Genomic DNA, 63865 nt, shown 5'->3' with positions numbered 1-63865 from the left:
CATGCATCATTTAAACAGCATACCTCCAAAGAGACCCGAAGCAGCTTTATTTTGGCAGTCTGGAACAGGCCATAGTTTAGCTTTTTGTTGTTATCTAGTTGAAATCCTTAGCTTTTTATCCTTATTGTTTATACATGCTCAGGAAGTGATACTCTCCCCAAAAACATTACAGGAATAACTACTAACATAATACATAATAGGTGTATATGTATGCATGTGTGTATAATGTTAGAAATAATTTATTTTACATTTCAAAGAAACATTACTATGAAAATGAAAATGTCTGAAGTGCATTGACTCATTCTTCTTAGGATGGAAAGTAAGCTTACACCAGTTGAACTTATTAGGTATTGCTCAATTCTTACCTCCTTGGATGTTAACTATTTTTAAAGCACAAGCAACATGTTGGTTCAGCAACTACTTTTTTCTTAAGAATAGTTATGTTGTTAAAATACCTATTTACCCTTCTTCTGTCTTTCTGTTTTGTCCATATAGGCTCAAAATTGGAAACAACATATCAAATTCTTTGGGAAGTAAATTGCTTCTCTACCTTATATCACCTGCTGTGTGTGCTTTTTACGCAGTTGAAAGCACAGCAGCAACAAAAGAAATGTCTAATCTTAACAAAGTGACAGTCCATGGGCAATGGCAACTACAGACCAAGGCAATAATAGATAGCAGTGACTAGAGTGGAAATGAATGTGAGGAAAGACAACAAGCAGCTAAGCTGATTTCTGATAAGCTCTTTCTCCACAAAGGAGCACATTACTCAAGGAGATAACCTGGAGCTGAGTGTCAAAAATGACTGAAGCCAGAACTACTACTGGTTTTATGAATGGAGGTATTCTTGAAGTTGACTCTTAGGCTAAACCACATGCCACAGACTTCTTCATTTTATTCACTGACAATTTATTGCCCCATATTCCATCATCACTTATGATTCCACTGGGAAAACAAGAATCTCTTGCAGGATTTCTCCTTGCTAGCTGGAGCTACAAGGTAATGCAACTCAATATATATATATATATATATATATGTATGTATGTATGTATGGTATTGCTTATTTGGATAATTTACTGTGTACAATCTGCACCAATGTAGATAAAATGTCTTTTTTTATGAGTGCCATGAATAACACTTTCCTCGTACTAATATACACTTAGTTTGATTTGATTTTGATTTATAAAAACTACAACAGTTTGATTTCCATTTACCTTATGTCCAATCACTATCCTCAAGACCAAAGTGGGGAACATGAAGCCCTCCAAATGTTCTTGGACTTCAGTTCCTATCAGCCCTAGGCAGCCTAGTCAAAGGTCATGGACAATGTGAGTTTCATTTCAACAGCATCTTCATTCAAGTCCATTTGGGCTCATCTTTTAATAAGATCATCAACATCACAAGTTCTGACAATGAAGAAGAGGCATTTTTGATGGCTGCTTCATATTTAAAATCTCTCTGTACTTTCTCTGTGGCTTGATATCTAAGCTAGAACATTTTAAGTAAATCATTTGGACTGTTTGATCAAGAAAAAGAAATTACAACCTAGACACTGCACTCTGAACCTTCAGGTTTCTTTAAAACATACAAATGAATCCTCTGCTAATTTGAGCTAAAATAATGCAGTGGAGACAATTACACATATTCATCCATCAGTTTATTTTAGATAAGGACCAAAGGTGCTATGTTAGATCAAGGACCAGAGATGCTCAAGGCACCCCAGTTTTTCTCCAGGTTATGATTTCCAGAGTAGGTGTGTATTCTCCACTGGCATCCAACAAATGCAATTTATTATCCCAGTTTAACTCAATCATCACTTAGAATGGACAGATGCCATGTGGAGCCCTCTTCAAGGAGACATGTCTGCAAATAGTGCAGGTAGAAAAATGATAGAGCTAATTAATTTCAGGATGATCTGAGGATCAGCATGATCTTGCAGATCGTATCAAATCATAAATATGAATGAGAACTGCTCATTCTGTTGTCATGTTCTCATAAAATAATTATGGAGATCAGTTAAAAGCATCTAGGCTTTTATGTCACAGGTGGTTAGTTGTGTAGTGTATGCTTAGTTGTTTTAAAGAAAATAACTGGCACAGATGGTGGCTGTCATAAAGATGTCAAATCAGCCTGAATTTATAAAGTGTTAGAGCTGCTGTCTGAGTTAGCTAGAAAACTGGCAGCAATATCATTGAGCATATCCTTCCCAGCTCACTCGTCTGATTCAGGGAGGTGTAGTCCACAGTTTTCCATCCTATAGGTCTGGATTAGCACCCCAGTCAGTGATGATCATCAATGATTATAGTTTCAAGCACACAGTCTAAGATAGTGGTGGCAGGGGGAGGAAGACTAAAGCCCAGTCTTCCCCTCCCTTTCTTCAATACAGGCTTGCCAGTATATCCTCTTTTCCCCTGCATGTATCATGGGACCAACTTAGATATTATTCATTAAAACCCTCAGCCAAATCTGCACCCTTCATCCATTTGCCATGACTAATATCAGCCATTTGAATGTTTTTATTAAACTCTGCCATTTCCTCTCCTTTTTAAAGTTTAATAATAAATTGGATGTCACATTATGGCTGCATTTATTAAAACCCACCAGAGCTCGCTCGCTCAGTGCGCTGCAGCCTTGTGAATTATTGAAGCCCCCCTTCTGCCCCCACCCACCCACGAGGCCTCTTTGCTTCAACTACAAAAGGTGTTTCCCCCTTCCCCATTTTATTTGCCAGACAGAATAAGTGCCAGCAAGAGACAGAGATAAAGTGGGCCATTCTTTTAACTGAAATTAGAAAATAAGCACTCAGGTGGCATATGGGAATGTCACCAGAGCTACAGAGCAGGCTTCCAGTCAAAACTAAGAGGAAATCTTTTTTTTAAAAAGCTCCAAGACCAAGTGCAAAAGGAAGATGCTGAATGTTTCATGGTATGCAGTGAAAGAGTGCTTCTGTACAATGCTTTTATTAAGCCAACTGAATCATCACAACATTGTATGCAAGCTTTCAACTCCTCCTAATTCTTCAGTCAGACTAGGTAATAAGCAATGCAACACAGAAGAAGGGTTTTGTTTTGTTTTGTTTTTTAAAGACTAGCATAAAACCCATGAGAGCCAGCATGGCATAGTGGTTTGATTGACTCTGGAGACCAGGTTTCGATTCCTACCTTAGCCATGTAGCTCACTGGGTGGCCTTGGGCAATTCACATGCTCTCTTAGACTCAGGGAAAGGCAATAGCAAACCTCCTCTGAACAAATCTTACCAAGAAAACCCTATGATAAAGTTCACCTATGACACACAACAACAATAAAATCCATAGAGTCTGCATTTAGTCACAGTCTCTTGCTCATGCTTAGCTGATAGGCTGTTGTTGTTTTTGTTCTTTATCTCTATTAAATAAAAACATTTCAAACAAATGATGGGATGTGAGGAGCAAAGATTCAGTTTAAGAGCTAAGTGCTATAGTCTTTAGGCTTGTTGTCATGAAGAAAGAAGCAATAGTTGATTCTCTCTCAGCCCATTTTTGAACCACAGCATTATAACTGTGTAGTGAAAGGGCCCTCAGTTACTATTCCTTTCTAGAGTAGACATTCTGAACCAATTGTTGAATCACTTCTCAGCACTTATGTAAGTCCTACTGTTACAAAGAATTTAATTAGCAAGTTTAATCTAGCCAGTAAAATCCCACTGAGGGCTGTTGCTGCTGCCTTAACTGAGTCAGTCCATCCTGCCATGTGATCTTCCTCTTTTTCTATTGCCTTTCAACATTCTCAGCATTACCATCCTTTCAATGTTGTCTCATGAAATCTTAAAGTATAATAGCTTCGGTTTAGTCATTTTGGCTTCTAGGGAGTAGTTGGGCTTAATGTGCTATTCTTACGTTGTAACCTAATGCAGGTAAACTTCCTCCTTTTGTAGTGTAACTATCATTTTAAGTTATTATTATAGTTACAGGAGTATGACCTCACTCAATGGTGAAGTCTCATGCTGCTGCTTCATTTTCTATTACAGGTGTTGAGATGACAAGAGTGTGTGTGAAGCACAAGCCAGAGACTTGTACTGTTCTGATTTTAACAAACCAGCTATTTTAAAACCAATTATTTTATCTACTTTTGAGAAATAGAAAGTAAATAATTACTTTTACTTTTTAAAAAAACCACAATATCAGTAATGGGGTCTTGGAAAAATAACTGCAAATAATTATTTTTAAAAATAAACTTTTGGAATTTCAAAGGAAACATGGTTGAACCAAGAGGAAAAAGATGACTGGGACAGAGGTATCTTGTAAAGAAACCTGTGTGATTAGGAATGGACATTAACATGCAGTTGAAAGAAGGGACCAAGCTAAATGGAAAAGTGCACAAATTTATTCTTCAAGAGGCAAACTTTGACCCAATGGAGTCAGCATGATTCTCTACCAGAACCAAAGTAATCTAAACCTTGAAGGAGACAACCAGATCTAAGGAAAGTTGGGATCTCAATACAGGTCTACCTAATCAGCTTCTGGTGTTTCCAGGAGCAAATCTAACAATATATATTTATATTATTATTTTGAATGGTTAAGATGATAGAACAGACAAGAGGAAGGTGGGATCCTGCTACATGATTTCTCTTTGGAAGAAGTGGGTCTGCAGTAAGAACCTTGTAAGGGGTGGGATCTTCAGAAGAGGCAGGGTTTTGCTAATGGAGATGTTTGCATAATATTCTTCACTATCTGTTCAGAAGAGGTATTCTTTTTTAATCCTGGTTTTGCACTCTGTGGAGTTTATATGTTGTATATAGGAGATCTTATGTAGCCAGTAGATGGCACTATTTAGTGCCCAATCATTGAACAACAACATTGGAGGATAGGAGAAATATGCAGGGCAACAACACAAACACTAGAAACTGTTACCCTGGCGCCTATATGGGATCACTGTTGCCAATACCTCACTCTTACTTCCACCACAAGTCAATCTCTTCTGTCCTGACATGGGCAATGGAGATAGAATTCCTCCCTGCAATGTGGATCACTATCCCTTTTATGTAGTGATGGACCCATTCCCCTGATCTAGTCATCTGTAGAGTATGTTATTTTATTGTTCATTATTTTAGCAATAAAGCCATGAATGGAGGCAATACAATTTGTGAGGGACATGGGAAAAGGCTTTATTGACTTTTTTATTTCAGCTTGGAATTGTCAAAATTGTTTATATTGGGGTTTTTATCTGTTTGCCACTCTGAAGTCTCATAATAAAAAGGACAGGGTAAAATATTTTAATGAATGAATAAATAAATAATAAAATAAGTCCTTGTGTGCTTTATGTCGCAGATGCCACTGAACTGTCTCAGTCTCATCTCTCTCTCTCTCTTTCTCTCTCTTTCTTTCCTCCTTGGGCAGCAACTTCCTGTGCCTGTTAAGTCCTGTGTTTTCATTTAGCTAATTAAAGACATTTCAATGAGTTTCCCGGGCCTTGCATGTCCTCTGCTGTCCTCCTTGAAGAGCAACTTCCTCCTTCTGCCACAAGTTCTGTGAGAGTAGGAATGAGGATTCTGAAGCCCTAGTAGTAGCACTTGATCCTATTTCATCTCTTTGACCCCAAACCAGAACCACATCCTGATCTTCCAAGCTATCAATATTCTTTTGAATTTTAAGGCAGGAAACAAATGTGACAAATGTTAATCAGAGTATGCATCTAATCTGGGTTGACTGGCCATTTTGCTAGGGTGACCCTCTCCAGAAGGGCCCTTGTGACCTGAAGGAAACCAGGAGTTGCTCCCTGGCTACCACTAATGGAGCAATGCACTCACTACTTCCTTCCTACTCCTTCTTCAGACATGACACTGAGCCAATGATCTTTTGTAGAATACAGTTGCTGACTTTCCCCAAAAGCTGATTTATATAAAGAGAGACTTAAATCTGTGTTTCTTTCTATGAGGTGGAGAATATGATTCCATGAACTATTTTCTTTTCTCTCTTTTCCATGTGTGTGTGAAAGAGAGAGAGAGAAAGTGTGTGTGTAAGTAAAAGACTATGTGGCTAGATAAGTGATGAAACCCAGACCAGAGATCTATGATGTATTCCACCCATTTGTAGAGGATACAAAGGTTAGACAACAGCCCCGGATGACTTTTTGTTTTACACATACTAATGATGCCCCCTTTTCCCCAGGTGCTTTTGTCCAAAGCCTGCACAATATCATGGGTTTAGAGAGTCTCTGGATGTTCATTTCTCTGTCTTTCTACTCTGTTGCAGTTATTGAGTTAAATAACAGAGATGAGGAAAATACGTTAAAGGCTTTGTTTAGCTTGAACAACGGTCCTCTTAAACATTCCTGCCACAGTGTGCCTCCCTAGGGCATGATTAAAACTTTGCAAGCTTCTCCAAGTGTAACTAAGACAAAACAGACAGTTATTATGAAAATGCTTGTTTTGGTCCATTGCCCAGAGGAAAACTAAGTCAGATGAAAGAAAGGGAGTAAAGCCTTCACTAGTTCACAGCAGGCTTTATTGAGCCTGGTAGAGGTACAGCAAAAAATAAGTGTAGTGGTAAACTTTTCCCTCTTGGTATCCATTGCTGACCATTTTCACAAGAGTACCACACAGCTATTATATCATGTGATTAAGAAAAAGAAGCAATTTTCTTTCATCACGGGGCTTCCATGCCTTTAAGATCTTTTAAAAATGTTACATTTTGGACCACAACTCCCAAAATCTCACACTCACATGGCCAAAAAGCCAACTTTTCCAATCCCTGCTCATGCCAAAAGATAAATCCAGAAGATAAAAGTTTTTTTTCAAGCATGGAGGTGTAAGGATGTGAAATGTTTCAGCTGTTCCATTTCTATTTGTCACAGGAGTGTGGTAAGACAGAAAAGAACTGGGGACCAGTCCAAATTGAAGGGAACAGAGGCTGATGGAAGACCAGACAGAGCAGAGTTAACAGCCATCTCTTGAAAAACTGTGGTGTCACAGAACCAGCATTTACTGTAAAAGAGCAACAAATAACTTTAATGCTGGTGGCTATGACAAATTTCAAACAATTAGCCCCAGGCCTGGTGTCAAGGAAGAGACTGTTCTCTTCTTTTAATTTTTAAGTGCTGTTGAAATAAGGAAGCATTGGTATCCACGAGACTCTCCCTAGAGCAGCCTTTCTCAAATAGTGGGGCGGGCCCCCCAGGGGGGGCGCGAGGCTCCATAAAGGGGGGCGCGAGGCTCTGTTATGCAGAGGTGTACTTATAACAATTTTATAGACAAATGATACTATTTACAGTCGCACGGGGGGCGCGAAATGTTTTCTTCTTCCTAGGGGGAGCATGACAGAAAATAATTGAGAAGCACTGCCCTAGAGTAAAAACAAACAAACAAACAAAAAACAGGCAGAGGAGTGTGTTCAGCATCTTCTATTTATTCCCCATTTGACAAAATAGGGCAATGGGAGGGGGAAGCATTTCTGGATTAGAACCAAAATCCACCTTCCTGGGCCTTAATCACTGCCCAGATTGGTTAAACCTGAGAGAGTCATGTGGGAGGCTTTAGTTATTTGATAGCATGTCAAAGCGACTGGGTGCAATCAGTTGGTGTCAGGGATATTTTAGCCATGAGATCTAGGAGTTGTTCTTTGCCTATGAAAGGCATAATTGTAAATAACTATGTTGATAATTGGTAGGAAATGTTATGCAGTCCTGGAATGTAATGTCACACCCATATGTTACAGTCCTTTTATTTCTTCTTGATCATGTAGTGTGTCCCCCTGCTGGTTGAATAGCATCCCCACGCTTGGTTTATATTTCCCTTTGATTTCTGAGATATTATGGAAGAGATCTCTCATTCTGTCTTTTCTGTTGTTGTTTTCTATTTCTCTGCATTGGTTATTGTAGTAAACTTGAATTATGGTTATACTGTAGCCAAGGGTCTGATTAGGGGAATTTTATTATTATTGTTATTAGCTCAATATTGCAAGAGGGGGCCTGCTACGACAGCCCTACAGAACTGTCTCCCGTTGTGTCTACGGAGAGACCAGGAGATTCCAATAAATGGAGCTGAGACAGACTTCTAGAATTAATAACCAATTTATTTATAATGGGGGGAAACACACACAATTCACTAGCATAGCCACACACATGGCTCAGGAAAAGCAGGGGTTAGCATGGAATAGGATTTTAGGCATCACTGGGGTGATACGTACCACAATGTAGACTCCCTCCAGCAATCCAAATGGAATATGATGAGGATGGCATGAGGCTCAGCCATGGAATGACTGGCCAGGAGCCAGGTCAGGATTCAAAGGGACAGAGCTTCCCCCTGAAATCCAGACTGGCCCAGTGAACAGGCAAAAGTTGGGGGTTCTTATAGGGGCAAAAGGCCCATTGCTGGCAAAGGTGTTTAATTACTTTCTTTACACCTGGATGTCCCTGTCTGATTGTTTTAGTGGTCTTAAGCTGCTCGGACAACAGACCCAAGGAGGGGGCAAGAGCCTCAGGGAAGGCAAACATTTACTCTTCCTAGTCCTATGATAATCCTTTTATGCGACTTCTTAGACTATCTAGATATGATAATGAAGGTGCCCTTAGGTGGGGTGTGTAGAATCATAGAATCATAGAATCATAGAGTTGGAAGAGACCGCAAGGGCCATCCAGTCCAACTCCCTGCCATGCAGGAAATCCAAATCAAAGCATCCCCAACAGATGGCCATCCAGCCTCTGTTTAAAGACCTCCAAGGAAGGAGACTCCACTACACTCCAAGGGAGTGTGTTCCACTGTCGAACAGCCCTTACTGTCAGGAAGTTCTTCCTAATGTTGAGGTGGAATCTCTTTTCCTGTAGCTTGCATCCATTGTTCTGGGTCCTGTTCTCTGGAGCAGCAGAAAACAAGCTTGCTCCCTCCTCAATATGACATCCTTTCACATATTTAAACAGGGCTATCATATCACCTCTTAATCTTCTCTTCTCCAGGCTAAACATCCCCAGCTCTCTGAGTCGCTCCTCATAGGGCAAGGTTTCCAGACCTTTCACCATTTTAGTCGCCCTCCTTTGGACACGCTCCAGTTTCTCAATGTCCTTTTTGAATTGTGGTGCCCAGAATTGGACACAATATTCCAGGTGGGGCCTGACCAGTGCAGAATATAATGGCACAATTACTTCTCTTGATCTAGACACTATACTTTTATTGATGCAGCCTAAAATTGCATTGGCCTTTTTAGCTGCCGCATCGCACTGTTGACTCATGTTCAACTTATCATCTACTTGGACTCCTAGATCCCTTTCACATGTACTTTCATTCAGCAATGTGTCTCCCATCCTATATCTGTGCATTTCACTTTTTCTCCCTAAGTGCAGTACCTTACATTTCTCTGTGTTGAATTTCAGTGTACATGCCTCCTCGCTTTGCTCTTAATGGCAGACAGGCTACTAGAGTTCATCTAGGGTTCATTAAGGGCTATCATTTATACCAAAATTAAAATGGAGCAGCATGGGTAACAATACCCATGGGTTTCCCCTGAAGCCTTATTAACATTGTTTGGTCAGATGTTGCATTATATCTCCTGGCTTCTTTTGCTACATCTGTCATAATATTAATGCCACCCCATTTTGTCTTAGATTTTCATTTCCTGAATAAAACACTGTGTAATTATCTGACTGAAAATGTCCCATTGCTGTCCACTTCTACTCACTCACTCCAATTATTACAATGTTTATACATTTCATTCTTTGTTTTATAAAGTCTAGCTTCTCATGATTAATGTTTTTCACATTCCATAGTCCTATAATTCAGCTTCAGATTTTCCTTTCATCTCTGAGCACATCAAAAACTGAACATACTTTTGGCTTGGGTCCAGTTGCATCATTAGCAGCAATAGCAGGTACATTTCTATACCACTTATCAGTGTACTTAAGCACTTCCTAAGCGGATCTGGGTACTCATTTTAGCCACCTCGGAAGGATGCAAGCCTGAGTTGAGCTTGAGCCCTTTCGCTGGTACTGAACTCACAAACTTATGGTTTGTGAGTGAGTGGCTGCAGTACAGGCATTTAACCACTGCACCACCAGGGCTCCTGCACCACCAGTGCTCTTTGTATTTTTCCTCTGCTCTTCCCAGTGTACCCAACCTGGGAGTGTCATCTTCTGGCACAATCTCTTCTTTCATTTTGAATTGTCTTGTTTTAGGGCTTTCATGACAAAAGTTATTCAGAAGTGATTTAATACTGCCTTATATTAACTATGGTGTCACTGCCATTGTCTCTGAGAGATCTTCCACCAGTGTCATCCCCTCACCACTGCTGCTGTCCAGTAGCTGTTCGGCACAACTAGTCTGGCTCCTCATCAAAAGCCTGACTGACATGGGTGCCCCTAGGAGTAGTAGTGCTGCTGTCAGCATACCCTCTTGCCTCAGAGGAGCACCCAATTCCACCACAGAAAAGTAGTGCCATGGCAGGTTGCTAAATTTACAAGCAGGATTTTTTCCAGCCGTAGCTGGAGAAGCTGGGAATAAGCTTGTAAGCTTCTGAACTGTGATCCCTATATCTCTGACAATGAGAAGATCTTGATGTTCCATGAAGACCAACATATATATGTGTTGTTTTTGTAATGATATATGGAGACACTAGGGTGAACCTATCATAGAGTTTTCTCTGCAAGTTTTGTTCAGACGAGGTTTGCCATTGCCTTCCCCTGAGGCTGAGAGCATGTGACTTACCCAAGGTCTCCCAGCAGGCTTCATGGCCTGGTGTCCAGAGTCATAATCCAAAACTCAAACCACTACACCATAGGTGTGGCTGGTGGCTCTACAACATACTAACAGCTGTCTCTTTGTAAAAACAAGAATTACAGATAACCTAAGCCTCAGCTTACACTTTGTAAACCGCTTAGGAAGTGCTTAAGTGCACTGATAAGTGGTATAGAAATGTACTTGTTATTGCTATTGCTAGTAAACAGAATGAACTGGACAGCAGAAAGCATATGTGCACATTATCTCCTTTGGTCCCCGCGCTCTTGCTGAATCTGCAATGCACAGCCACAGCTGTCGCCGCTGCCACCGCTGTCCCCCTGCCATCCCCCATCACCTCCCTTGTACATATGTAAATATTTAAAGTTTTAGTGTTTTTTTATTGTTAGGTGAAAATGGCACAGGAATGTGTGTAGGGGTTCACTTTAAATTCCAAACTTTCCACAATTCAAGCAGCGCATGCGTACATGTTGCTCTAGGGTTAGGGTTAGGGTTAGGGTTAGGGTTACGAGCATTAAAATAGAGTGCAGCTGTGCTGCAGCTTCCACATCTGCATGGCATCTGACGCTCTAATTAGAGCCTCGGTACAAACTGCGCATGTTCCAGGACCCCGACTCATTATGCGATGCAGCAGACATGGAGCTTTTAAATGGGCAACTTAAATTAGCGGTGTAGCAATTCTGGCGTACCGGTGCAGCAGCTTATAGACGGAGCTGCGCAGTTGCGCAGCATATAGAAAAGAAGTGGGGAAAAGCGGCACCTTTTTAATGCCGCTTCTTCCCGCTTGGGGCGTGCGGGCGGCGTGTTCATGGCGGCATTCAGGTAAGGGCCGTCTGAAGGCTATACCTTCATGACGTCATGAACACACCCCTTTTTGCCCGTCTGTATCCCGCCATAGTTGTAGTGTTTGAATTGTAGCAGCCAGGGCCAATGTATCATTTGAGGAAGCACTTAGAACAGTGCCCTCTAGTGGCCTGACTGGTTTTCTTGGCTGTGGCACCATTGGTCTTAGGAGCATCAGATGGGAGTCACCATTTCCCTCAATACACCTGCCATACTATAGACTTTATCACACAGGGAAAATCGGGGGGTTAAACAGCAAAAATCACATGAAATTCACGCAATCGCAATTAACATTTTCACACAATGTTGTGATTAAAGTGCCATTATCCCAGGAATAAACAGACAATAAATAAAAACAAATCATTCATAGGGAAATCCCGTGAATGATTTCTTGCTATTTCTTGCCTGTTTATTCCCAGGATAATGGCATTTTAATTGTGATGCAGGCACCCGCGGGGAGGAAAGGACGGGGGGCTGCCTCCTCCTCCTCCCTTCCTTCCCGCGGCTGCAGGCACCTGCGGGGAGGAAAGGACGGGGGGCTGCCTCCTCCTCCTCCCTTCCTTCTCGCAGTTGCAGGCACCCGCGGGGAGGAAAGGATGGGGGGCTGCCTCCTCCTCCTCCCTTACTTCCCGTGGCTGCTGGCACCCGTGGGGAGGAAAGGACAGGGGGATGCCTCCTCCTCCTCCCTTCCTTCCTGCAGCTGGAGGCACCTGCAGGGAGGAAGGGATGGGGGGCCTGCCTCCTCCTCCTCCTCCCTTCCTTCCTTCCCGCGGCTGCCATGCAATCGCGGGGAGAAATGGACCGGGGGCTGCCTCCTCCTCTTCTCCCCGTGGCTGCCAGGCAACCACGGGGAGAAGGGGACGGGACTTCAAGCCCCAGCAGCCTTTGTGGCCGGAAGTCCCGCCCCTTCTCCCTCGGCAGCCTCCCTAATTGGTTGGGAGGCTAGAAAGGGGCGGGACTTCCTGCCACAAAGTCTGCTGGGGCTTGTAAACGGCCGAAAGTCCCACCCCTTCCCAGCCTCCCAACAGATCAGGGAGGCCGCGGGCGGGACTTTCATCCCCAATGGGGGTTGCGGCCCAACAAAGGTTGGGAACCACTGTTCTAAAATGTTCTAGAGTCATAGGACTTTATCACACAGGAAAATCAAAGGTTTAAACAGCGAAAATCATGTGAAAATCATGCAATCGCAATTAATTGGTTGAGTGCTAATCTCAGAGTGCCAGGCACCAGTGCTGGATGTGACAGCAGTGATGGCAGTGTCACATTTGCAAGTCATCAACTGGTTGTCACCAAAATAGGCAAAAACATATGAAGTGATCATTGAAACCTGTACATACAATATGATCTATTAAACACATGGAGGGAGACAGGATTGTGCTGACAGATCCTGCCTCCAACCTCCTGTGAAAATAAGCCCTACATATATACATGCAGATTTTTTCTGCATTAAGGGATGCTATGTTTAGAAAGGTTCTTGATGGCACATACAGAGTCTATGTGATACATAGGCAAATTGGGTTTGTTCACAAGATCTATTGAATGTGAACAGGAGAGAAGGAAAGCAGCAAGTGAGATCTCACCCATCATTGTACTCTCCATATTATCCAAAAGAGAATTTGTCTGCTAAAAACTGGCACGTTGCTCATACACATTCCATTTAGCAGACAACAGCATGTGTTCAACAGAAATAAGCTTTAACGTGGAATCTTACACCCATCTCCTCAGAAGTAAGCCCAAGTGAATTCACTAGGACTTACTCTGAAGTAAATTAGCATAGGAATATAGCCTAAGCCTCCCAGCCACATGATCTGCTCAGAAACAGTATAGAGTGTTTATGTGTCAAATGCTCTGAGATTCCTTTATAAATTGATTAATTGCTCTCAGGCTGGAAAACAACTCATTTCTAAGAATCAAAAACAGACCATACGGATCCTATCAGGAGGCAATTCTGTTCTTTCTTCAGCTGTTGCAACCTTGGCTTGGCAACAGACTACCCACCAATTCTTCTGAATAAGCATGTTATTTTATTCCTGGTGGAGGCATCCAGAAACTGTAATTTTGCCTAAGCATCTAGCTGTGAAGGTCAAAACAGAAATATATGCATCCCTTAGAGTTTCCTCGTCATGTTTAATAAGACCTAAAGAGACCTTAGAAAACAAAGCACAGTAGAAAATAATATTAAAATCCCATATTTTGCTTAAGTAGGTCCATCCACTAGAAAACATCATTTATTCTTTCTGCCTTGTAACAGCACTGAAGCTTTTAATTTGGCTAGGTGACAAAGGACAAGAGACCAGGATAAAAACCTTTAATGTAGTAGGATATATGTGTGAGCAAGCAGTTCAAATGCCCATTAACAGAGTCCTAAGACAAATAAATGTGGAATTAGTTCATCAGGATTTTTATTTTTATTTTTTTGCCTTTTCTTCATAATTGTTTAGATCCATTTCACAAAAATCTTCTGTCTGCCATCTCCTCCTGCCTTTTCCCAGCTCCTTCTTTCTTTAGAGTAGCATCATGAGGTGGCTACCTCAGAGAACAGAACACAGGAGCAATGAATTGCACTGTTTTCTTCTTAAAATCTTAGCAGAATCATAGAGTTGGAAGAGGCCACTTGGGCCATCCAGTGCAATCCTCTGCCATGCAGGAAGACACAGTCAAAGCATTCTCCACAGATGGCCATCCAGCCCCTGTTTAAAAGTCTCCAAAGAAAGAGACTCCAGCACACTCTGGGGGAGCGTGTTCCACTGTTATACAGCTCTTACTCTCAGGAGGTTCTTCCTAAAGTTTAACTGGAATCTCTTTTCCTGTAGTTTGAATCCATTGCTCTGGATCCTGTTCTCTGGAACTACAGAAAACAAGCTTGCTCCATCCACAATATGACATCCCTTCAAATTTTTAAACAGGGTTATCATATAACTTCTTAACTGTCTGCTCTCTGGGCTAAGCAAACCCAGATCCCTAAGCCTCTCCTCATAGTGCATGGTTTCCAGACCATTCACCATTTTCGTCACCTCCTCTGGACATGCTTCCTGGGGGACATCTTCTACTACTGCCTTGCCTCTGTCACTGTGCAGAAGCAACTTCCTCGTTCTTCCCTCTGCCTTAACTCATCTCATGTTTCAACCGTGCTCCCCTGTCTCATTCTTTCCACTCTGCTATTGCGTCTGTTATCCACTTCTTCCATCATTGTGTGACATCACATCTCCCTCTCTTGTCTTGAACCCCTCATCTTGCCTACCTCTTTTGCACCATGCACCTTGCAATGGCAACTCTCATGGTCCCTTGCCTCCTTTCCTCTCCCACCTTTGTCTCATACTCCTTTCCCTCTCACTCACTCACTCATGCACTCCCCTCACCCCCACAGCTCGCCCCTTGCTTTTTGTTCTCCTCAGCTCCTACTGCTCTCTCTCCCATCTCTTCAACTCTCTCACCTCACACCATCACAATGAGCCCATACTTGCTTCTTGCATGCAGCTGCTTGCACCCCTCACTCTCCCATCACTCCTCATCACTCTTCCACCTGACCGTGCACCAGCATGGTACACCAGTGCCTTGCATCCTGCGCTCTGCTACTTACACAGCTTGCTCTGTCTTTCCTACTTCCTCCCCCCAACTCACTTCAACTCATACACTCATGGTATGCTTTTACTTGCTTCTTGTGTATCACCATTCAAACTGTATATTCTCCACTCTTTCCTACTTATCTTGTGCCCTTGAAATGAACTCCTTGCTTGCTGTCTGTGCACTGCTACTCATACCGTTCAGTCTCCCTCTCTCTTGCCTGAAATTGCTTGGTGGACTTTTCTTCTTGCAGGACAACTTAACAGAAGAATGTTTCCATGTTTTACTCCATATCACAGGTTCTAGTGCCTTATTTTAAAAAAAAAAAAAGATAGAAGTTTGTAATCCAGGTCAAATGATGGTCCAAATGAGCACCAGGTGGCTTGCTTGGAATCTGAATAAACTCCAGCTATCCAGATGATATGGCAACTCTACACAGGACATAGTTCAACATTCAGACCACTTGACCACACTATCTTTTCTTTCCTAGGCTTGTATGGCTCCCCAAACTATGGCATGGTACAGACCGCCCTTCTGCGCTGGGCTGGCGCTGATTTTAGGGTTAGGGACCACGCAGCAACTGCACAGTCCCTAACTCTAGCATGGCATGGCAGCGTAACAATGGTAGTGTCCCATGTACATGGGCGCCGCCATTGTGACATGAGTGCCACGCAGCATCTGCATGGGACCATGTGTTGCTTATGTCCACCCTACGGTGCTAAAAGAACCCATTTTTTCCAGGTTCTTTTTCCTCTGAAGAGAATTAGGCTTCCGGCTGGCCACCCTTTTCGCCATTGTTGCATCCACTGAATCCTATATTCACCTCCAGTAAAGTCATTTTAGAGTTTTCTATAAGATATTTTCCTGTTAGAATGTCCTTCAGGATCTCAAATCTAGGGGTGTGTCTACACTGCAGAAATAAAGCTGTTTGACACCACTTTAACTGCCATGACTCAATGCTATGGATTTCTGGGATTTGTAGTGCCGTGAAATATTCAGTTTTCCCTGTCAGAGATCTCTGGTGTGCTAGAATTCCTACAAATCCCAGAATTTCATAGCACTGAGTGCTTGAAGTTGAAGTGGTGTCAAACTGGATTATTTCTGCAGAGTAGCTGTAGCCATTTAAAAATTGTCATCAGACTTTAGATTTTTCACAATAATTTTTCACAGCTCTTTTTTCAGGCTTGGAGAGAGAGAGAGAAACCTCACTGAATAAACAGCCTGGAATACTTATTATCCCATCCAGGATGTAATCCAGTTACCTCTATGGTTCCAAGTTTGTCCTGTAGAAAAACTGTCAGATGTTACTATACTCAAGGGAGGTGCAGTCAGTTTAACAGGTAAGTTCTTTCCTACCACTTAGAAAACAACAACAAATGCTCTGGAAAATTAGGGACATTTTTGCTTATTTCATTCTTACACACAGAATTAACAATTCAAGAGACTTCTTGTTGGGTGAGATTATACAAGTTTAGGGGCATTGTTCAATTATTTTTCTCCCTTCAGAACTTCTTTGTGAAAAATTTGTTTAAAACCCTTTGGTTTTATGTAAATCTCCAAAATGTCCCCACAAAAAAAAGTGTATTTTGCTCAAAATGCATTGCTTTCTAAGCAAAATGATGGTTTTGTGAATTTTTCACAACAAAGTGCCAATTGTGATTGTTGATAATTTTCTCCATGTGGTGTCTAGATGTACTGAACGACCCTTTCTTGTCAAGGATGAGGAAATGTGTAAGCATTCTGAATACCCCTAGTGAAAATACAGGCCTTCTCATTCCATTCATATATATTTTGGGTTTTTTTTACCTTGCTGGATATCATCTTAGATCCAATAGCCAAATTCATCCACCAGGTTTCTTCTCAGGGAGTTTACCCCTGCCTTTCAACCATTAAATTGTATGTGTTCTGCTGAGTTTCCAGTGAATATATTATGATCTGGATTTCCATCACAAGAAAAGGGTTTATATTGGGGGGGGGGGGGCTCCTACTGAAAAGTTCTCAGCCTGACCCACTTCCCAAATCCTGAGCATGATTTTGTCTGTAGCTTGAAAGAATGTCCTTTTGTTTTGTAAATTGCCAAATTGCAGGATCATAGCTCTAATTTTTTATTATTTTTTCCCCACATCACTGAACCATGTCAACCAAAAGTGTGGAATTTTTAAGTGTGGAATTCTGGGCCATCATGAAGTTCCTGTTCTTGCAGAAGAAAACGCCAAAGGAAATCCATGAGTGTTTAATGTAAAGATTGTGTGACAAGTGCCCAACATATTCAATTGTTAAGAAGTGGTGTGCCAACTTTCAGTGTGGAGTTTTTGAGACTGAAGATGCAGTAAGGCCTGGGAAGCTTTCAACAGTTGAGCATATTCATGATCTGATTTTGGCAGATTGGTGAATCTCAGCTAAAACAATTACTGATACACTAGATATACTCCAGGAATGTACTGGGAATTTTTGAATGATTCAGAGGTGATAGCAGTAGCAGAGCAGTACTTCATTTTAGTGACCAGACATCAGAATTTTTTTTTTCTTGGAAGGGTTAAAGAAACTTGAGAAATGATGTGCCAAGTGTGTTGAACTTCAAGATGAATATGTGGAATAGCATATAAGCTTCATGGCTCTAGGTCATTCCCTTCTTGGTCAGAACAAGAATTGTTCAGCACTCCCTTGTAGTTATCAGTTCTATTCCAGAGTCCATGCTATGTCTATCAAATTGCCTAGAAAGCCCAGGTCTTAAAGCAAGAACACTACAAAAGGAGTGTGGTGCATCACAACAACGAAAAAACTACACTTCTTTGAAGGGTGGTCAAACTATTTTAATGCCCATTTGCTCTAGGATCAGCTAAATACAATAGATTCACCTCCGACTATCTGTTGCATCCTCTTCATCCAGCAAAGGGATGGGTCAAATGATTAAGTATTTTCAGCTACCCCACCCCAAACAAGATTTTCAGCTGTTTTTAAATTTGGCACAAGGTATTTGTTATTTTTGAAATCAAGGCTGCAGCTGGTGAACAGACAAATGCTCAAATGGGAAAAGATGCAAATCTCAATTGAATTCTTGCAGCCCCTGCCTCATATGTACCATCAATAATAGTCATAGGACTCATCACTCTCTATGTACTCATCCAATCCTTGGTTAGGCATTTGGGGTAGAACCAATTTCGTCATATTCAGCTGATCTGAAAGTACAAGGCACAAAGCAAGTAGTTAATCTTTGCAAATGATTGGTGTTCCTTACTACTGTACTTCATGGCATGACATTTAAAAAAGTAAGAATTGTCATGCTGGATTCTGTTTCAACAGCTGCCATTATATTGTTGTCATCACTAGTAGCCTTTTTATACACAGCACAGTTATATCACTTTAAATTCACTTTAATTGCCATGGTTCGCTCCAACTGAATCTTGGAGTTTGCAGTTTTTGAGGCACTTAGAATTCTGTGCCAGGGAGCTCTAATGCAAGGGAGTATATTAGAGAATTCTAGGTACCTCATTGAACTACACATTCCAGGACAGTTAAGTGGTATTAGACTACTACAGTTGTGCAGTGTGGATACACCCCTGGATTGTGTTACTGTTCTTAAATTTGTTTGATTCCCTTTTTGAAGCCATTCCCAGTACCTCTTATGACTGCTGAGTCCAATGTTTAACTAGGCACTGTATAAGGGATTTGTTTGTTTGTTTGTTTCCTAAACCTTTCTTTTCTCTGTCCTTAAGCTCCCACCACTGAACTGCTTTGGATGACCATAGAGTCTAGAGCCCTCTCCATTCCCCCCTCCCTGGTAACCCTAAAAAGGAATAAAATGAAATAATTTCATTAATATCATCAATTTTAAAACATTAACTCATAATCTAGTTCCACACTTAGGATATATAAAAACTACCCAGTAGGTTTGGCAGTAATGCTATCAGCAGACACCTTGATATCAGATAATTCGGAAGAGCTAATACAGAAAAGTGGAAGATGAAAGAATCAACAAACTGACACAACAATCTGCAGTACTGGTAAGCAGAGCTTGGAAAATTTACTTATGAGACTACAACTCCCAGCCATGCTGGGTTACAGGAGCCTGGTAGCTGTAGTCCAAAAATAACTTTGTAAGGAATCTTATCTGGTTTTCTGGGCCTAAACTGTTAACACAAGGAATGTAGAAAAATTACCACTTACCAGGAGTGAGAACCAGAAGATTGGCAGGTGCTGCCACTTGCCCAATATTGTTCCTTGCAAAGCAGCGGTATGTTCCCTCATCAGTCACCCTCACACCTTGGATCTGGAGCCAGCTGGTCACCTCATATTTCTGAGGGCCTCCCCTAAACTAAAGTCAATTAAATATCAACAAGGTAACAACTGGGAGACACCAGGATTTTGTCTGTTCATTTGTTTTTAAATCCAAGGATGACTCACAAGTTGCTCCTTGGAAAGTGCTTAACAGTTCAGACCCATGTGTGCATCTGTATGTGAGAGTGTGCAGAGACAGTCAGATATAAATCATTCAGTGCAGTGGAGCTTAATCCCAGCTAAATGTTTATAGCTGGTTGCTCAGATGGCCATAAGGTGATGAAGAGACCTCAAACAGAACATGGTTAGATGACAAATGGCAAAGGACTCTACATCCCTGTATCTAAACAGAGTGGGGTGAAGATCAAACTCTTTTACCCTGGTAAAAGAGATTGACTCTCAAGGATATCACTTATATCATACCAGCCTTTTTTAAAAAATGAGGGGAACACAACCAGAATGCAGAGGTGGTTATCTCATCCATGTGCCCTTAAACAAAGCAAATTATGTAGAATAATTTATCATTTGCAAAGTCCTAGGCTTAAATCCAGTTGTTAGTCTAGAGGAACTCCACTGAACCAAAGGACCTTACATAAATGTTTACTTACAAAGTTCCCATTGCTTCAGTAGGTTTATTCTAGTTGGAATTTAAGCTCTACTCTGCTGCCTCATCAAAGCATGGAACTGCCTCTTGGTTTTAGAAGGATATTCTAGCAGGACATACATTAAACTGTGGCAGATTATAGCATTCTAGTAAGGCCCTGTACAGACTGGCACTTTGGGCTGGCTGGAGGGTGGATTCGGGGTATAGCGTCTCCACGATGCACATCCCGGCTCTGCCCCAGGGTACTATGATGCTGTTGTGGCTCCTTTCTGTGCCCCTGAAAGGCCAGATCAGGGCCACAGCATGCAGTTGCCACAACCCTGACCTGGCTGAAACAGGGGAGGCTCCATGCCACCCCTCTGGGGCTGTCTGAACAGCCCCTACGTCTTCAAATCTAAGCACAGTCATGAAGCATTCATGTTGGATACTCCCAAGTCATTTCTAACTTACGGCGGCTCTAAAGCCTATCCTATCCCTATCACTGGGTTCTCTGGGGCTCAGAGTGTGACTCACCCAAGGTCACCCAGTGGGTTTCCATGGCTGAGTGAGAAATCAAACTCTGATCTCCAGAGCAGTAGTCTGATGCTCAGACAACTAAACAACACTGGCTCATCACCAAAGAAAATACATCTTTGTGATGAACTGGCCGTTAAAGCAATTTTTCTTATGACATTTTCTTCCTACCTGCCTTCTTCACTGTCCAGCTCTCACATCCTTACATGGTGATGGAGAAATCCAGTGGCTTGGACAATTCTAACTTTAGTGTTCAGTTGTGTATCTTTACAGTTTAGCACTTTATCTATTTCTTTCATAGCTGCCTTCGGCATTTCTAGTTTTCTTCTGATTTCTTGACTGCAGTCTCCATTCTGATCAATATTTGATCCAAGGGAAATATTTAATTATTTTGATTTCCCCATTACCTAAGTTGAATTTCTGTAGATCCTTCTTGGTAATTATTTTTGTTTTCTTTATGTTCAGCAGTAGGTCTGTCTTAGCAATACTTCTTATCAGTGCACTTAAGCACTCCCTAAGCGGTTTACAAAGTGTAACTGTAAACAATCTGGGTACTCATTTTAGCAACCTTGGAAGAATGTAAGCCTGAATCGAGCTTGAGCCCTGACTGGTATTGAACTCACAATCTTATGTTTTTTGTGGGTTTTTCGGGCTATGTGGCCATGTCCTAGAAGAGTTTCTTCCTGACTTTTCGCCAGCATCTGTGGCTGGCATCTTCAGAAGTCATTCTCTGAAGATGCCAGCCACAGATGCTGCCGAAACGTCAGGAAAAAACTCTTCTAGAACATGTCCACATAGCCCGAAAAACCCACAAAAAACTATGGATGCCAGCCATGAAAGCCTTTGACTTCTCACAACCTTATGGTTTGTGAGTGAGTGGCTGCAGTAGAGGCATTTAACCACTGTGCCACCAGGGCTCTTTGTACTTTCTTTGTACTTTATTGGCTTTGTACTTTCTTTTTTAACTTTCCTTGGTAATTGTACCAAATCTATGATGTTTTCCGCTTAGTGTTCTGGTGTCATCTCCATATCTTAGATTGTTGATATTCCTTCCTTCTGTCTTCACTCCTTTTTCTTCTGAGTCTAAACCTGCTCTTGTGATATTTTCTGCATAAATGTTGAACAAATAGGATAATAGTATGCAGCCTTGCCTGACCCCTTTGCCAATTCAAGGTAAGCTTATCTAAAAAGGCCTTCATGGCCTTCAAACTGTTATATTAGCTAACACATGGATACAGATATATGGCTATGTTCCTTGACACAGTTACCTCAGCTTCCTGCCCTTAAACAGGGGAAATTATCAGACTAGTTTGTCTGACTGATTGTGTATTCCTATGTGGCAGGAGGCTGGATTTGATGGCCTTTGAGGACTCTTTTGTAGGATTCTATGGGGGGGGGGGAGTGACAAATATCTTAGGCAGTTGTTTAATTTTTAATTTCCCTGCTCAAGGATATAATATTTTCTTTGACATTTGTCCTTTCATAGCTTACATCCCTTTTCTCTTTTTAATCCAATTGGACAAGAAGAAAAAACTTTGGCCTCATTTTGTCCTATTTGGAAATTGTTACTGGAGTTCTGCCCTATTGTTTGTTCTTAGTTTGGGCTGAGATTCTAAAAGCTCTTTTTTTTTTTGCATTTGAATATGCATAAATCCATAACACTTGTGGCTTATTTCTGGCTTTGAAAAAGACGCATACACCTAATTCTATATGCAGACACACTTGACACAGAACATATGTATTTTGTACTTTAGTACACTCTGAACATCTCAGCCTATTGTGAAATACCAATCTATGTTGCTTTTTCCAAACTGGAAAACAATGCAAATTCCTTGCAGATGTAACAATTGTGATACATGCTCTCTTTTCTTTTAGAGCATAAATCAGAGAGGGGTAGAAATTGACCACAAACTGTCTTCTTGTCTCTGTCTTCTGTAAACAGGATACAAGCAGCTCATCTCTGAAAGTGAGTAAACAGATTCTGTTTTCTTCTTTTCCTGTCAAATCACAGCATTGAATCACATTCAAAACTGATATTACCTAATCAGTGGGAAGAGATTCGTGAAGCACAGTATGGAAAAGAACTGCTTCAAAACAGTTATATACTTAATAGCACTTTAAAACTGAAACAGATTCCAGAATTTGTAATGTCTTGGCAGCGACTGGACTAGAGGAGTGAAAAAGGATTTATAGAGTCAGCAGAACAGGGAGTGCTGACTTTGGACAGAGTCAAGACACTCTTTATGGAGTTCAGAAATGTCATTCTTGGTTGCTAGAAGCCTCATCCATGTCACTTCTAATGTCTGAACTTTCAGAAAGTGAGCTACACATAGTTTCAAAGTTTTAATTTGAGTTCTAGAAAATGGAAAGTCTGTAAATCAGTGGCAGAACACAATTTGAATTCCAGAACTTCCAGGTTCACTCCCTGGCATCTGTAAATAAGATTGAAAAAGACAGCTATTTGAAATCCTAGAGAGCTGTTGCTAGTTAGCACAGCCCAAGCTGCTGCTAGTCATCTAGGTGGACCACTTTGTTGTTGTTAAATGTTGTCTGGTCATCTTGATTTATGGCAACCCTGTGGATGAGAAAGCCCTGGTCATCAATTGTCTAGCTTAGGTCTTGCAAACTCAGGGCTGTGGCTTCTTGATTGAGCCCATCTATTTCCAGTGTGGTCTTCCTCTTTTCCTACTGCATTCCACTTGACTGAGCATTATCATCTTGACTAGTGAGTAACATTACTCACATTACTCACATTACTCACATGTCCAAAGTATGACAGCCTCAGGTTATTAATTTTAGTCTCTACAGAAAGTTCAGGCCTCATTTTTTTTTCTTGGACACATTCATTTGATTTTTTTAGCCACTCTGGTCCTAACCTTGGAAAATAAAGATGGAGGAACTAACTACAAGTGACCCCAACAACACCTTTAAGATTCACCTACATACATATATATTATGTGCAAGAAAAAGGGAGATAATAGTTATGAGCATCACAATGGAGGGAGGAGAATTTTAAGTATACTTTCCCTAAATGGTTGGATTAATTACTTTTTTTTATAGCAACTTCCAATGGCCATGCTCCCTGGGGGATTCTGGGATTGTATTCTTTAAACATTAACTTTTTCAAGCTCTATCCTCTCCTACCATGATCTTAGGACCTTTTCACACTACAATACAGCACTGTGACGTGTCCATGATGCAAGTGCGGTACCCAGAGGTGCGGATGCAGCACTGCACTCGCGTCATGCACACATGCCACGTATGGACGGCACCACGTAAAGATGGCAATGTCCATACATGTTAGAGTTCTGGAGCATGCGGATGCTGTGCACTCCGGAACTCTAAAATAGGCCCCAGGCCACCACAAACCAGCAGTCTGTTCTGGGTCCATGACAGTTAAAGTAGAATCACAGTTCTAAATTGTTCAGTGTGAAAGCCACCTACCTGCCCCCACATAGCAGTAAGAATTTGGAAGGACCTTCCATTGAAGTTGATGGTAGTTTTTCCTTCCCGTACTCTTAAATATAGGGGGAGTGCTGATTTTTACTGAGAACATAGCTTGGAGGGAGAAATTAACACTTCACCATTCTGTTCTGCTGTGTTAATTACTACCACATCCTCTTTGCTGTCCGATTTATTTATTTTTTAATTAACTTGATTGCTAATAACATTATTAATATCACATGCAGTCACACTGAGTTTTCCTGCATTCATAGAAAGTAAGCAAATGCCATGCAACCAGTTCTAAAACCTGCAATCACAGGCAAGCGTTTTTTTTTTTTATAGAACCAGTGGTAACCACCAACTTTGAACTCAGAATCCTCCAGTGAAACAAATGGATTGAAAGCACAGTCCTGTCATTGTCTTCAGAAAGTGAGCACTACTGCATTCAGTAAAGTTACTCTTAAGTAAGTGCACATAAAGTGTTCTACTTTCTAAACAGTGCATACATATCCTCTGTGTGCTTGGGGTTTAGTGGGGCATTAGGACATTGAGTATCTCATCTGTCTTAATACCTATTCTTCCACTGATACTTTTCTGTGCAATATGTTCTGTAATGTTTCATCCAAACTGTTTTTAATTAACTCCAAGCAATGGGGTTTCTCCCTGGAGATTATTCCATTGTTTTAGCTTTTCCCTGTAGGAAAGCTATTCCTAGTGCCAATTCAGTATCATCTCTTCATCTGCTTCCATGGACCCGCTTCAGTGTACTTGTGGCATCTGTCTCCAAACAAGCTATTGATGTGAGGTCCAACAGGAAACAAAAATACAAGCAAATAAACCAGTTGGCATTTGGTCCCACTGGAAAATGCTATACATGCACTACTTCTTTACTACTTCTTTTCTCCTGCACATAACATTCAGCTACCCCAACCTTTGGCAGTGACATAAATATATTGCCCTACCCAAACATTCCATATAATAGTACAGATTTGTAGTTTCTATAAAAGTTTCCCAGGGCTTCCTTATACGCCCTCATAATTGAAGGGTATAAGCATAGTTGTCCTGCAGCCTCTCAAGTTTTATTTTTCGACTGAATCTGCAAGGCTGTTAACCCTTCTGAAGATAATTGAAGAGCCCTGTGTGCTAGGGATCCGCACAGTGCATGGAGCATTCACAATTGTTACTGTGAACATGTACAGGTATTTACAATTAGTATGTGAGATTACACTCTGAAAACAGGGTGGGGTAATAAAAATTAAAAAATGAATTAAACCTCATAGTAACAAAGGAAAAGAAAATGTGGGATAAAGCATAGACCAAGAGAATGCAACTGTCTTTTCACAGCAATGAGATATCATGCGAACAATGTACATCATTTCAAGAAACCAGCTGAGTACTTTGTCTAAAGCAGGGGCTCCCAACCTTTTTGACCAGCAGAGCCCTTATTTCTATGGTGAAGTCCCTAAGAGGCCTACCCTATGTCTTACAAGTTAATGGTGTTTATGAATATATATAAGAATATATTCTTATTCTTTAATTTCATTCAATTTTTATTGCTTTCATTTCCCTGGAGTAGCTGTGGAACATCTGGGAAGTGCGCAAGAAGCCCTAAGGGCTCCTTTAGAGCACAAGTTGGGAACCACTGGTCTAAAGGAAACACTCAGATTGTAATCATAACAATGCAATGTGATCAAAGCAGGTAGACAGTATAAAGTCAGTAGTACAACTGATAATAGATCTCAATCATGGGAGCTCAGGGTCAAACCTCTGTTTACTACACATATATTTATGACACTTTCTGCAAAGATGTTCAGAAGCATATATCTCTAGGAGAATTTGTTAATAACAGACAATACATACAGTATTCTCCTTAACATCCAGTTTTACACTGAGTAATAGAGATGTCTGAAAAGCCAACTTCAGATACTGTCTGTATATATCTTGAGTCCATGATAGATTTTCCACCTCACCTGAACTGAAATGTGGGGGTCATCTCCAGGAAGCAGCATATCCAGTCCTTCTTTCCTCCATTCAATTGAGGCCATGGGATACGCAAAGACCTCACAGCCAAAAATCACATCTTGCCCAGTGATGTTCCAGATGTCATAGGGAGGAGACACAATATGGGGCTCTGGGAAAGACCAATGAGAGAAGAAGGGAAAGGAGAGACAACAAAGTAATCTCTATTTTGCTTGGAGGTGAAGAAGCTTCTCTCCATATTTTGGACTAGATTTTTAGTAGAGGATTTCTTCCAGTTTGATCTAGTTAGACCTCATGCAGCACATCTTCCAAATAATATTTTTTTTTATCTCTCTGGTAATATTTATATTGTGAGCCTGCAGGTGGAACAGGTGTTATTTGTTTTAATTTTTATAAAGCACCTAGCAATTTGAGGTCTGAGAATGATGACCATACTAATCACTGTCACCACCACTGCCACCGTAGCATATTGTTCTCCCTATGTCATTACAGCAGAAAAAGCCAGACCATTTATGATTCAGCTGATAGTCCTCCTTTGCCAAGCCCATCAACAGCTGTTAGTCAAGAATGTGTTTGTATCATGGCCCATCTGTAAACCAGGACCCTTGGCCCCTAAACAGCAATTTGGGGCTTTGTTGCAGTCATTTAATAAAGTCACATCCTAGGGATATCATTGCAGCCTCCTGTTGCTGGAGAAATATGACATCCTTGTGGCAGCTGCTAATCAGTCATGCTTTGGCTTGATTTTAATCCTTCCCATACCACCCTTTCCCTCTTGTTTTGAGGTTTGATGTCTAGGAAGGAACCATGACTCAATGGTTTGTATACAGAAGTCCCTAGCTCGAATCCCAGGCACCTGTAGTAAAAAAAGAAAAAGGGTCCAGGAAGCAGATGATGGGATGGATTTTTTTCTGAGACCCTGGAAAAGTACTACCAGTCAGATCAGGCAGGACTTGCCTCACTGCACAAATAATCTCTGAGCCTATAGCTGGTTTTTATCTTTTAAGGGGCTTTTCCAGTTGCTGCAAATATTGTGAGGCCAAATATTAGGGGTATATCATGCTCAGGAAGGAGAAACATCCAGCCCTCCAGATGCTGTTGGGGTGCACTTCCTTCCTCACTATTGGCCTATGCTGGATAGGCTAATGAAAGATCTGGTGTAATGACTTTTGGGGAGGCACACATTCTCAACCCCAAATTTGTTCTTCCTGTGCACTATTATGCTACTAGGTGCTTTATCCCAAACACCCAGAATCCCTTCAACTACCCCTATGGAATCTATCAGAATTTATCTATCAGTTTTAAGATATCTGTTCATGATCTTTTATTACTAGGTTCAAATTAGGCATCACTCTAAATATGATAACCATCTTTAAATATCTGAAGGCATGTCATCTAGCAGAAGAAGCAAACTTGTTTTCTGCTGCTCCAGACAGTAGAACATGAACCAATGGGTTCAAATAACAAGAAAAAATATTCCACCAAAACATATATCATTGGCAGTGGCTGATTCTGCAGATTCAGTTGAGGAAATACCACAAAGTGGCTTGTAGTGTATACTATGGGGGAGAGACTAAATCTACATCATGGGTTTGCAGCAGCAGACATTGATTTAGAACAGAAGTGGGAATCATGAGGCCCTTCAGATGATGCTGAACTGCAGCTCCCAGCAGCCCTATCCAGCATAGTCAATGGTGAGGAATCAAGGGAAGACCACACATTCTGTATTTCCTTTTCAGGGCAATGTTTGGTTTCCACAGATATTCAACCTCTGCTTTTCCTTGGTGAATACTTTGACACAAAACAATCCACCTGTTAAGTGAATAATGGGAATAATAATTGACATTCAGAGAAGAACTCTTGTGCATAAGCAATAAAATTAAAACAATTATTTAATGTCTCTGTCTACTCTTCTTTGCAAAAATACAAGCTTCAACTTAATTAGCTATATACTGCAGGAGAGTGAGAATATTTGAATTTGAAGGTGGAGATAAGAACAGGTAGTTACTGATTGGGACTTCTGAAATTTGCCATCAATAGGATTGCCAAGAACTCCATGAAGAAATTTTAAAAAATGAACTTGTAGTGAGGGAAAAACAGTCACAGAAATCTCTTACTGAGTATCACCCCAAAGTAAATCCTCCCACTTCTCTTTCTTCCCTTAGAAGACTGATAAGCTTATCTTAGAAAACTGACAAGCTTATCTATTTGCCCCCCCCAGTCATTCCCATCTTGGCTCACTTCCTGTATGCCACCAGTATGATTTAATGAGATGGCTGGCTGATTTTAAGGTGAGTTTCAAGAGTCAGATGGAGAATTAAAGTGCAGATGTGCCATCATAGCTACATGTTTTATGTAGGAGCTCAAACATCATTGCTTATAAACCCAAGTGTTTTTTCATCTCTTCTCTGTCTCGTGCCTGTTTACAGCATGCTTATACCCTGGGATATTGCTACTATCTAGAATTGATCTTACAATAGCAGGTGTCAGTGGCTTCTAGGAAGCACTCTCCATGTGGAAAAAAAATCACCTACATGATGGATGAGCAACATGTGGACCATTGGCCATATATGACCCCAGACCTGCTTTGCAGGCCCTGATCCACCTTATTATCAACAATAAAACACTAAAAATAGAGAATTGCACTCTCAGAAGTTCCAGGAAGTGTGATTCACCTTCAAAACAAATTGTGCATCTCCCAGGTGCCTTCTTGTAGTAAAAAGAAGTTTTTAGTTTCTTTGGGACAGGGTGGCACCTCATGACAGTTTCCCAGGAGGGACATAAGGTGCTTGCCCATGCTAAAGGAGTGAATATTGTTGTATCTAGATTGCCAGCTAACAGCTCTACATATTTTATTGATATGTCTCCAAAGCTCCTATAGTCTTGGTCTTTATAGCATTCTGTAGAAAAAAGTGACATGAACTGGCTGTGCACTGTGGAGATGTATATGGATAGAGGAGGGACTTGCAGATTCAATCCCTGGCACCTTCAGCTGAAAATACTACCGGTAGGCATCAGGTAATGTTAAAGATCTTTTCCTGAGGCCCAGAAGAAACAACTCTGGCCCAGATGGATAAATAGCCTGGTTGCTTATACAACATTTTCCTATTTTCCACTTCTCTTTGCCTGTTTAAGTGTCAGTGCATATTTCAGAAGATGTCCCTTGTTTTGGGAGGTGAGACAACAAAGTAACTATTCTAATATTTTCAGAACACCAGCTTGGGGTTTCCTAGCTAGAGGTTTCATGTGGAAATTTAGCAAAAACTTGTGCCTGACCTTACCTGATTCACAGGGTCCTTTGTGGGCTATGGTAAGATTAGTTTCAGGATGGGAGTTACGAACCTCTTGGAATTTGCAGATCTGAGCATAGGTTTTGCCATCAGAGCCACAGAGAGCCTGGCTAGACTGACAAGTACATTGGGGTTCAGGTACCTCCCCGTGTCGTATGTCCCCAGAATCAAGGCGGCATTCTAAGTGGTCCCCACATTTGCCATAGAAGTGGTTGGTATTGTCCAAGTCGCAGATCTGCCCCTCAAGATTGGCACACTCCCAACAACAGTCACAAGCATCCAGCACCACCCCAGCAAGACAGCCCCGTGGGGTGGGACATTCTTCCAATCTGCATTCTACACAGCTCTCCCCTTCTTCTAGAAGCCTCTGCCAGCCACGCTGCAAATAATCTGGACCAATGGGCAAGGCTCGACTCAGTACATCCCAACACAAAAAGAACAAATAAAAGGTGATTTGGAAGAGGACTAAGTTAGCAGGTCGAGGCATTCTCACAAGTTGTCTAGATCTTGACACTTATTCATGACCCTTGCTTGTAACCATCCCTTTAGGCACCTCAGCCTTCAGCTGCATGCACAACTGGATTCAGTTCAAAACCACAAAGCCATCACTGCCTGCAAAGACAGAGAGAGAGAAAGAGAGAGAAAAAGGTTCACATTAATTTGGATTCAACAGATGAATTGCAAATGACATAATTCCTACACTGCACTGTCTGAGGAACACAATTGCCCAGTCTCCCATGGAGAGCTACAAAACTATGACCATTTGAGGTTGTTTGTGATCACTACATGTGGCTTTTAAGCCACAATTACAGCTGGAAAAAATTGCCTTTGGTGATACTTATTGCATAATGATGCATCCAATCCATAGCTGCTGTATCTCTGAATTGCAATTAGGGTGTCCCTTTTTACTGACTGGGGAACCCATCAATGAGCTCACAATTGTGCAGCTGTCCCCAGGTGCAAAATGTCACTGCCAGGGCTGTTGTAATATTGGCAGTCACATAGTGTCATTGTCTCCTCTTATCCCCTCTCCCCTCTTCCCTTTCCTATTCTCAAGTAGGCTGATTTCATTCGATTTAAAGAGCTGGTGATGTTTAGCCTGGAGAAGAGAAGGTTAAGAGGTGATATGATAGCCCTGTTTAAATACTTGAAGGGATGTCATACTGAGGAGGGATTTAACTTGTTTTCTGCTGCTCCAGAGACTAGGACCCGGAGCGATGGATGCAAGCTACAGGAAAAGAGATTCCACCTCAACATTAGGAGGAACTTCCTGATAGTAAGGGCTGTTCAACAGTGGAACACACTCCCTTGGAGTCTAGTGGAGTCTCCTTCTTTGGAGGTCTTTAAGCAGAGGCTGGATGGCCATCTGTCAGGGATGCTTTGATTGAGAGTTCCGGCATGGCAGGGGGTTGGACTGGATGGCCCTTGCGGTCTCTTCCAACTCTATGATTCATTCATTCATTCATTCATTCATTCATTCTATTTCTTTCTTTTTAACTAAAAACACATTTGCAGAACTCTGTAACTGCATTAAAAAGTAATAATAAAAATAAAATAACCCCCAAAGGCATGCAGGGTAGGGCATAGTGCAGGGAGGTGGGGTTAAGGGGGAGTGCGGAAGAAACCACAATGGCAGAAACAGCCCAATCACACTATTGTGACGTTGTGCAATAATGGCTGCTCTGAAAGTGGTATGTTTCCATTTTTATTAACTAACATGAGAACAGAGCTTGTGTGATAATGTCCCAAGAGAAAAGGCTGGCATTCTGTAAACAGAATTAGAGCTATCAGAATGAGAGCTGGTTTGGAAGCTTATTTTCATATCATGTGGTTTTGTTTACTGCAAGAAGTACTCAAAATGTATCATGGAAAAGATTGTACATCCATCCTATAAAATGAGTTATTATGAGAATTATTATTATGCAGAATAAACTCTGAAGTATACTATTTTGAAATACATTCCACCCTCCTTGACATTTCTATATTATTGCAGTTTAGCTTCTCCTAAAAACACTTCCATCTCCCCAAATGAGCAATCTCCAGGATGAGGGGGAATGATGACTTCTTCTGCCTGTTGCATCAGTCAGCTGCTTCCTGAGCAACAGCAGAACAGACTCCTGTCAATCAGTGGCATCCCTAGGGTTGGTGTCTCCCAATGCAGTAACTCGTAGTGTCACCCCACCCCTCATTGACCTCCTTCCCTTTCGCACCATGCAGAATCCTCAGTAATGCTATTTTGCACTAATGTTACTTGTATATCGTAATTCCCATATACCACTGAACATAATGCTAATAGTGGTGATGACATAAACCACTAGGAAAATTAAAATTATATCTTCAAACTGCAGTGTTGTAAGTACAACCTAAATGTATTTTCATATACATAGGGGAGATTTGGTTAAAATGTGATGATTTTAAAGAAAAAAATTAAAAAATAAAAAATTCAAAATTTTCCAAAAAATCAAAATTTAAAACATAAAAATTAGAAGTTTTAATTTTTTTAAAAAATCCTAAGGCCTCTCCTTACTAAATAAATTACAGATTCACAATTAGAACAAGGCTGGAATAATTGAGTAGGGAAAAATCAAGTTAAGATAGCAGCAGAGTTCAAAATTAAGGTTTAGAAGGGCAGGCCAATGTAAATAAAAAATCAGTTAAAAGAAACTGTAAGTAGTTGAACTTTTATAGAGTCCCTTTAAAAGCATGCAAAATGGAGTTCCATGATGATGGGTTCACCACAGAAAATGTCCTGTCTTTTGGGACCATGAACATGACAGACAGGAGAATATAAACCATGTGGACAATTTGGGAGCTAGGAATAATGGATATGTGGGATCATATAAGAATTGAGTGATAATGGCTTTCTAATGGAGCAGATAAGATGGCTCTGGCATGGGACAGACCGCCAAGAAATGGTGGTATGCCAGCACCCAGTTTTGCTCCTCAGGTATGGCGCAGCTCCCAAATGACACGCCGCCACTGCGGAGCAAAAAGAACCCGGAATTTCTGGGTTCTTTATGCAATGCCGCAGTGATGTCGCAAGTGCGCAATTGACACACTCGCAACATAAACAATGTGTGGTGCCATGCAGATGCCATGGTGCACTTACGTCACAATGGTGGCGCTAAGGTACACAGGGAGCCACCATTGTCAGGCCTCTGCCACATAGTAGGGTTGCATTTGCAAAGTGCCGGTCTGGATCAGATCTCTGTTTACTATTGTTGTTTTTGTTTTTGTATTAATGCCATCTTTGAAGTACTGACTTCATTATTTTATTGCTTCAGTTATATTTATTTGTTTATATATTTATCATTTTATGTTTTAATTGTGTGCATGTGTGCTGTTACGTTGGCTGCTAATTTATGGTGACCCCATAAATTTCATAGGGTTTTCTTAGGCAAGGAATACTCAGAGGTGGTTTTGACAGTTTCCTCCTCTGAAATATGGCCTGGTCTGTTGCTTTTAGGTCATTTAGTAAGGCAATGTTTTAAATAGTTACATTTAGCTAGACAGAATGGAAAGCCAGATCTATTGCAAGTGTCATATCTCAAGCAAAGACAACGGTAAATGCAAGTTTCTATTGTTTTAGATTATAGCTTGGAAAATTTGCTCTTGGAACTCTAATTCCCAGACTTCCTAGCCATCTTGGCCACTGATTATGCTGCCTTTGATATTCTAGGACTTGTAATAAAAAAAAACTTTCCAAGCTCTGCTTGAGATCATAACCTATTCAGAACTCTTTTAGCGTAGAAAAATACAACAAACAGCAGGTGGTTGTGAACTCTTGTTAAAACAAAGCAAGAATTCAAGATCCTTGTCTATTTAAGCTATTGTCCTTTCTCTGCCACGAACCTATGAATGTTAATTCCCAGACTTGCCTTTCATGTATATTGTGCAGGCATCTTTTTAGAACAAAGAATGAAAGGTCAGAGAGGGAGCAGTCATGCTGGAGTAAATATTCATTCAGTGGTGGTAAGTTATTTTTGTCCATGATCAGTCTTCTAAGCCAGTTCATTCAAGATTTCAGAGAATGTTTGGTTTCAACAATGCAGTCACCAATGTGACAGGGACATCTGTTGGCCTGTGTCAAACATCTAACAGTTATTTCAGAAACAACCATTTGCTAAGTATGCAGAGGGGCAGTATATAATTGTTATTTTGTGTCTCATCTGTAACCAATAAGTGCCAGGGAAGTTTCTTTTCCTCAATATATTATCTTTGGTTCATACTGTCAACACCACATTATTGTTCATCCTGCCATTGCCATAGTTATGGAAAGAAATTAGGACATCAAAGAGTTCTGCTTCATTAGTAGTTTGCCTTGAAAGAATTTGGTGGATGAGTTTAGTTGATTACCATATTTGAGATTTCCCCAGAGTTGCAGTTAGCTATTGCAGAGAGCCAAATGCAATCACATAGTGACCCTGGACTGCTTCCTCTGTGAGGTTTAACTTGCTTTCTTGAATCACCAGGAATATTTGCTATATATGAAGCCATGACACCTGTTATCTAGCCTGTAAAGGAGTCCTAAATAAACTATTTCTCTTATTACATAGGGTGACTTGAATAGCCTGAGGATTCCATAAGATGTTGGCTCTGAGTCAAAAGAGAGTGTAAGTAAAACACAGACATGAATACATGCCATAAACAGTGATTTTCTTTCCTCACTTGAGTGGAGATCCTTCACTCCCTCTCTAGTGCTCCTGATACAAATCACTTTCCTCATTTCTAGGAGAAGCAGAACAAGAGCAGTCTGTATAAATAGTTTTTTGTGAGGTTTTGGGGCTATGTGGCCATGTTCTATAAGAGTTTCCTTCTGACGTTTTGCCAGCATCTGTGGCTGGCAGATTCAGAGAACGTGGCCACATAGCCTGAAAACCCCACAAAAAACTATGGATGCTGGCCATGAAAGCCTTCAATTCCACAATCTGTATAAAGTAGGAAGAGATTTATGGAGAGGACATTCAGGGGCTCTAAGACACATGGGAGAGCATATGTGACCAAGCTTCAGATTAGATGGTCTTTTACTCCCTTAGAGGGGTTGTTTCATTTGTTTTGTTTTGTTTTCCCTGAGCAATGTGAAACAGTACGGTGTACTAGTTCTGTAATTATTTTCTCCAAAAGTAATTCTTCTTCCAGAACTACAAAGAAAATTTACTATGTTTTACTCCCTTTGTTCTTCCATTTTAACATCCATTTCATGTTCCTTGCATCCAGAAGATAGAGGCATAACTCTAGTATCCCAGCTTCACCCACCAGCACTGGATTTCCAGACAAATATTTATCTTCACAACTAATAGAAGAATAGAAGAATCCTACTCCCCCTGAATAAGCAATGTTTGCAATAATACTGCACAGAGCAACAGGCAAACGATACAGAAAGAATTTTGTTGGGTTTCCGATCAAGCTAATCCATACCAGAAGGAGTTCTATTGTTTTATAGGAAACACACTGCACAAAGCCATGGGCATTAAAGGCCATCTTGTGACAGCCAAGCCTTCCCAGAATTATGTTCCACTCTCTCCCTCTCTTTTCTTAACCACAGACATGCACATTCCATACCAGACTTCTAGCAGGCTAACCATGATAGTAATACTCACTAGTAGTGGTGAGCTGTAAATTAGAGCTTCACCAAAAGGATAGTTCTTGGCTGCTCAGCAGATAACAATACAGGATTGCAGTCAAAAGGGAGCATGTTTTCAACAAGTTTAAACCACTAAACAAAGTTAAATGTAGACCAGAAAGAATGGAGAACATTTTCTCCATTCCAAAACAGGCCCATGAGAATTTGCTTGATAGAGATTATCCTCACCATGCTAATTGATAGCTTTCCTGGACTACATCCTTAATCTATTTAACAACTGAGCTAGCTCTGTTTTAAATGCTTGTGCAAATAAGGAACTGGGAACTAATTCCAGCATCATATTGGATTATGCCACTGGGATTCAGGATGAATAACTGTAGGGTCAGAAGCTATTGAGGCATACAGCAAGCAAGCATTCCTTGGACTTGTCCCATCCATGACAGATGTTTGTCCAGCAATTGTTTAAATGATTCCAAAAATATTTGTCTCCTGTGCCTGAGCATTTGGAGCCAAGACTGATATATTTGTTTTTCCAGAGCTGACTCCAAGTGTTTCAGATACCTAAAGATGCCTTGAGATTTTAGGAGCTGTCAAAGAAACAAGCAATTCATCTAAGACCAGGCTTTGAGGAAAGGTTTCTGGAAGCACCAGCATCTGAAAAAGTATCATTAGGCAGGTAGCTACACTCCTTTTTCCCCCTTTTTCCTTTTAAAAGATGAATCAGGCTTGAATTGTCTGAGTATTGAAATCCACATAATGAAAATCCCCTCCTTCCAGAGTTCTCTAGCATACTGTGTAAAATAAACATTGCAGTTTGAAAATATCTCATATTTCACTTTGGCAGCAGCTCTGCTCCCCATACTTTGATGCATGGATGGTAGTACCTACCTTGTATCAGGCATGGCAAAATCTGTGTGTGACTCAATATCCTCTTGACCTGTTGCTTCCAATGTCCTGAACAGCCCTTCAGCCAGGTTGTGCTGGATGATTTTTGCCTTTTCTGATGACTTAGTTGGTCTGCATCTCTGCTTGGAGCAAGGACCAGTGATGTCACAATGAAATGTGATCCTCTCGTCCCAGCCCTCTCCACTCCCCCCACCCCAACACAGACACACACAACCAGCACAGAAGGCTGCCTGATTACCCACTAAACTTATTTTCATGCTACAAGTAAAGTCCAGCAGTAGCCTCCCACTCTACAACTCCTGGCTCTGTGCTCCATTGAGAATCCACAATGGTAACACGACACCTTTGTTCACCGTCTAGGCATTTTTTTTAAAGTAGCTAAAGGTATGAACATGAGCAGCATATTTCTACTGAGCAGCTGGGGGCTTCTTGAGAGACACATTCATATGATTTTGCAAAACAAAGCAATCCCAAAGCAAAGAACACCTAGATATTCACAGCATGTTCCCCTTGTGTTTGTCTTCAAGAAGAGCTGTGAAAATCAGCTCTCAAGGCCAGTTCCAGAACTTGGAAAATTGACATTTTTGGACAACCAGGGTTCGTCAGAAAGCACAACCTGAGGGATACTAGCAGTTGTAATCCAAAAACATTGATCTCCATGGAAGAGATAAACCAAAAGGAAGAAGAGATAAACCAAAATGTAAAAGCAATACTTGGTGGCCTGGCAATTTTATTTTTCCAATATACTACTATAATTCACAATATATTATTAAAACAAGCATAAACTTTACAACCACACCTTATAATGTAATAGTTATCAAAATCAGACAAAATGAAACAAAAAATACAGCAGCAACTCTAGGTTACACAAGAGTTTCAGAAAAATACAAAAATATGCCATTCTGTATTTCTACATTCATTTTGTAGGTGCTGCATGGATGATTATATGTTTTGCTCTAATGACTTCTAAAGATGGGCCAGGTGCTCTATAGCAAGTTATTGCTGCCAAGCAGGACTTAAAATTTGGCAACATTGCAATTTGAGTCTAGACAAAAATCAGAGCCAATTAAAGGTAGACTATGGTTGTGGATTAATTGAGATCAAGGCTTGAAGTAAGATGATAAAGATGACAGCACCATAAACACAAAGCCAAGGCTGAACAATGGAGAAGGCAGGTGAACATACCTTTAACAGAGAAAAGATTCAAACTGAATCAGGAACTGGAGCACTAGCTGTCAGTCTGGGATCAAGAAGGGCAAAATTGAGGAATTCCTTTCAGTGGGGTCATCCCACAATATTTTGTTTGCTGAGTTGACGAACAAGATGGCACTCCCTTTCATTGTTTTTGTGTGCCTACAGGCTGTTTCCTATTTATGACAACCCTAAAGTGAACCAAAGTTTTCTTGACAAGATTTGCTCAGAGGAGATTTCCCTTTGCATTTCTGTATGGCTGAGAGAGCATGACTTGCCCAGTGGGTTCCATGGCTGAGTGGGAATTCATACTCTGGTCTCCAGAGTAGTGATCCAACACTCAAACTACTACATTGTGCTGGCTCTGATTATACCCTTTCATTACAGAGTTGCTAACAGAGGAAACAGATTATGAAGAAGAAGGGAATGGGCTAGACAAACAACGTCAAGATCAGAGATGCCACAGTTTTAAGTCAGAATACTACAGAAACGTCATTCCTGTTGACACATAAGGACTAAACAGCAAGTGCCTCATAGACAGATTGGCTTGGGATTTATGATCTCATAATCTCCTATTATTCCAATTTGACTATGAAACAAAGAAGATGACCAGTAATGGTAGACAAGCTGTCATTTGGGCAGCTGGTCTATCATTACCAGTCCTTTCACAGAGGAATGTCTGCTAAGTTTGTGACAATGTAAGCCTGTACATTTTTATTCAGGAGCTAGTGTGATATGGTGGTTTGAGCACTGGACTACACTCTGGAAACCAAGGTTTGAATCCTCACTCAACCGTAGAAACCACCTGGGTGACCTTAGGCAGGTCACACTCTCTCATTGTCAGAGGAAGTCAAAAGCAAATCTCCTCTGAACAAATCTTGCCAAGAAAACTCCTCGCCTTAGAGTTACCATAAGCCAGAAACAACAAAGCTCCATGGCAGAGAGGAGTACACCCTATTAAATCCCCCTCACCCCGTGATATAATGGTTTGAGTGCTGGACTACTACTATGGAGACCAAGGTTCAAATACATACTTGGCCATGGAAACCACTTAGTGCCCTTAGTCAAGTCACACTCTCTCAGCCTCAAAGGAAGGCTTAGGCAAACCCCCTCTGAACAAATCTTGCCCATAAAACCCCATGATCAGTTTGCCTTAGGGCAGTGATAGCAAACCTTTTAGAGACTGAATGCCCAAACGCAGTGGTGTTTCTGCACCAGTGTTCCTCACTGCCAGGGGGCAGAGACTTCCAGGGGGAAGAACTTCTGTCATCCAGGGGGTGAGACTTCTGGGGGGGGGGGGGGCGGGAACCCAAGGCACACTCTGTCAGCCTCAGGCTAGCAATAGCAAATCCCCTCTGACAAAACATACCAAGAAACTTCCATGACAGTTTCACCTTAGAGTCGTCATAAGTCAGAAATGACTTGATGGCACCACACACACACACACACACACACACACACACACACACACACACGTTATGCTCTCCCAGCCTCAAAGGATGGCAATGGAAATCCCCCTCTAACAATGCTTGCCCCATGATAGTTTCACCTTAGCTCCAGGAGCAACTTGAAGGCATGCATGCGTGCGCACACACACACAGCCTCACTCTCAGCAACCCCCCCCCCCGATGAAACATGCCAAGAAAATTCCATGATAGTTTCACCTTAGGTTCGCCATAAATTGGAAACGACTTGATTGTACCACACACAAAAGTCAAGCTCTCTCAGCCTCACGGGATGGCAAGGGTAACCCCCCCCGCTCCTTCCTCCATCCTCCCATACCTTTAACTAGTTCTGAGAGCCAGTTAAAGACACAGGATGGAGGGGAAGGAACAGGCACTCACCTGCTCCGCTCCTTCCACTGCCCTCCCCTGGAAGCCAGTTAAAAGGACAGGAAGGGGTGAGACACAGAGAGCTTGGGTGCCAGAAAGGACATGCGTGCCAGAGGTTCATCACCACTGCCTTTGGCTCACCATAAGTTGAAAACTACTTGAAGGCACACAAGTGTGTTTAGGACTTACATTACTAAAATAGGTGAAGGGAAAATAGGAGTCAAAAGTTCTACTCATGTTTAAGTTTTCTATCCTTGCTTTGAGATACAGAGGTATTATACCTGATGCCTCCAAAATTAGTAGATCAGCATTGTCATGCTCAACATTATCATTTTCATGAGCTCTGACCCCATATACCCCTTGGTTTTCCTGCATAATGTTGCTAGCTGGCACACTACCCTTTCCAGTAATGAGAGCTTCCATTCGGAAATGCTGTGCTCAGAGGGAAAGGTGCCAACCAGATAAAACCAGAAGGATCAAGGTGGCACCAGTATACATAAACACAAACACACACACACTAAAATATTTTCAACAGCCTTGTGCCAGGTCCTTCATTTATTTTTATTTATAGTTTGAAGCAATTTTCACCATTATATTAAAAAAAAAGCAATTGTATCAGGAAGGGAAGGGTTGTGTTGTTGCAATGTATATCCAAGATTGGACCCTCAAAGATGAATCAGAAAATGTTCATCTCGGTGATCAGAACAGCCAAAACCTCAGTCAGATGAAGGTCTCAACCCAGAGAAAAGGTCTATAGAGGAGAGAGAGATTCCAGCAAAAAGAAAGGAGTGTTACAAATAATCCAGAAAGAAAAAAAGTGTCAGTGGGCCAGAAAAGAAAATAATAAGTGTGTGTGGGGGGGGGGGGGACCACTTGGAAGAAAGAAATACCTTTATCTGTAGACCTTTACAACTCAAAACATTGCCCTACAATTAAACCTAGACTGTGTGACCATCATCATAACATTCAGGAGACAAATAACCTTGGATTGCCTGTGTTTTGTGCTTGAAATTGTTCTCTTCTGTCCCTTGCTGGACAAGCCAATTTCTCTTGTTCGCTACTTTTCTTCTTTAACTACTCCAGGCGTTTTCTTTTTGGCTCACAAGCACATATGAGCTCAAACTTGTAAGTGTTACTTTTTTTCCACACTAGGTCATCTTCAGTGCTTTGGATGGCAGACAAAGCTTATGGGGCCTGTGTGCTGTACTAATGACTACACTTGACTAGTTAGTAGGCTTGTGTTGTTCTATGAATACACTTGACTGGCCAGCTACTAGAAAGTAAAGCCCCTGTTGTTCTATTTAAATGGCTAATGAATGGATGGTTTCATGCTGATTGGCATCACTTTTAAAGGACTTTTAACTCATGTGTGCAATTGCACCATTTGCATACTAGTCTCCTTTGGTCAGGCTAGAAGCTGGTAGTTCATGTTAACATTGCTGCTGCTTGTTGTTGTGTACCTTCAAGTCATTTCCAGCATATGGCGACCATAAGCTTAACCTATCATGTGGCTTGGAAAGATTTATTCAGAGGTATTTTGTCACTGTCATTCTCTGAGGCTGAAAGAGTGTGACTTGCCCAAGATCACCAGTGGGCTTCCATGGATGAGTAAGAATTGAATACTGGTCTCCAGAGTCATAGTCCAACACTCAAACCACTACACCATGCTGGCTGCTAAACATTGCATGCATTGGGGGGAAAAACATGAAACAAAGACAGATTGATACCTGTATGGGCTAAAAAGCTTTGTGCATCCAACATATCATTTTAACTACCTCTTATTTCCAAGTGAAAATTCTAAGGGAGCTTGCAGAAAATTACACCATACTGTATGGGAAAAAGCAAGCTATCCTACAAAATTGGTGGCTTTGTACTTCTGAATGTCTGGTTTGCCAAAGACAGGGTTTTTTTCTTGGGGGGGGGTTGTTTGTTTTGTTTTGTTTTAAATGTGAACCAGCACTCACCTTACTATCTCTATTTAGAGGTGACCAGAATGCAATATCATATCTTGCCACGCTCCGCAGATGATGAAAACAGAGAAGAAACAACAAAAGAGTGTGCTAGGGCCCTGCTTAGAAAAGTTATCTTATTAGACAATTGCTAGGATCCTACATAACCACAGTATAATGTAATTATCCATTGGTGGATGTATGCCATGCTAGCACTTTGTTATTGTTATTGTATGCCTTCACATTGTTTCCAACATATGGCAACAGTAAGGCAAAACTATGCATTTTTCTTGGCAAGATTTGTTCAGGGAAGGTTTGCCTTTGCTTCCTCTGAAGCTGAGAGACAGTGACTTGCCCAAGGTCACCCAGTGGGTTTCCTTTGCCAAGTGGGTATTTGAACCCTGGTCTCCAGGGTTTTAGTCAAGCACTCATACCACCACGCAATCCCTATAGTGCAATGTATGAAAAATTGTGAAGCCCTTCAGCTGTCACTTCATTGTACAATGCACAAAGGTAGTACACAATGTAGTGTGCATAGCACACTATTCTAGGCACAGCGGTTCTGCATGCAAAAATCCACCCCTGCTATCATCAGCGGGATATGTCCATTCTGCATTTTCCAAAAACTTCACTCCTCATGCATAGTGCAACTTAATGCCTGCATGTTACCAGTAGGATTCTAGCATGTAACATCCAAAATTCCTCAGCCAGTAAAAGATTGTTGTTGTTTGTCCAAACAGTTTGAGAACTCTGTGATAGGTTTTTTGTTGTTGTTGTTAATGCTTCCCCCACCTCTGGTCCTACACTTCTTTTTTTTATGATCCCCTGCATGTTGGCTAAATAAAAAATAACTTCTCGGGCAAAATGATGTGAATTCTGTCTGGTGCATGGGCCTGCAGACACTGACCTTTGTGAACAGAAAGTATCTGTTCACATTGGCTCAAGATTCCTTTCCCTCTTCATTCCAAATAACATCTCCCACATCATTACATTCAGGGCAATGCTATGCATAAGGGAATCTGCTTTGGTTGCAGTTCCCTTCTACTGTGAGACCAGGTGGCTAAACCAGCTTATCTGAAGTCATTCATTCTCAAAACAAGCAATGGGGTTTCTTTGTGAGCAGCCGTCATCCACAGCATTGCAGGCCAATTCATAAATCTCCCTGGCCTTTGCCATCTCACCAGTTTTCACTCAGAGCTCCCTAAACTGGAATAGCTCTAGTATAAGTTCTTTTGGCAAAGACCCAGATATCAGAGGAAATGAGCCGACAAGTCTACCTCCTGCAGGCACCTGGTTTGGAACCTCTTACTATGCAAACAGGGAGAAATCCCAGGGCTTGGAGCCAAGAAAATCAAACACAGACTTTTTATCCATTGTTAGTTTTAGTTTTTCAAGCAGTTCCTATAGAGAGACTCTGGGGGGTCTGGTTGAAAGAGCACATGCACTGTATTAGTATTGGGATGAGTATTCTACACCAGAGAAATGCACAGTTTGAAAAATACAATACATTTCAGAATGTTGAACGTTTCAACTTTCATTGTATTTGTTTTGTTTAAAATACATTTCTAGACTTCATGAAAATGTACAGACCATTTTGTTAATGGTTTGGTGTTCTGGGTCAGCATTCCAGTAGAGAATGGAAATGTTTCACACATAATGAAATAAACACACATTCACTCAACCCCTCCAATATTCCACAAATCATGATTTCCTTTCTTTCCTTCCCTTTTTAACCCAGGTCTTGACTGTCTGGAAGGGCATATTCATGCAGGAAGGAAACATTTTACTGGCTCCATTCACAAGGTACTATACTACCAGAGAAATACTGCCAGATGTAAGCACATGCATGTAGATTGGTTCTTAATTTTGCCAGTGCTGGAATTTATATTTCGGTATGGGGATGCGAATATCAGCAAATATCCCTCCCTAATTGTTCATCTTTCATTTAAAAATGCAGTTAGACCTTTCATTTACATAGCAATAAAGATATAAAGGAAAAGGTATGTATAATTATTTCAAACATTGTCTCCTTCTGGACTACCTGGCAAGGACAGGCTTGGAAAGTGTCATTTTGTAATTATTTCAATCCTTCCTCAACAGTTAGTTATGCTGAGAGACTCTTATTCACTCCCAGTCATTGGTGGATGATGTTCCTCACGGTTTGATCTTGTTATCTCACATGGAAATGATAGGAGAGATTGTTCCGAAACTGAAGTGTGTGGGAGAAATTGTTCCAGAATGTGAAGTGTGCTGGTAGCTTCCATGGAGGAATGAATCCATTCCAAGATTTATTTTAAACTTTAAAGGAGCTAGCCTTTATCTTCAATATTATATTTTAAATACTGTACTTTAAAAACTGTTTAAAATTAATGCTTCTTTTGAAAACATTTGTACTTACATTGTTTTAGCTGGACTTTGGTTTAACCTGTACTGTAAGTGGCCAATATGTGTCTCATATTGGGAGAAAGATGAAATGTATATTAAATAGAAATAAGTAATTAAATAATTAGCCAAGGTGCTGAACTCCACCCACCAAATAGATGTCATACCTTGGATAGGTCACTAAAACTCTAGATGAGAACCCAAGACAGGTGTACCACCCCACTGACATGGCACCACTAGCTGAGAGAGAGAGAGAGAACAGGAGGCATATTGCCCTCCACATGTCAATTCAGCAACTCTTCATCTGGACATGAAAAGTCTTGGGAATGCTGGGAGCTCTGGGAATTTCAGAAGTATTTTCCCCTCTGGAGGCACCAATTGAAAGCTTTGGGGAGGAAGGTTCCCAAGGAGATATAAAAAAGGAGAGGAAGAGAGGCAAATGCCAAAAAATTTATAGGTCTTTGAAACAAGGCTCAGAAAAACATGTTAATCCTATAAATAAATCTTTCAATTTCAATTTTTCTCAGGTTCTCAATTTTGCCTTTAGTTCATCCCAGCTTTTGAGAACTTGTCCAATGTAAATGTGATTCCTCCTGAATTCTAAAATTTTTAATAGGGCACATAAGTTTAAACAACACATTTTTGCTTTCATTTCTTCTAATACTTCTAGTGCCTCTAGATTTATATGCAAATTTGTTTGATGAAGTACATTTTTGCAAACAATTTTCCTTGAATAATTTTAAATAATATACTTTTTTTCCAGCTCACCTATTCCTATTCCTATTCCACAGAATCTATATGAAAAATTTTCAGTTGGAGAACTCTGGTGCAAAATTCAGAGAAGTATGAATGTCACTTCATACATTGGCTTGAAACTGTGAATGAGAGAGGCAAGTTCACATTAAAAAGAAAAACGACAAAATCCCCAGCCCTCCAATTCCATCAAAATCAGTACAGTTGAGGTATAAGGAATTCTGGGAAATCTCTGCTAGAAATGTCTTCCTCCACCTCTTCCAAGAGTTGCCTGCAAAGAGGAGGAAACACTTAAAGCTGTGAGAGGCTTATCACATGAGACAATTAAAGCACAATTGCCTTGCACAATAGCACCCTCTGTTTGTGCTTTCTGCATCACGTCATCACTCTTCTGTTGCTGTCCCATGGGATACAATTTGTGGTTTTTTGTTTTTTTTCCTAACAGAAAAAAGTCAGCAATTACCTCCTTTACCGTTTTGGTCATGCTGTGATTTCCTATGCAAAAGTACAATTGAGTGTTTATGCTGATTTTGGGTGGTTAGTTGGTTGTCAGTGGGTGTGCTTTGGATGGGGAAATGTAGTAATCAGGAGAGATCCAGCTCTCTTCCATAGTTTCTGATGCTACAATACTTTGGTGTGTTAAAGCCTTTGTCTCTGTCTCCCTCTCTCCATGGACTTTATCACATGGGGAAATTGGGGGATTAAAAAGGCATTATCCAGGGAATGTCACGTAATCGTGGCTAAGATTATCACCTGACATCACAATTAGGGAGGGCTTATCCCAGAAATAACCAGGAAACAACCAGCAAGAAATCATTCATGGGGAAATCCCGTAAATGATTTGTTGCTGGTTATTACCTGGTTATTCCCAAGATAAGCCCTCTCTAATTGCAGTGAGTGTGATCATCATATCTGCAATCGCTCAACTTTCCCTGTATGCCTTTTGAATTCCCTGATTTCCCCCCATGTGATAAAGTCCACTTTCACAAACACAGAGAGTAGCAAGTAGTTACACAAGGCAAGGCTTTCCACCCAGGCTTTGCATCAGTGTAGTGGCTCTTGCTCCGGCAGCATACAGGGAGGGTGTGTCTATGGGTGGCTGATCCTTGGGTGTAGTTCCAAGCCAGAAGAACCAGTGCTCAAGATAAGAAAGTGATAGCATTTTTACAGATTATGCAGGTGTTGCAGGATAGGATACTCATGCTATAAGGCCCTTAGACATGTCTCTATAGAGACTCATGGCAGAGTCTATCATGCTCCTCTAATCACATCTTTTACACTTATCAATGAGGCCACAGCAATCATTCCCATCTCATCCAGCAACACACTTTGCTGATCTGCATTATTTGCAGAAGCTTTAAGCAAGAGGGCTTTTGCTCTGTTACCTTTCTCCGGACTCTTTCTGAGCTGACTTCCCAATAAAAATTCCCCACTCAGCAAATTCTTTTAGAAACCATTCTGCCGGCTGCTGCCAGACACTCAAATTTCCCAGGCTTCCTCTCAGAGGAGCAAGAAAAACTCTGCTAACACTCCATGTCAGGCTAGGATTGGTCAGCCCCTAAATGCCACCCTTTTTCACAATGGGAAACCTGCTTTCTAGGCATCTTTTTTTCCAGGCCAATATTTAACTTTAATCCAGGCCAGTGTGTTTTCATCAGCATTTTATCACATCAGGACAGGAGGTGGGGATTTGCCATTGCAACACGCTGTTCTCCAGAAGAAAGTAAGTAGCATTGGCAGCATCCCTCAGGTATGTTCAGAGAGCCTCCACACCATGGAAACCATGCTTTGTTTTCCAAACCTTTGTGCACATGAGATTAACAGAGACTTAGCTCCTGGTGGATCCAGAAACCTCAGTGAAAGCATCACCAGCCAAGCCACCATATCCTGCTAAGAGAGGCTCCCACCACCTGGCCCAGCTTATACTGGAGCATATGAAAAAGTGATAAAGCACGGGATTCCATCTTTTTTGTTCTGAGCTATGACAGAAAAGAGCCTGCACAACTTGTGTGTAGATAGAATCATGTCTTAAAATGGGGGACTGCGGGTCAAGTACAACTCTGAATGAACCGTTAGCCATACTCTCACCAATATGCCTCTTCAGGAGCAAAAATGTTCACTTATCAAGACAGTGCTTCAAAGCTCTCCCTTGCCACAAAGCCTCCTCTACCATAAAAGCCACAGATCTGTTCTTTACAATGGCCAAGTAAATTGCACTGTTACCCAAAATGCAAGAGTCCCGTGACAGCACCCACAATAGTATTCAATAGGGGAATGAATTTAGCTCAACAGGAAGTAGCAAGACGGATTTGGGTAATGTTTTAAAAGCCAGGATCTAGCCTATATCTAATGGTTCAAAAGGAGGAAGAATGGCCAGAGGTGTGTGGATATGGCAGGACAATGATTTCAAATGCCTCACATAAAGAGGTGTCATCTCCAGAAGGAAGTGGCCTTTGATTCCCAACCTTTGGGCATGTACCTGATGCATTACCCACAATCTTACTCCTACATGAAGGGATTATGCAGATTCCAGCCTCAATGGACCTACCTTGTCTATGTGTGCTAGTGCTTCCAAGCTGAGCCCGCTGGATCTCCCTATTTGGGTATTGATCACTCTGAGTGACTACATGACCAAAACATCCCTTTTAATATTAATTTTTTATATCAAAAGTTGACTAGAGGTGAAGGGGGGCTAGTCTGTGGGGTAATAACACATAGCTGGGTACAACTGCTGGTCTTCAGCCACATGAGAAATAACTTCAGTGGAGTGTGTGCATTCATTTCCCTATTATTAATAACTGCAAACCTTTAGGCTTTGCTTTCTCCATGATTTAATTTAAACCCTAATAATCCCATTCACATGAAGGAAACCTTGTTGCATGGGGTATGTGCTTGTATGTGTGAATCTATGAATGTGGATGAGGAGTGCAATAAGTGAGGAAGTGTGGGATGAAATGATGGTGGATTAATGGTGTGTGTATAGGTTTGTTAGAAAGTGAAAGTAATCAGTTGCAAGTCACACTGTTACTGATAATGAGGGTATAACAAATTTTCATTTTACAAGTAACGTAACAAGTAAGAACAAAGTTTCTTTATTAGCAAAACAAGTAACAGCTTCTAGTTAATTTCAAAAATTACTGATTAGGGTATTTCAAGAGGTATTCTGAATGGAATTTTTCAAGTGTTACACTATTCTCTTACCGCTTCTAAGCTTTCCCTCTTAAAAAGTAACAGAAAGTAATGAGAAAGCAACAAACAGTGCAACAACTAACTTAGCAAGTCAACCTTTTTCATCATCAGAATAAATAACATCAAGGGATTACTTTTTAAACACCGTAATAAGTAATGGAATGAATTGTTTTGAAAAGTAACTTTCCAAGGTTTGATGGTTGAGTGTGAAATGAATGGAGGGACCCCATTTCACACTGAGGTTTCTCTATTCATTTCACACTCACCCACCAAAGCTTGGAAAGTTGATAATAAAGACATAAAGGTTGATTGAAAAGTTGATGGAAAGACTGATAATAGAGAAACTAAGTTTACAAGACTTGAGCAGGGCTGTTAATAACAAGATGTCTTGGAGGTCTCTCATTCACAGGGCTGCCCTAAGTTGAAGCCAACTTGACAGCAATCAATAACAACAACAAATGTTTGTGCATATGAATGGGCAGGTGGATGATGTGTGCAAAAGAAAGACTTTGCACACTTATGGCTTCAAGCCTTCAACAGAAAGTGAAGGCCACATTCCCTTCAGAAATGTGGTTTTCAGAAATGTAGAGAGAAGCATTCCCCAAACTTGACTTAAATCACAAAGACTTCTTGGTATCTCATCACAGTGTTTGGAGTTAAGGAAAATACATGGCATATCCAGATAAGAAATTTTCTTTTCTTTTAACTGCTGTGTTGAATGTGTCTGTTCAAATTTCATAGGCATCTATCCCCAACATAGCTCTTTTCAAGGCGATAGCCATGTTAGTCTGTTTCAATATATAAAGGGCTGGTAAGGAGAAGGGGGGATTTAGCAGCACCATTGAGATTTATTGATATATTCCAGCATAAGCTTTTATGGGCCCCATTACTTTCTGTTGCTTTTTTAAGTTGGGGGGGGGGGGAGTTTAGGGATGGTAAGAGAATGTAACACTTGAAAACTTTGCCTCTTGAAATGCCCTGAAAAAAATAACTTTTGAAAATATTTAGAAGCTGTTTACGTGTTACTAACAAAGTGATTTTGTTCTTACTTGTTATATTGCTTTTAAAATTAAAGCAACAGCATCATCTGTTGCAATGTACTGGAGTTCTCAAAAGCTTATCCTGACATATATCAGCTAGTCTCTAAGGTATTACTTTATATCCCTGCTCCTCGCTACCTCTTTTCTTCTTATTACTTCCAACACCTCTTTGTAAATCCTGCAAAAAACAGTCCTTGATGCCCAATACATGATGACCCAACATATTGTCCATATACTTCCCTGTGTACCCAAACTGCCGCAGCCTCTCCTTGCTTGTGTGTTTTTCCTCATTAATATATTTTGGTCATTTTGACCACATTTTGATGTTGCTTGGCTACATGTATCCCCATTTTCATCTGTGCAATATTGCAGGGTATGAGACATATAGCATAGATGAGGAAGGCAGGCAGGCAGGCAGGCCGGCAGGCCAAATACTATCTTGGATGTATAATCTCTTTGAATCTCTAAGCTCCTTTGCAGTTTTTGTATCCTCTCTTTCCACATGTGTAAATGGACAGTCACAATTGTTCATTTATTAATGTGTCTGTATAGTTTTACATGAGCCTTCAGGGAGTTGGATCTCCTCTTTTTCCCTTGAGATCTGAGTGGGCTGGCAGGAGAGAAGCTCAGGCAGTGTATGGTGTTGTTCTGTATGCATTAGTGTATCTTATGTTTGAAACTCAATACATTGTGCTACCTTAGATGAATGACAAGATGGTTGCCCTCTCTGCCTATAGAACTTGCCCCAGTGCCCCACTTACAAAAACAAACCAGACTGGCAAATATGAACGTATCATCTGAAGGAGAGCCGGCTGGGTGAAGGGCTACCTGGAATACAATCCATTGCCTTCCAATGGAGGGGAATGGTTAGCGGGCTACTGACATTGCCTCCTCTACTGAACATTTGCTGCTTGAAGCATCTGCCTTGCTCTGCACAAGAGCAAAATTTGACCCTGTCTATAAGTAATAAAGAGGTTTCTTGCTGATGTTACCAAAGCCTCTTCTGTGTTGCCTAAAAGGAAGAGCTAAGAAGCTCAACCATGTCCAAAGATCACTATGACAATTGTTCTCATTTCAGAGATAGAAAACTGTGACTAAAAGTGGCTTTCCTAACAGTGAGCTGATAGATCTCAAAGTAGTCTGATCTTAGAGATCCAAGTCCAGCTTTCCTCTGAGTGAAATCTCCACCACCCCCATATCAACCTGCAATTTTTTTTTGGACAGCATTTTTCCCTCATACTGTATAGCTTACTGAAGTTGGCTCAGCCAACTAGATCTGTTTCCAGTAATGCTATATTCTTCTTTACTTGGAATTAAATTGGAGGAAATAGGGATTTGAAGGCTCCAGACTAAACAGGAGAGCACCTGGTGTGATACTTCCCCTCCCCCTCCACAAACTCCCAAGGTTCCCTGGGGTATCAAGTCACAATACATGTTTCCTCCATAATAGACCTTGTTTGAGTATTAGCCTTTTCCCCAAGAAAGCAGCTACAAAGGCATTTAGGAGGAATGGGACAAGCTCAGTTTCAATTAATGTCTGGCTAAAGAAGGCAGCCTGGCATTAACTGTAAGTGCTAAAGACAGCTGAGGCATTTCTTACATGCATACACTATTTGAAACAGACAGATCACATAAGGAACTACTTCAGAGGATGGAAAAACAAGGAGCAGATTTGCTGTACATTTTGACTCTTGTGGCTACATCTGCAATTTACAGAGCAGGCTGGGAGTACTGAAAGCAGATGTGGTTGGATCAACATCCCATTGCTGTTCTCATAATGTGCATATACCGAGAAGCTTCTTTCAGTGGAAGAACACATAGTAGAATCAGACAAGAGCCAACCTGTAAAGAGAACAGGGACATTCAACACAGAGAATGATTAGGCCATGTAATAAACCAGGATGTCAGTATTACAATTCCAGTCACCAGAAGTCCTGTGTAGCATGTCTCAGTCACTGTCACTGACAATGTGTTGAAATGAAGCATATGGTTTCTTGCTCTTGAGGCACTGAGAGAGACTAACATGATGGTACTTCATAAAGTGTTGCTCCTGGTTGGCAGTTTTATAAGAGTTTCAGATGATAATGGGCTACTTGTTTCTTTAATTAGTTACTTATTGACAAATATTTTGTTACCCAGATCCTATGTTTCTCATTTTGATATCAAAGAATAGGGTGAGATTCACCCCTCTGTGATCCTGAATGTATCTGCCATAGCTTCCAAATGAAGGGGTCACATTGGCTAGTTTAGGGAGCTGTGACTCACTACACACCTCAAGGAAGGCAAGGAAATCCTATGAAGCAAAACTACATTAGTTTCTGTGCAATATTTGTTCCCATCTCTCAGGTCCTGTGGGCTATCTAAAGCAGGAATCTGTTCATTTACACAGTAATTCTCACCTCAGAAGTCCCCATGCAAGAGGGATACCTCATACAATTCGGACTACTGACCATGGGACCCCTGGAACTTTGCCCTGAAAAACCCCAAATTTCCACTGTTCAGTGGACTAGTTGGACTAGTTGCAGGCAGCCACTCTGCTACTCGAAACTGTGCTAGACCCGGCTCATTGTTGCCACTCCAAGAGCTCAAGAACAACTGAGTCCCACATCCCATCTACCAAACCGCATCTACTGGAGCAACCTCACTACTCATAAATACCACTGTTAGTGAAGCCTCAGTTCTATTCCAATCTAACTCCTTTGATTCTTAGCTTCTTGTGTGCTTGTGAGAGAGTGTGTGAAGCCTGTGTGTGTGAGAGTTCAACTAATTTAATAAATACAGTTAACAGAAGAATCTTGCCTCTGCAGCTCTTTGCCTCTGACCTCTGTAAACATAGAGACAAGCCCCTAAGGCTGATTGTAACCCAGACATAATCGAGCCAAATTAATATTCCCTAAACTTTTTGGTTACAACCTATTGTTTTAGTTGTTGTGTTGTTCTTGTGTGCCTTCAAGTCATTTCCAACTTATGGCAACCGTACAGCAAGCCTATCACAGGGTTTTCTTGGCAAGATTTGTTCAGAAGGGGTTTGCCATTGCCTTCCTCTGAAGCTGTGAGAGTGTGACTTGCCTAAGGTCATGCAGTGGGTTTCAACAGGGAGCAGGGATTTGAACCTAGGTCTCCAGAATCATAGTCCAATGTTCAAACTACTACACCACACTAATTATTTAATTATTTAATTACTTAGCAACTGATTAATTAGTTTCTTATTGAAAATACCTACAAACTGTTTAACATCAAAAATGTGAAAGCACTGTACAATAATCATAAAATACAACATAGTACAATACCTTAAATTCTATATCTCTATTATCCATAAGAATCAAATACAATGCTCCCCTTATGCGGGGGATCCATTTCGGACCCCTCCGCATAAGGGGGAAATCGCATATGCTCATGCCCCATTAAAAATAATAGGGTATGTGCATGAGGTTGGTTAGCAACTAACTGCTAAGAAAGTGGACATGCATCACTCCTCATCACAAAAAAGGAAGCTAAAAGAAAGCCTAATACCCTAGGGGACACATTGGATGGTGGATTTGTAGTCCAAAAGAATAGCTTTTCCAGGCTTATCCTGGAAAAAGTCAGATCATCAGCACAAGACTTCCACTGTAAATCAATCACAGTGCAAATCAGTAACAGAAGGTTTAATATGTAAGCTGGCTGTATATTATCCCAGGAGCCATGGAGTAAATAGGTGACTTCTCAAAGCCTCTTCTTGCCCCTGCAGCAGTGCTGTTTCTTACAAATGCTATGAACCCAGTCATCTGAGCCATGGCTTAACCAGAGATATAGGAAGGCTTGTCTGCCGGGTCGAATGAGTTAAACCTGTTCCACTTGTGAAATGACTGAATGGAACTTTGTTTTCAATGCAGTGTGTTTTTGCTGAGAGGGAAATGCCATTGAAGTGGCAGAGGGCGGGTGGAGTGGAAGAGGCAGCAAATCCCTTGAGAGGGCATTAATCCATCCAATGCAATGGGCTGGGAATCCTGCACAACAGAAAAGCTATTGAAGCATGAAGTATACATTCACAGTGGAGTTTTGCAGGCCCTTCCTAGCATACACTGCTGAAACGTAAGCCCCTTCTCTAGGGTGAATCTAGACAAAACACCAGTGCAAGCAGGAGCCCCATGTACAGCCTGATAGCTGCTGCTAATGGACTGTCCATTAATTTGCTTGTTGGTTTCCCTGCCCATCTTGTAAAATTGTAGCACATGAGATGTAGCCTAGTGCACTCATAAATAAACAATTGCTTATTTTTGCCCATTTGTAGTAGAGCAAGTCAAAACTATTGACCCCATGTTGAGTTGCTTTGCATAATACTCACAAAGCATTTCCCATTTTGTGGTGACTTTCAGCATTCATATGTGCTATGAACAGGTTTGCCTTTTTTTCCCTTTTTTTTTTTTTTTTTTGTTGTCTTCTTCTCAGTGCCATTTTGCTTTTTTCTCCTTCATTGCTTTCATAGTCTGTCTCAACCTTCTGTACCTATATGGCCTTTTTACTTTATTAGCTACTAGTGACTGACATGGTGATGCCACAACGATGGTACATCTCATGTTATTATAACTTGGCTTGTCAAGTGTCCCTTATTATTTGAAATTTGGAATGCTTGTCCTTTATCAGACTGGAGGTATCTCTTAGTGTCCTCATTTTCAGGGTTAGAAGGTTTTCCCTTTTATACAGATTGAATGAAATGCAAAAAGAAAATAATCCTGTATTTTGGGGTCTTCATAAAGACAGAAATGTGTCTGTTATATAATGTATGAATGTAGAAAATATGTTAATTTCACAAGAAATACGTGGCTAACTGAAATCAATGTTCATTTAGGATTTCAGTAGAACACAAACTTAACAGCTACTTCCTGATTTTCATTGTCATGAATTTCAATTGTCCCTTATAACTATTTGAAAACTGGCACCATTATTATGAGAACTTAAAATGTGTGTTGATCATAGAATCATAGAGTTGGAAGAGACCGCAAGGGCCATCCAGTCCAACCCCCTGCCACGCAGAAAATCAAAATCAAAGCATCCCCGACAGATGGCCATCCAGCCTCCGTTTGAAGACCTCCAAGGAGGGAGACTCCACTACACTCTGAGGGAGTTTGTTCCACTGTCGAACAGCCCTTACTGTCAAAAAGTTCCTCCTAATGTTGAGGTGGAATCTCTTTTCCTGCAGCTTGCATCCATTGCTCTGGGTCCTAGTCTCTGGAGCAGCAGAAAACAAGCTTGCTCCCTCCTCAATATGACATCCCTTCAAATATTTAAACAGAGCTATTATATCACCTCTTAACCTTCTTTTCTCCAGGCTAAACATCCCCAGCTCCCTAAGGCGTTCCTCATAGGGCATGGTTTCCAGACCCTTCACCATTTTAGTCGCCCTCCTTTGGACATGCTCCAGTTTCTCAATGTTCTTTTTGAATTGTGGCACCCAGAACTGGACACAATATTCCAGGTGGGGCCTGACCAGAGCAAAATATAGTGGCACTATTACTTCCCTTGATCTAGACACTATACTTCTATTGATGCAGCCTAAAATCGCATTGGCCTTGTTAGCTGCTGCATCGCACTGTTGACTCATGTTCAACTTCAACACACACTAGGGCAACAGAAGCAAAGGAGGAAGAGAGAAATAGCAGCATAAAAAAGCAATGACCCCATGAACAAAAGCAAAATAATATACATTCTCAGGGAGAATTCCTGGGGGACACTCAAGACTCTGCCTTAACTGTGTTCCTTTAAGTATCAAAGTTAAAAATATTCATTGGGATCCTTATCAAAAGTGCTAAAAGTACACTTTATAGATGCTTTTATTATGGCCTTTTAAAGAGACATTTCTGACACTCTGCCCTTTTCTTTCTATGAGTTGCTTCTCTGCTTGCTGTTCCTTCAACAAAACCTGTAAGACATTTCATGTGCATGCTAATGTGGAAAAATCTATCAGTTCATAAATAAACCTGTATGTGTCCAAGCAACTGGTTTCGAGACAAATGGAGTTTGAATCCCCTTTGTCCTGCCAGGTGCATTTTGCCTTTTCTGTACAAGGCAAAGTGTGAATAAAAACACAAATACTCAGAAGACGGCATTGTAGGCCAAATTGTCTTTTCAGCATTAAAGAAGCCAGATATATCAAGCTCCTTTTTGAGGTGGAAATCCAAATAGCAACAGTTGTTTCCAGACCTGTCAGCATAAAGCAGAATTTGACACAGGATGTGTGTGTGTGTGTCTTTGTATGTGTGCACACACAGTGTATATAGGTGCCTTCAAGTCACACTGTGATTCCATTTTATTAGGCAAGAAATATCCAGAGGTGGTATTGCCAGTTCCCTCCTGTGAAATATAGCCTACAGCACAACCCTAGGATAAATAGGGGCATGAGTATGGAGAGAATTTAGCACCCAAGATGTTTTAATGGTAATTGTAGTGTTTTATTAATAAGTAGAGTGCAGAGGTAGGCAACTGTGGCATGTTGGAGGAATGTTCAGAGCATCAGTTTTGAGCTTCTGAGACCTTCTAGGGGCCTGAACAGATTACCAAAAATGGAAACTGGCTAGAGGTCCATGCCCTCCAACCATCCTGATGTGGCAGGGACAGCACCAGATAATCCTCTGTTGTCTGACTTTTTCAACTGTTTTTAAAATGCCCAATTTGTCTTTCCTCCTTCCAGTTTCCTCCTTCCTCCTCAGCTTACTTCAGTTGCTGTAAACTGAGTACAAAGTGCAAATGTATGCACAGCTCCATGGCTGGCCTCTTTCTCAACAGAAGCCTGGACTCTTCATTGACTGAGATCTTATATTGCTGAAGTGTAGCTTATAGAACTGCTAACAGGGTTGTGTGCTGCTGGCATTATAATAATCACTATACTGAATATAACATAACATACAGATCACTTCTAAATCCACGTGGCTGACATCTCATTGTGCAGTTGCAATATATAATGTGATGTACATCAGCACAAGTTCTTTATTCGGCCTCTGGGTGTTCTGCAGTGGGGGTGCAGGCCTTGTTATAGAATGAACAATGGTCCATGTTGGATTGCATGCAACCACCTAATATGCATCAATACATATTCTACATGTACACCTCTGCTTCCATCCCTGTCAGCTGCATACCACCATTACAAAATGCACAATAAAAACATTCTACTTTCCTAATGCAATTTATGCCTGTGTATGTCAGTAACAGAGTGCTGGCCACTATCAGCTTTCTAGCCTAAAACAAAATGAACACAGGGCTTCCCATTCCTTAACTTGTACCTTATATCCTGGACCCCATCCTTCCTTTTTTATAATGGGCAAGGTACCAGAGGAACGTAATGGGTCCATAGGTGGTTCATGACCACTCTGAGTTTCGGTTGGCTTCATTTCAGCTGTCAGAACGCAAAGTACCTTAAAATGTCAAGACATAGATATGAAAAATCCTGGACTTCCTTTCCTGCCACTTTTTAAAATGACATTTCTATTTTAAGTATGTACATATGAGTGCTAGTCTGAAGCCACATTTCCCAAATAAACATCCTGCAGTGGAACTTCACTCTGTCATTATACAAAAAGTTTATTCTTGATCTTTTTCCTTTGCCAGCAGGGTAAGATTCCCACCCATTCCTTGATGCAAAATGTTGTTGTGCTTTTAGTGCAATGTTTCAGCATCCTTGACCCTCTTAACAATGCTGGGAGGCAAATCATTTTGATTTCAATTTCACAGGATGGTCATTGATTCAGACCAAGCTTTCCTATCATGGCACTCCCTGGATGTCCTCAGTTAAAACCTTCATCATCCTGCCATACTAGCTGTGGATGATAGGAGTATCTGAAAGGCACCAGGTTGGTTAAATCTGATTTAGGCAAAGAAATTATGACTTCCTAAGGCATAGTGAGCTTTGAGTCAGTGGTGTCCCTCACAAGCCTTGGTGTCACCTGGTGCAGAGGGCTGGCACAGTGTGTGTGTGTGTGTGTGTGTGTGTGTGGCAGCAGTCTACCCCACCCTGCTCCATTCCCACTGCCTCCCTCCACTCCTCAGCTGCCCGGCTACCCACCACCCAAACTGTGCAAGGGCTGCCAGGTGGCAGCAGCAGTGGCAGACTCCTCTGGCTCCCTTCCCCTGCCTCACTCATTCTCACAGTCCCCTTCCCAGGGGGGCAGGTGAGGCAATGGGTGTGTGTGGAAAGAATATCGCTGCTTGTCCTCCACTGTCTTGGCTTCCTACCCAGGGAGAGAGCCAGGATAGCAGAGCAGCTATGAGGAGTACACTCGCCATGCCTCCTCTGCCGCCTTGGCTTCTTCTCCAGGGAGAGATATGGGACATTGGAGCAACCATGAGGGGCACACTCATCATGCTTCCTCTGCTGTGCCAGCTTCCTCCTTGGGCATGTGGCAGGTGGATAGCTGGGCTAGTGAACACATGAATGAGGCAGTGGAGCGAGAGCCTGGAAGACACCTGGCATCCTTTTATGGGTCTGGCTGGGTGGTGATCAGTCAGGGAGAGGGGCAGGGTAGTGCAGCAGCCATGCACTCCCCCCCCCGCCTTGACTTCCTCCTTGCTGAGCAGCCAGGATGGATGCATGGTTGCCCCTCCCCTCTCGCTTCCTCTCTTGCCTGCCCCTTTCCCTGACTGATCACCACCCAGTCAGACCCATAAAAGGATGATGGTGTCCTCCAGGCTCCCGTTCCACTGGCTCACTCACTTGTTTACCAGCCCAGCTATCCACCTACCACATGCCCAGGGCTGCTTGGGATCAGACAGGTGGCCAGGCAAATGAGGACACTTTGGGGTGCGGTAAAATCCATTTTTTCTTGGACTCGAGTGGCCTCGAGCAGCCCCTTCCCATGCCCATAACGGGGGGGAAATGTGTCCGATAAGCTTCTTATATCCAGAGCGTACTGGCCATTGGCCACACTTGCTCCAAAGAGACCTGAGCTCCAGAAAAAAGTAATTGCAGGAAGGCGCAAAATCATAAGCCATGTAATGGTAGGAAGAGCTAGCAGAACTAAAGAACATCCCACACATTTAAGTTGCCAGATGGTACTCCTTATTGTCCAATATCACAAGCCTACAGTACATTACGTACCACAAGACGTTAGCAGCAACATTTCTTTAGTGCTTCTCTGGAGGTGACTTGGATGCCTATAAAATGGAATGATATTGAGAAAGAAATAAGCAGCCAACAAAAGGCACATCTAAATCTCACAATCTCAGCTGTTTATTACTAGCCCCTGTCTCCCATTTGATTAAACATAATAAAGTTTGCTTCACGCTGCATCTCTCCCATCAGGCTTCACATGTACTAGTAACCCAACAGCCCAATGTGGGGGAGTCATTTACCTTACTTGCAAATGTGGGGTGAGGTGACCCCTGCTCAGATTATGGGCAGCTGATCCCATCATGAAACTTTTTAAAGATAGGTAAATCTGTTTCATTCATTCATTCATTCATTCATTTTTAATATATTTAAATTCCACCCTCTTTCAGAAGATCTTAGGATGGCATACAATAAAACATTAACAGATTAAAACAATGTAAACACTGAAAATGATTTTAGAAGGCTGAAAACATATTTAAAAGTTGAACAAATTAAAACAGTTTAAGCCAGTCAAAATGCTTTAAAACAAACAAGTCTACATGAAAAGACTGGTATAAAACCAGTTAGGCCCCAAAAGCCTAAATTTCCTATTCTCCTACCTTCTCATTTGCCTTCAGTATACTTCAGTTGCTGCAAACTGAGTTCCAAGTGCAAAAGTAGCTTGCCCTCAATTAATTCAGCTAGGGCAGGGTGACCAGACATCCTCCTTTTCCAGAACATGCTCTCCATTTCAACCTTCTGTCCAGGAAGAACTCCAAAATTGTAACAAAGTGTTGCATCAGCTAGGAAAGCCAGTGCAATTCCAGGCTGCATCAAAAGGAGTGTAGTGTCTAGGAGTGTAGTGCTCATCAGAAAAACACATTTGAAAGCATAATAAAATACAGTATATGTAATATAGTAGCTGTAAATAAACCATATGAAATGAATTAAGATTTATATTAGTGTTTTCAGCTTTTATTTTGTAACGTCCTATGTTTTTCTTGAACGATCTACATTTTGCAGTGCTATGTCTTCCTTTCGGATTATGACATCTGGTCAACTTGAGCTAGGAGGAAAGGAGAGGAGAGGTGGAATCTTGCCCTTTCCAATATGCCCAGGCAAAAGCAAACTGCTGCAGCCTTTCCTAGCTTGTGTGCTCTTCCTCATTAATATCTTTTCCCATCTTCATCAGTCTAGGGAGTTTATCAGACAAGGGGAATTGGAAGTATAATCCAATGGCAATCTGAACGCAATCATGGGGTTTAATATTATTGCATGATAACCCACTACACACAAATTTGGGCAATGGGAAGTCAGTCTGAATGCAATCATGTGGTTTCATGTTATTGCATGATAGACTGCCACACGCAAATTTGGGCATAGATGATATCTATGATTTTGTATGGTTGGTGCTTTGATTTCCTTCTCGTTCTGGATTTTTTTAATCAAAATTTCTATTTTCAGGCAATGGGGAGCCAGTTCGAATGCAATGTGTATTCACGTAATTACGCGAAACTAGCGACTTTAAGTGAATGCGTTCTGGCCCCACTTTCTTTTCATTCGAATTTAAGAGAAATCCCCCCCGTTTGATAAACTCCTCTGTTGCATGGCCACGTGTCTTGGTTTTCATCCGTGAAATGCTGGCAACTATGTAACCATGTTTTCACTTAGCACTGAAATGACAGTAACATTGGTGCCACTTAGCCCTCTAAGGAGAGGAAATTCCATAACTGAGGTGCCACAGCAAAAAAGACCCCTTCCCATATCCTCTAGCAACATATTGCCCTGACTGATGAGACACAGAGGAGGGTTACCTCCATGATGGTAACTAATGAAAATCTGCACATAATCTCACTCTGTCTTCATAGCATTTCAGTATTAAACTGGCTAGCTGTTAATCTGTTTTTTCCAAAAGACAAACATGCTGCTAGTCCCCATAGTAAACAAGGGTCATACAGAATAATTATAGTAGCAGCTGAATAGGTGGGGGAGATTTCATATCTCTTCTGTAGTTCCTCCTCAACAGACAAACATCCATTATCCTACTAGAGAGGCAGGCTAGCTCCAACAGGCCTCCTTGGAAGAAGATTAACCATCCATTAAGAAGCCAAGCCCTCCCTCCAGTCCATCTCCCCTAATCCAGGCCTTGAAGGTAGAGAAGAACTGCTGGCCCTCATCCCCTTCCCCCCTCCCACCCCCTTCTCCTTTTGTGTCGTTTCTTTTTAGATTGTAAGCCTGAGGGCAGGGAACTGTCCAATTAAAAAGATTGTATGTACAGCACTTTATAAATAAAGGTTAATAATAATAATAATAATAACATTAAAATATGGCATTAAAAAACCTATAACAGCAGAAAACCATTAAGACTGTATACGTAAGAGAGAGGGGAAAAAACAGTCCACTTTCCACTGTTGGCAAGATGTGTGTCTATAAGCAACCTAGCCATTTAAAAAATTGCTACTATTGATTTAAACTCTGCATGATATTCCACTGCCAGAGGCTGGATTTTTCCATAGGCTCTTTCCAAAAACATTTACATAAAGCTTGTCTAGGAAGAGTGGAGGTGAGAAATGCTGCCTGAGAAGAAGCATATTCTCTTGCAAATGGTAAAAAGAGAAGGGAGGGGTGAACTTGACTTCCCACTTTTCAACATAACCTCCCCGACTCTATTCCAGCCTGATGGGCCATTGTAGCACATCATACCTTTTAATGTTTTGTGCCACTCATAAAATCATAGAATCATAGAATTGGAAGAGACCGCAAGGGCCATCCAGTCCAACCCCATTCTGCCATGCAAGAACTCTCAGTCAAAGCATACCCGACAGATGGCCATCCAGTCTTTGCTTAAAGACATCCAAGGGAGGAGACTCCACTACACTCCAAGGGAGTGTGTTCCACTGTCAAACAGTTCTTACTGTCAGAAAGTTCCTCCTAATGTTGAAGTGGAATCTCTTTTCATGTAGTTTGCATCCCTTCTTGTTCTAGTTGTTCTCTCAGCTTGATTTTAATTTCTCCCTTTATATCTGTTAAAAGGTCTTCATATTTGATCCACTTATAGTCTCCCTGGAATTCACTTTTATGGAAGGCTTCTTGTGAGGAAGCCCATCGCGGAATTTTTGGATAGAAAAAAACTCTTATAGGATTTCCAAACTAGTCTAAATAATGCTTTCCTTAGACAATATAAATTAAATTCTTTATCTATTTGGGGAGAATCATGACATAAATATGCGTGCCATCCTAGTTTCATTTTGATTCCTTCTAAATCTAACAGTTTATGATTATCCAGCAAGACCCAGTGTCTTGCCCATAAAAGTGTACATGCATTGTAATATAGTTCGAGACTGGGGAGACCCAGCCCCCCTTTTTCTTTTCTATCTTGCATGATTGCGATGTTTATTCTGGGTTTTTTCCCTTGCCAGATGAAATTTGTCATATCTTTTTTCCAGGTCATAAATGGTTTTTTATTTGTCAGTATGGGCAATGTTTGGAATAAAAATAGCATTTTGAGTACTACACACATTTGTATTGTTGCCACTCTACCCAGAAGCGACAGTTGTTTATTATTCCAATCATTTAGGTCTTTTTAAATATTATTCCAAGTGCTGTCATAATTACTTTTGTTATTTTTTGGTTGGTAATTGTAATTCCTAAGTATTTGGTTTTACTAGCTATTTGAAATTCTGTTTTTTCCTTAAGTGTATCGATTTCTTTTGCTGTTAAGTTTTTGGTTAATATTCCACTTTTATTTTTATTTAACGCCAGAAGTATCACCAAATTCTTTTAAAATCTCCTCCAATTTTTGGATGCCTGTTATCGGATTATCTAGGAAAATTACAACATCATCCGCGTAAACCCGCAGATGATATCTATGATTTTGTATGGTTGGTACTTTGATTTCCTTCTCGTTCTGGATTTTTTTAATCAAAATTTCCATGGCCATTATAAAAAGGAGTGGAGAAAGAGGGCATCCTTGGCATGTTCCTTTGGTGATATTGCAATTTTTTGTTCTTTGACCTTTTACCAGTATCTGGGTCTTTTGAAATTTATAAATATTTTGTATACCATTTAAATATCTACCACAAATTCCACATTCTTCTAAAAGAATCATCAAATATTCCCAATTTATGTTGTTGAATGCTTTCTCTAAATCCAAAAACACTGCCCCTAATTTATGGTCTTTATAAAGATCATAGGATTCCAAAATATTCAGTAACACTCTAATGTTACTCTACTTGGTTTTGTACAGCACCGTGTAGATTTACGGCGCTTTATAAAGCTAATAATAATAATAATAATAATAATAATAATAATAATAATGTTATTTTTTAGATATCTCCCAGGGAGGAAACCAGCTTATTCCTCAGCTATCCATTTCCTTAAGAATTTTTTTAACCTGTCTGCTAGTATTGATGCATATATTTTATAATTCAGGTTAAGGAGTGTAATTGGGCCACTCCTTATGGTCTGCAAGACAGGGATCCTTCTCCCTAGGAGATCTGCCTAGCTCCCTGGATTACCAGGAAAGACATTTCTGTTCAGACAATTCTTTAGCATCCCATTTGTTGTTATTTTTTATTTATCCCTGGCTTATATGCATACATGGTTTTAAACTTTTGCCTACATGTCTTTTATTTCACTGCCTCCTCTACATGGATTCTCCCAGGCATATTAGCAGTGCAGCATAAGTGATAGAGGATTAGATCAGCACCGTCAAGGTTTGGACTGAACTGTGAAACTCAGTGGATAGCCTTAGAGCACTTTCTCATTCTCTCTCTTCGCCTGTCCTACCTCATAAGGTTGTTGTGAAGATTTAAAAACAGGGAAAATCAGGTATACTGCCACAATGTCCTCAGAAGAAAAACAGGATGTGAATATAATTAATAACTAATTGCATAAATAAATATCACAGATCTAGTGACATTGTCACAGAATTATGTCATAGGATCACAGAGTTGGAAGGGGCCTTGTGGACCATCAAGTTCAACCCCTGCGCAATAGGATCTCCAGCTACAGCTTCCTCAGAAGGTAGCTATCCAGCCTCTTTTTTTAAAATCCAGCCTCTTTTTGAATGTGTCCAGAGAAAGAGATCCCACCACAACTCTAGGCAATTGGTTGATTCCATTGCTCATTCCCATGGAAATGAATGTGTGAATGAGTTAACAGGTCAGGACTATTCCATACCAAGTCTAATAAATGAGAATACATACACAACACACATGAACTTCTATCCGGACAGATCTCTCACCCTGAGATTCCTCGCCCTCACCCAGAGGATTGGAGAGAAGGGTCCAGGCCCTGACAGAGTCCTATGCCTACATGCAGCGAGTGCCCAGAATAACAAGTTATGGTAGGGGAAGCAGCTACAGGTAAGTCAAGCCAGTCCAGAAAGTTCTTGTAAAACAAAGTAAGACACAGGGGCAAGGTCTTGGATGCTCCAGAATTTGTTACACAAAGCCAGTAGCCCAGATAAAGAAAGCTGAAAAAGATAAGACATTAAATATAGCCAGTCCAGAGGTCAGGAATATCCTATACATAAATACAGACAACACTGCCAGCTGGAGAGACTGAACAGTTGCAAGCAATGAGGAATCACAGTAACTGTTGGAAGATTTATAGGATACTGATTTTGACGCTAGGTGCTTAATTATTCTGTTAACTGCTACAACAGTTGCCCCTCTTTTTACCAGACTTCAGAGGATGGGGGTATCTCTTTAGTGTCCATGAGGTCCTGCTGAGGAGGGAGTCCCTCAGCTGCTTCATCCACCAGCTTCTCAAATTTGGGGAAAGAGCCATCATCTTGAGAAAGAAACCCCACTCAATTTTTTCAGCTCAGTTATGACACTCAGAGCTAGATCTTGAGATCTGGCAGTTCTATTATTTGGCCACTGAATCTGCAAATGCCCCTGTTGGCTCTTGGTCCCATGGATGGCAATAGGAATTATACCATAGACCAAAGGGCAGAATTTTAGGCCTTTGAAATAGACTATGTAGAATTCTGTGTGCTACTCTGTTCTCCTCTCTCATATCCCAAACTGGGATGCAGCGGGCGCATCCCCTACTTGAGATTTCAACTTTCTGTTCTTCCTCTCACTCTGTTTGTCTCCTGTTTCTCATCTCCCCCTGCCCTTCTTCTTTTTTGTCTTTCCTTTTTCTCATAGAGAATTCTCCACATTCGTTTTCTCTCTGCATAGTTTCACCAATTGTTGCTAAGTATGAAGTCTGTGTATTATATTTCAGTTACACTCTTGTTTTTGCATATGGCTCAAAAACATATTGTCTCTGAAGCATCTGCCAGCATTTGCCAGGACCACAGGGTTGCTGCTTTAGAGTCCCCAAGGAATCTTCATTAGTCATCTGAAGCAAGTTGACAGGCCCATCCCAAAATGACAATATAAAATTATTATTTACACATTCGGTGGATATTTCCATTCAGTTTGCATTCATCACCTTGTCTCCATTTAATTGGAGCATGATCTGATTTGTTTCTACTGAAGAGAGTTTGAAAACTATTTGAAATGCAAAGATGTCCTCTCTATCCCCAAACATTATATACAGTAACACTCTCACCTTTATCACCTTGAGTAAAGCCCTCTGTTTGAATGTAGATAAATATCAAGGAACAAGCCAACATTTTCTTGATTGACTGAAAGTATTAATTAAACCCTTCATGTGGACACCAACTGTGACTTATTTGGTAACTTGAATTTGATAGTAACATGTTAAAATGAATGCCGTTGTTCACAACACATTCCAGATTTTTTTT

General features: G+C 41.1%; 1 protein-coding gene across 1 annotated transcript; it reads right to left on the bottom strand.

Annotated features, from left to right (window-relative positions):
- Positions 1 to 17909: 17909 nt before the first annotated feature.
- On the bottom strand, positions 17910 to 35851 carry KAZALD1 (Kazal type serine peptidase inhibitor domain 1). Its single transcript, XM_042460522.1, has 5 exons — positions 35688 to 35851; positions 29207 to 29827; positions 25916 to 26076; positions 19274 to 19421; positions 17910 to 18285 (listed from the first exon to the last, which is right to left on the bottom strand). The coding sequence occupies exons 2-5, from the start codon at positions 29700 to 29702 to the stop codon at positions 18191 to 18193; spliced, it is 900 nt and encodes a 299-aa protein (XP_042316456.1). The 5' UTR covers positions 29703 to 29827; positions 35688 to 35851; the 3' UTR covers positions 17910 to 18190.
- Positions 35852 to 63865: the final 28014 nt, after the last annotated feature.

Source organism: Sceloporus undulatus, chromosome 3 (genome assembly GCF_019175285.1).
Source record: "Sceloporus undulatus isolate JIND9_A2432 ecotype Alabama chromosome 3, SceUnd_v1.1, whole genome shotgun sequence".
NCBI classification, from domain to species: Eukaryota; Metazoa; Chordata; class Lepidosauria; order Squamata; family Phrynosomatidae; genus Sceloporus; species Sceloporus undulatus.
This window is presented reverse-complemented; position numbering and strand designations above follow the sequence as displayed.

What these genes read in the sequence shown, in the direction of transcription:
- KAZALD1 (XM_042460522.1), bottom strand. Translation starts at nt 29,702, where the DNA reads ATGCCTCGACCTGCTAACTTAGTCCTCTTCCAAATCACCTTTTATTTG. An exon ending in CAAAGGACCCTGTGAATCAG is followed by an intron (nt 26,077 to 29,206) that starts GTAAGGTCAGGC and finishes GGTCTTTCCCAG; the next exon opens with AGCCCCATATTGTGTCTCCT. An exon ending in ACCCCCACATTTCAGTTCAG is followed by an intron (nt 19,422 to 25,915) that starts GTGAGGTGGAAA and finishes AATTGACTTTAG; the next exon opens with TTTAGGGGAGGCCCTCAGAA.